Here is a 72,089-nt window from a genome sequence, read left to right on the forward strand (position 1 = left end):
GATTAAAGGAACTAGCAACTACTAAATTATAAATGTTGTTTCTGCTTATACATTTATTGTTGATTAAAATACCTTTATATATTACAAATGTTTATGTGTGGATGTGCAATGGACATAAAGAGATACAAATGAATTTTGCTGACTAATATTATTGACAAACTGCCCAAATCTGCTGCTTTTTATGGCTACGTGATCTAATATAAATAACGTGAGATGACTTATATAATCTACGTCCCAAACACTAGAAGACACTACTTTCAACCTCAGTGGAGATAAAACTTACACTGTCACAGCTGATCAGCGTTATAGACCTAATACGCCGAAGCAATTAGCAATATCACCGAATGTACTACAGTGATGGATCTCGTGTGCGTGTACGACGATGAAAGCATTCCAGCCACAAAATAAAAAACTCACTAACACTAGGATGGGGGAAGGCGGTCCCCCGACTAGTATAATCTATTACTATCTTCTCCTCTCTGTATTCTACAGACAAGAAACGCGAACTCCCAGCCGCTAGGACGGAATTCAGGTAACGTTTCAAGGTGACTATAGACAGGAGAAGTGCTCTCAATCACTGAACGCTGCGTACTCAACGACGATTCCCTACCTGGAGGTGAAGTCCAGAATCGTATAAGTTAGCAACACCTTCGGTCACCTAAAGCAACTTCCCAGTGCCTTGTGCGAATATACCATGAAAATTAAGGTTTAGTGATTTTGTCCACATTTGTCCTATCATGATAAACGAAATCTGCGACAGTATTCCACTGGGGACAGCTTTCCCGAGCTTGAACATTATCCCCCTGCGTTCCATAGCTACGCATGGTTAACACCTTATACACTTCCAGACAATGAGCTACACTCATTGATGATAGAGAAAATACTCAGAATACAGTCAGAGTTAATTTGACACATGTCACACATGAAAACAGATTTAAAAAGCTGCTGACAGGTGCACCGACTCGAAGTGATACTCGCAAAGGAGGAAATATAGAACAGGCAGTGTACTCACCCACTGCATACTGATGCTGTGTGTCGACGAAACTGCCACCCTGAGGTAGTCGAGAGTCATTGTCTCCAGGTAGGGTGGCTGACAAGGTTCCCCTGTCACTGAAATTTAGACGTGACACAAACTTATGACATCATAATGTGGAGGTCCACGATGGATTGCCTCTACACGTGGAGGTCGGAGTTGAGGAGGTGAATTGTTGTTGGCATAATGATCGGCTCATAAAAAGTTCACTATAAGTCATACATTTTACTGAAGAACAACCTGGAACATTCCGTGGTGGAACGTCCTCCACAGTGTGTGCTGAAGACAGTGAGTGTTAAGCAACTGACACAACAGGTGGCCATGGTCTCAAATGACTTCCTTCTATGGCCGAAGGCAAATTGCACCTGGTAGTTGGCCGACAGGCTGGAAGATGCCAAGTTCACAGCACTGATCTTAAAACCAGCAGCAGGGGCCCACAGTTAGTGGAGGCCAAATCTCGTGATGGGTGCTGATAGACTCATCTCACCTCGTGGAGCGGCAACGCCTCTCCTCTTAAATAGTAGCTACCAGACTGCGGCACCTTTAACTGAAAATAATGGTAATTTATTTTGGGATAGAGCGCAATTGCTTTGCAAATCACAGATTGCAAACATGTAGACGATAAGAAGTTTGCTGATTGGATGTGTAGTTACGGGCTACCAACGAATTTCTGCTGTGTCGTCGTTATGGCGGTGCCAGCTATTTTCCTGGAGCACAATGTGGGAATCTACCACTGGCATTGCAGCATCTGACGTAATGGTGTTACGTCGGTGCTCAGCTGGCCCATTCCCAAGATCTTTTGCAACAGCCATGGCAACATCACAATTTTACCCAGTAGCGCCGAAAAATAGTGGGGGCACTGCAAGTCGAATAACTGATAAGAAGATACTGAGTCGAACTGGGGAAAACAAGAAATTTATGGCACAACTTAGTTTCATGGGGCATATCCTGTTAATTCCTGTTGTGATTTCCTATTACTGCAGGTTGGTGTTCGAGAGAAACGCAAAGTTACAGATGTGGCTTCCAAGGTTATTTTCATAAGGGAAGTGCATAACGTGATCGGCCAATCGCATTATGCGGTATAGTTAGTTGAGTATCGAACTTCGTTTCCGAAAGACTGTAGGTTCTTTGGTGCACCATAAAAGATCTGATAAATTGCTAATCAGTATTTGGATCACACCAACGGAGGACGGGCTCCACGTCAGCAGTTTTGCATTTCTTTCACGAATAGCTGTATACAAAGCTGACAAAGACATTAATACAAAGAAATATGTTTAGTTTTTTAAATTAATGCATCTGAAAGGTATTAATTTAAATATACGTGAATACCAGGGTCATTTGAAAAGTCTGTGCAAAGACCGAGAGATGCCACACCTGGCGCCTAACGAGGCCATGTTAAGTTAGTAGCATCTTTGGAAAGAACACACAGCAAGTTTCAGTCATATTGGTCTTTGTGTTATGTGTTATGCATTCGTGTCAGTCAAGGAAGTAGAGTGATTGTCAAAAAATGGACGAAAAAGAATCTCGTGTGCTGATCAATCTTTACTTTATGATAGGCAAAACTCCTCAGGAGACTAAACAGAAGCTTGATAAACATTACGGTGACTCTGCGCCTTCGATTAGAACAGTTTATAAGCGATTTCAAAATTTTAGGAGTGGCCATAAGGCCATATGCTGAACGAGCCGGCCGGAGTGGCCGATTGGTTCTAGGCGCTACAGTCTGTAACCGCGCGACCACTACAGTCGCAGGTTCGAATCCTGCTTCGGGCATGGAAGTATGTTATGTCCTTAGGTTAGTTACGTTTAAGTAGTTCTAAGTTCTAGGGGACTGATGGCCTCAGATGTTAAGTCGCATAGTGCTCAGAGCCATTTGATGCTGAAAGTTCTGGATAACCTGTGGAGGTTACGACTCGAGAAACCATTGATAAAATTCATGATAAGGTGATGGATGACAGAAGATTTAAGGTGCGCTGGATTGCTAGTGTAGCGGGCACCTCGAAGGAACGGTTACATAATATTTTGCATGATCATTTGGACATGAGAAAGCTATTCGCAAGATGCGTTACGCGATTGCTCCCGCTTGACCAGAAACGGAATTTTGCGAAATGTTGCAAGGATGGTTGCAGCTGTTCAGAAGAATCCGCAGAACTTTGAGCGTCGTTTCGTCGCTGTGGATGAAACATGGATACCTTACTATGCTCGTGAGACCAACCAACAATCTAAACAATTGGTTACCAAGGGAGAATTTGCACCAAAAAAGGCGAAGACGATTCCTACGGCCGGAAAGGTTATGGCGACTGTCTTTTGGGATTCGCAAGGGATAATCCTCATCGACTATTTGGAAAAGGGTAAAACTATTACAGGTGAATATCATTCATTGTTATAGGACCGTCCTTTCCCATCATGACAATGCACCAGGACAAACCTAAGCAGTTATGGTGGCAAAATTAATGGGAATATGATTCCAGCTCGTTTCCCATACCCCACTATTCTCCAGACTTGGTTCCCTCAGACTACTATTTGTTCCCCAATTCGAAGAAATGGCTGGCGGAACAAATATTTTATTCAAACGAGGAGGTGACTGCAGCAACTATTAGCTATTTTGCAGCGTTGGACAATTCCTATTATTTGGAAGGGATCAACAAAGTAGAACAATGTTGGACCCTTGCAGGGACTTTTCAAACGCCCCTCGTATGTTAATTGTTCTTAAGAGCTAACAAGATAGAAGCGTTCATAGCGAAAGCTGAAGAACAAAGGACGATACGAAACTGGAAGCTGATGGGAGAAAAAAATGTGAAGGCTTCTCTGTTCTTCATTATCGTAGAAACTATTACATGTACTTATTAACATTTGTGGTCTTACTGGTACACAGATATTTCATAAACATAAAGAAAGATATTTTTTTTGTGTCTTACATTTTCCTACGATATATTTTACTACGATAATGGCTGTTACATGAGTAGTCATTTAAGTCATCTGTATAACAAAATTACAAGATTGGTGTATACAAGAAAAAACAATACACAATTTGACATGTTGTAAATAAACAAATCATTTTCATTGGCACAGGAGATATTTTTACAAGATAGAGTAACTTAAAATTTCAGAGGAATAATTGTTCTGAGGATAAGAGGTTAAGAAAGTACAGGGACGTATCTGCCCTTGGGAATTTATGCAGCAACTACTGGAGTGACATCGCAGTTGGCTTGTATGTTGTCAATCTGTCGGTGACGACCGGCTGAGCTCGAACTCTGGTTGTGCACTTTGTAGCAGAGGTCGGCATCGAGGTTCGGACCTTCCTGGACCTTAGCCATGACACACGTATGAGCCTTGCCTCGCGCTGCCGGTTCTGTTGCGGCAGCCGCATCGAGGTCCGACGGGCCGCACGGTGCAGAGTCATGTGGCGACACTGGGCTATAGCAGTCTCGGGCCGAGCGAGTCCCTGACGTCACCCAAAGGGCTGAGCAGTGCTGTTGCGAAACAACTTGTATGCCACGGGCACAGCAGAGTCACGTATGGAGACGCAGCCCACGGGCCACGGCCTCACTGCTCCGCACTGAGCGAGGCTGTGACGTCACTGCATCAGTGCCTCGAGCAAGCGCTGGCGCGCTGCGGCATACGTGCTGTTTGTAGCACTGACCGCTGCTGTGAGCTACGGCTGCGAGCGGTGAGTAGAGCAGTGTTTAGTGGGATGGTGGGATTTCTTCATTTTTGTCGTAACGCACAAAATGAGGTTGGAAACTAACCGTGGTCAGGAGAGGAAGGAGCGCATGTCAAGAAAAAGGGTACTAAAAGTAAAATTAATCAGTGATGAGTGGAGAACCACACAGCTTGAAGCATATCTTAAAAGTTCAGTTTGGACCGTGTTAAAGGCTATTTTGGGTGGCGTTAGGAAAAGCGTTCATTTTGTTTGCAGTTCGCTGTGCTGTGAAATTTACTCTCATGCTGAAGGGTCAAGTGGCACTTCGCACATTTCTCACCATTCATGCGCGTCTAATGAACAAGTGTCTTATGTGGAAGAGGGACGACTTGCTAAACCTGCTCAGGAGGTAAGTGTCGGTAAATGCGTGGCTATGTGTGCATGAAATGTTAGGTCGCATAGAACTATAAGAGGTGAAGGTCTTATGGAACTTGTTCAGACATTAATCGACACGGCAAAGGCCATTATGTCTCACCCCACAAATGTGTCGCGGTGCATGGAAGGAAGTGTTAAAAGCTTACGACATATAATTATGCCAGAGGTAATTCCTCATATAACAGAATGTGAATACTCAGCAACTACGGACATGTGGACGTCCAGTGCGAGAAGAAACCATTAGCTGATATGTACTGTCTCCTGTTTCGTTGACTGGACTCTCAGATCTCGCATTTTGTTTGCAACTCAGTTTACAGATGAATCAAATCGGGCGGTAACATTCTAAGAGAATTGCTTAGACGATTTATGTCTCTTGGTATCCACGACTCTGCTTTGAAAAACATGCAGCACACTACTGATCAAGATACCAACATCGTCGTTGCACTGCGCGATTATTCACGACAGAAATGTTCCTGCGTTATGATCAATACAAGGCTACGAAATAATTATGATGCGGAGTATATATGCGTCAATTGTCCATAAGTTGATGGCCTTTTGACTGTGGCGAAAGAACGCATCAATAACGTAAACAAAAGTGGTCTTCTTAACGCTCTTGATAGATCACTGAGCCAGTGTAAGGATACTCGCTGGAATAAGCAGCTAACAATGTTAGAATGTCTTTGTGCTAAAAACTCTCTGAGAAGGGAAGAATAGCCCGAAATGAAGGAACTGATATCACGCTGATGAAAGAACTTTTCACTGTATTTATGCTATTCTATTGCTGTTATTCTTATACGCAATCGTTTATTTTAAAGCTTTCAAAACATGAGGGTTTTTGTAGCTCTTCAAAGAGGCGTCCAAAGAATTACAACTAGAGGGATCACCTACACTGCACCATCTGTTGACATGGACAATGTCAATGTTAAAGCATTCGAGTCAAACCCCCCTGGACAGAGTAGCTTCAGAAATCGGACGTTTACATAAACGCCTCAAATTATACTTAGATGAAAAGCTATTTGTCCAGATATATTGTGAGGTAGCAACTTTCCTCTGGCCACCATTCGTCATTTAAAAGTGATATCTGAAAATAAGAGGCGTAAAGTCATGAAAAGGATACAATCCTTTTCCGTCCTCATACTTCTCCAATCCCACAATACACTCTAACGACATTTCCCTTTACTGCATCTCCAACCGTCTTTTCTCTTTGTTCTCGCTTGTGGGTTCGATATGATCTGGCTTACTTTTCGATTTAGAAATAGGTATCTCAATGTACTCTGCTCATCTGGAACTTACAAAAATAACATTTAATGCACTGAAATAGGTGAGACGCTCATTCCTACATGTTCCGCCACAACTGGTAATACGTGAATTCTTGGGAATCCATGCTGTCCGAAAAGAAAGTTTGAATTTTTGCCATATTTGCGCTGATATATGAATTTTGCTGTCCTCAGGTAAAATGAAGAGATGTATAATGAGGCTGGACATGTATTTCAGATTCACCCCCACCCCTCCCCGCCCCAAAAGGAAAAAAAAAAAAAAACAAATCATGCTGAAGCACATAAATTCTGCTACTCCATCCGCTGGATTTCTAGTTGTGCAATTTGAAGATGGGAGTTACACATTCGGGTAGCCTACACTCGATGTTACTCAACATCTACACTGAACAAGCAGTAAAGAATACAATTATAAATTTGTGAGCAGAATTAAATATGAGGGAGAAACAATAAACGTTTTGAAGTTTACTAGTGACACTCCAGTTCTGTCAGAGACAGCAAAGAAATCGGAATAACAGTTGAATGGAATAGATAGTGCCCTGAAAATGGATTATAAGATAACCCTAAATGGAACTAAATGAAAGGTAATGGAACGTATTTGAATTAAACCTAGCAGTACCAACGTGTTTCCAATAACGTGTACTACAAAATGGGGGCGTAGTGAATGACCAATACATATATATACACTCCTGGAAATGGAAAAAAGAACACATTGACACCGGTGTGTCAGACCCACCATACTTGCTCCGGACACTGCGAGAGGGCTGTACAAGCAATGATCACACGCACGGCACAGCGGACACACCAGGAACCGTGGTGTTGGCCGTCGAATGGCGCTAGCTTCGCAGCATTTGTGCACCGCCGCCGTCAGTGTCAGCCAGTTTGCCGTGGCATACGGAGCTCCATCGCAGTCTTTAACACTGGTAGCATGCCGCGACAGCGTCGACGTGAACCGTATGTGCAGTTGACGGACTTTGAGCGAGGGCGTATAGTGGTCATGCGGGAGGCCGGGTGGACGTACCGCCGAATTGTTCAACACGTGGGGCGTGAGGTCTCCACAGTACATCGATGTTGTCGCCAGTGGTCGGCGGAAGGTGCACGTGCCCGTCGACCTGGGACCGGACCGCAGCGACGCACGGATGCACGCCAAGACCGTAGGATCCTACGCAGTGCCGTGGGGGACCGCACCGCCACTTCCCAGCAAATTAGGGACACTGTTGCTCCTGGGGTATCGGCGAGGACCATTCGCAACCGTCTCCATGAAGCTGGGCTACGGTTCCGCACACCGTTAGGCCGTCTTCCGCTCACGCCCCAACATCGTGCAGCCCGCCTCCAGTGGTGTCGCGACAGGCGTGAATGGAGGGACGAATGGAGACGTGTCGTCTTCAGCGATGAGAGTCGCTTCTGCCTTGGTGCCAATGATGGTCGTATGCGTGTTTGGCGCCGTGCAGGTGAGCGCCACAATCAGGACTGCATACGACCGAGGCACACAGGGCCAACACCCGGCATCATGGTGTGGGGAGCGATCTCCTACACTGGCCGTACACCACTGGTGATCGTCGAGGGGACACTGAATAGTGCACGGTACATCCAAACCGTCATCGAACCCATCGTTATACCATTCCTAGACCGGCAAGGGAACTTGCTGTTCCAACAGGACAATGCACGTCCGCATGTATCCCAACGTGCTCTAGAAGGTGTAAGTCAACTACCCTGCCCATCAACATCTCCGGATATGTCCCCCATTGAGCATGTTTGGGACTGGATGAAGCGTCGTCTCACGCGGTCTGCACGTCCAGCACGCTGGTCCAACTGAGGCGCCAGGTGGAAATGGCATGGCAAGCCGTTTCACAGGACTACATCCAGCATCTCTACGATCGTCTCCATGGGAGAATAGCAGCCTGCATTGTTGCGAAAGGTGGATATACACTGTACTAGTGCCGACATTGTGCATGCTCTGTTGCCTGTTTCTATGTGCCTGTGGTTCTGTCAGTGTGATCATGTGATGTATCTGACCCCAGGAATGTGTCAATAAAGTTTCCCCTTTGCTGGGACAATGAATTCACGGTGTTCTTATTTCAATTTCCAGGAGTGTATATATATATATATATATATATATATATATATATATATAGATTTCATTAATTTTCGCTGTCTTTTACGCACATCATGCTTTTTAAAGATATATTTATGCCCTAAACCTGAAAATATGACAATGACACCTGTTCTGAAAATTTACATCCTCTGACAAGACCTAAATTTTTGCGTTAAGTTTTACTGAAAAATTTAAAACAGTTACGCAATCTGGTAGAAGAAATGAAATGGTTGGTTCAAATGGCTCTGAACACTATGGGACTTAACATCTGTGGTCATCAGTCCCCTAGAAATTGGAACTACTTAAACCTAACTAACCTACGGACATCACACACATCCATGCCTGAGGCAGGATTCGAACCTGCGACCCTAGCGGTTACGCGGTTCCAAACTGAAGCGCCTAGAACCGCATGGCCACACCGGCCGGCTAGAAAAAAATCATAAAAAATCATAAATACATATTTTTTTCAAAATTTTAAAATATAATGAACATGACTAGATTACAGTGTTCTGGAAACGTAGGAATAAAGTACCCCTTCCCTCCCCCTTGGTAATGCGAGGGTTAAACCAGGTAGTGTTAAGAGAACCAGATTACGAAATGAGACACTAGAAGCACTATTGGGCAGCAAAATAACTGATGATGGCCGAAGTAGAGAGACTACAAAATGAAGACTTTCTATACCAAAAAAAAACTATTAATGAAAAAGAGGGATTTGCTAACATCGTATATAAATTTAAGTGTTACGAAGTATTTCCTGAAGGTATTTGTGTGGTTTCCTAGATGCTACTCCAGGCGGGTGTAAAAATGAATGTGCGCAATGGAAAATACTGAACGCAAAAGTAAAGATTTGGCCCTGTCTGACTACCCCCTGAAGTAGATCTTAGGATCTCTTAACGTTGATATTATTTCCTCCTTCTTGCTCTTTAACGTATAGATCACAACATAGAAGTAAAAGAATGATTAAGGAAACTAGTAACTAGTAAATATTAATGTCCCTGTTTACACATTTATTGTAGATTAAAACCCCTTTATTTATTACAAATGTGTATATGTCAATGTGCAACGGACATAAAAAGATACAAATGAATTTTCTGACTAATATTATTGATCAACTGGGCCAAATCTGCACCTATTTATGGCTACGCGATCTAATATAAATAACGTGAGATGACTGACATCATCTACGTCCCAAACACTAGAAGACACTGCTTTCGAAGATGATCTACTTTGATGTGCAACCTCAGTGGAAATGAAACTCACGTGAACACAGCTGTTCAGCTTTACAGCCCTAATAAGCGGATGCAATTAGCAATATCATCGAATGTACTGCGTCCGGTGCGTCGGAGTGATGGTTGTCGTACACGTCTGTCGCGGCATGCTACCAGTGTTAGAGACTGCGATGGAGCTCCGTATGCCACGGCAAACTGGCTGACACTGACGGCGGCGGTGCACAAATGCTGCGCAGCTAGCGCCATTCGACGGCCAACACCACGGTTCCTGGTGTGTCCGCTGTGCCGTGCGTGTGACGATGTAAGATCTCCAGCCACAAAATAAAAAAACTGATTAAACACTAGGATGGCAGAAGGCAGTCCTCTGTCTAGTATAATCTAAAACTATATTTTTCTCTCTGTATTCTACAGACAAGAAACGCGAACTCCCACCCACAAGGACGGAATTCAGATAACGTCTCAGTGTGAGTATTAACAGGAGAATTGCTCTCACTCACTGAGCTCTGCGTACTCAACGACGATTCCCTACCCACAGGCGAAGTCCAGAATCGTATTAAGTTAGCAACACCTTCGGTCACCTAAAGCAACTTCCCAGTGCCTTGCGGCACAATATCATGCAAATTAAGCATTAGCGTTTTTGCCTGCATTTGTCTTATCATGACAAACGAACATTGCGACGGTATTTCACTGGTGACAGCTTTCCCCAGCATTAACATTATCCCCCTGTGTTCCATCGCAAGTCTTCGAAAGTTAGTTTCGGGATGATGCTTGATGAGAAAATCTAGCCCTAGGACTACACAGCAGCCTTCGCCTGCATCACGCATTACACTGCAAGTGTTGTCAGTTTTGTCAATCTCCTGATCCGCTGGCACAATCCTCGTCGGCCCGACCATTAACATTAGAATTCGTTTGGTCATTCTTCCCCTCCGACGTTTGGAGGAGGCAGTGCCGTCGCAGATGGTGCAGAATCTACGTCCATCGGAAATACTAAATGCGTCTGTACCATTTCAGTACCCAAAATATCTGCAATACAATCAGCCTTATTGATAGCTTTCTGTGCAACCACCTAAGTATCTAGAAGAAAATTACTGTCGGCAGTTGCACTCTGCAAGACCCAAAAATCATCGGCTCATGCACTTCCCTCCACGTCTGGTCCAGGCTGCAGAAATTCGCAACCTCTCTGCCAGGGTATACTTCACTAATTACGCAAACAACAAACTAGGAGAACAAAACAGTACGACGACAAGAACACTGTATGCTACCGCTTCTGCCGGCCGGAGTGGTCGAGCGCGTCTAAGCGCTTCAGTCTGGAACCGCGCGACCGCTACGGTCGCAGGTTCGAATCCTGCCTCGGGCATGGATGTGTGTGCTGTCCTTAGGTAAGTTAGGTTTAAGTAGTTCTAAGTTCTAGGGGACTGATGACCTCCGATGTTAGGTGCCATAGTGCTCAGAGCCATTTGAACCATTTTGCTACGGCTTCTGTTTTGCTCTTTTCTGCTGATGGGTTACCCTGCGAGCCAAACGTATTAGTGACAACGGATTTTATAACGCTAATTATTTTCCCTGACACTTATACGCTCACCAGAATGGTAAGCTTATCCTTTGCTCTACATGTGACATCAACTAGTCGTATGCAAATCTGGTTGGTTTCTAACAATATCCTCAGTATATGGTAGAATGTAGAGATGTGCTGACCTACAAATACTGCCTCCACCAGGTGGTTGCAAACATGAAATACACAAATAAGGAGATATTAAAATGACAAAGGAAAGTACTAACTATGAAATGACACTGTCAGTAGTGTTAAATTCTTCACTCTTCTGCAATTTACCCTATACAGTACGAGCAACATTTTAGTTCTGCCTATTCACATTTGGTAATAGTCTGTCCTGTGATATATTCGCGGTTGTTAATCCAAGCGCGGAATACTGACATCAGCTATGGCAGTTGCAATTACATTTAGAATGACACTCACGACTAGCAACGTGAAGCTTCAGCATAGAACGAAAAAGACACGTGATCGTCAATTTACTTTACTTCCCTTACCGCCGTTGCGGATGGATGACCACTACAGTGATCTAACGCTTATCGCTGCAAAGGTTGTCGCCTCAGCGAGATAACATAAATTCTACCTCACCAAAAGCTTCCGTAGGCAACCCCACGGCAGCCGTGGAACACCAAACGATCCTCAGGCTCTCGCTACAAGTACTCTGTCCCAGTAACGAGGTCGCACACGTTGCCAAGACCAACCTCTCTCCTCGACACCCGAGGAACAGGTCTTTCACAGTCGCAACGCTTTTTCGCAGCTCCTATTCGTTCTCCTTTCCGCCTTTAATGTGAGTGGCCAATCATGTTTCTGGAAGGCGTTCGCTTCCGATCGCCGACCAATCTCAGTTTTGCAATCGACCAAAGCTTCTAGAAGTTTCCAGACTCTTCCAGAAGCTTCTGCTCCGGCCGTTCGGAAAATCACCTACACAGCGCCACGCGTTTTGTGAGCGAGCCCCTGTGTCTTCTCCTTGTCCTCGGCCACGTGGCTCCCTCTAAGCCGCGATCCACCCGCCTCGGGTTTCCAGGAGCTTACGTTCGATGTTGTCTACAGCTCTCAGGCCTGCCTGCCTCGCATATGTCTTTCCCGTTCTCCTGGCAGCCTCCCGTCTCCGTCCGCTTCATTATCGCCCAACGTGCAGATATTCTGCAACAAATTAAGATCCCTAGCCGATGTCAGTATCGTTAATGGTTTCCTGTCTCGATGTTTATACTATTAAAGGGTCTTCTTTCCGGAGTGGTAGTTGTAATGTGGCTCAAAATCATGCCACCTTACAACACTTAATCTAATTCTATCCTAACACTTACTGTAACTTAACTTCTCGACTTGAGCGGCTACTCATGACTACTACTTTATGTGCTTAAACGTAGTGAGCCACATCTATTGCTCGAAATGAAATACATTCCCAATTCAAAACGGCGTAATCTACCACAAAACTCCGACTTCTAAACAAGACTAATGTTCCCCTCCTAAGAACTTTCACATGATTAAAACCTTACTACGGTCGCAGGTTCGAATCCTGCCTCGGGCAGGGTGTGTGTGATGTCCTTAGGTTAGTTAGGTTTAAGTAGTTTTAAGTTCTAGGGGACTGATGACAACAGATGTTAAGTCCCATAGTGCTCAGACCCATTTGAACCAAGCCATTAAAACCTTATACCATTCCAGATAATGAGCCACACCCATTGATGACAGAGAAAAATAACGTTCATATTTACACATCATCAGAACCCAGTGTGAGTTTACTTGCCACATGTCACACATGAAAGCAGAACTGAAAAGCTGTTAAAAGGTGGACTGACTCGACGAGACACTCGCAGGATGAAAGCAGAGCTGACCATTTGCAGCATAGTCGACAGGACCGATTGCGGACCTCTGGTACAGAGCCGAGTGGCGGGTGTGAATCAGAGGCTCAGACGGTTCTGTGACCGTGTAGGCTGCTGATTCCTGGACTTGCGCCAACGGGTGGTTGGGTTTTGGGTTCCGCTGAATAGGTCAGGTGTCCACTTTACGCAGGAGGCGGCTACACGGGTAGCAGGGACTGTGTGGCATGGATTGGGTGGTTGTTTAGGTCAGAGGGTCTTGGGGAAACACAAGAAGGGGTTCAGCCACAAAGTGTGCAAGGTGAACACGGGAAGAACGTCGATACAGGAATCATTGGTATAACAGTTGTAAATTGTCGTAGCTGTGTTGGGAAAGTACCAGAGCTCTAAGCGCTAATAGAAAGCACTGATGCTCAAATCGTTATAGGCACTGAAAGCTGGCTAAAATCGGATATAAGCTCAGCCGAAATTTTTGCGAAGAAACTAACGGTGTTCCAGCCGCGGTGGCCGAGCGGACCTAGGCACTTCAGTCCGGAACTGCGAAACTACTACGGTCGCAGGTTTGAATCCTGCCTCGGGCATCGATATGTGTGATGTCCTTAGTGCTGGGGCCTTCTCCACCAGACATCACAGCGTCTAGAGTATCAGCAACCAAACTGACAGGCTGCAGCCGCGGGTTGCCCGCCTCGCAGGCACACCGAAGCACTACACAACCGACAGGCAATATTGATGAACGGCCACAACGACAACCACAACAACAACACCACAGCAATGACACAAGCGGCCACCAGGGGCCACAACCGGCCCACATAAACATAAGGAAGACGTCGCTGCAGATCTCGGAACTATTTTCGCACGTCAAACCACGTGATAGAAAATAGTTCCAAGGTACTCATCTTCCAAAGCGCTATAAAGGCAGGCGCTCGGCTGGATCTTCTCGCTGATCTCTGGATTAGGCTTGGTATATCGGAGAAGTCTCTGGCAGAGACTAGTAGGAAATTATTTCAGTTGTTTTCTATATTATTTTTGTATGTAGTTGTGATTCGAAGACAGGTCATTGTTTTTTGTTTTTATTGTACTGGGAGAATTTGTTTAGGTTAGTTGAACAGTCCAATAAATTGTTGTTGGGCTTTGATCGTTAGTTTCTTCTGCTTACGCAGTAATAGCAGTGCCGACGAGTTGGTTCATAGTTTTCACGTATTTGTTGCTTTTTCTCCTCCATGGCAGAGAATATTCTGGGCATCGATCAGCCCTCAGCAAGCGTCCTCGCGCTTTTAGTGAGTATGGAGCAGACGAATGAACTTATTATTCAGCAATTGCAGGCTCTGTCTGCTGTCTCCCGTGTGGCTCAGTCACTGAGTGCTCCGTCCGCTTCCCCTGTCGTGGGGCTGCGGGCCACACCTCCCACTTTTCCTAAGTTTGACAAGTCTTTGGAGCCTTGGGGAAATTATGTAGCATGGTTGGAACATTTTAGGCGCATGACGTCGTTGGCGACGTGCAGAGGCGCGCGATTCTTCTTGCCTATGTCGGTCCGGAAATATAGCATCTGTTGCAGCAGTTGCACACCAACGCGGAGCCACATGCTCTCTCTTACGAACAGTTGGCTTCGAGTTTGTTGGGGTATTTTGATTCTCAGGTCCACGTGGCGGCTGCCCATCACAAGTTTTTTTGTTGTCAGAAGCTCCCCTCCCAATCTTACAGGGAGTGGGTTGCCACACATTAAGGCCTCTCCCGGGACTGTCGGTTTTTTTTGTGGTAACCCGTCGTGTAAACAGTTGTATGGTTCAGCGCTCATTCGGGACATGCTTCTCGTACATGCTCCAGATGTTCTTTGCGGACCGATATTCTCAAATTGAAGGATCCATCGCTGGATACTGGCTTACATGTTGTCAGCGCTCATGAGCAGCCTACTTCCTCGTTGACCGAGTTGTTTCCCCCTGCACAGGTCTTTGTCGCCCACCTGTCGCAGCGCCAGTATGCCTCACAGGGGTCTCGCATTTCCCCCCGTATGGAGGGCCCTCCCCCATTTCTGGATACAGGGGGGGTGGCCCCTCCACCACCGGATTAGCCGCCGCGATGGCGGGGTCAGCTGCCCCAGCCACAACAGCAGCAAGGTTTACTGTCCTGTCGGCAACATTTTATTACGCACATGCGAGTTGATTGCGGAAAACACGACCACAAAGCGGAGGTGTGCCGGTCATACTCTTCGATGCTCGGTGACCACACGTTCATCGATGCTTCTGACTCTCTGGAGGACGACTCCGTCCCTCCGCTGCAGGTTTCCTTTGTTCAGTCCGTCTTTCTACCATCAGTGGCGGCAATCACTCTGATGGTAGAGGTTGAAGGCGTGTCCCTCCTGTTTCAAGTGGATACAGGGTCTTCTGCCACCATCATCGATGCTGGCTCCCACCGTTGTTTGGGTTCCCCACCTCTCCATCCTTTTCATGCGGCGCTGCGGAGATACAGTAATGATATCATTAACCTCCAAGGGTGGTTCTCTGCTCAGGACCAGTACTGCTCTCATGATGTTCAGGCTCGGATATTTGTCCTCTCCGTGCCCATGGCCACGAACATATTGGGCATGGATCTTTTCCCTTTATTGGTCTTGTAGATCCGTGATTCAGAGTCAGCGGTCCAGTCTCTTTCGGCGGGTCACCACCTCCAGCAACAGTTGCAGGAATTCTTTGCTGTTTTCTCCAACCCTGTCTCCGGGGGTTTCAGGGTTTGAGGCCCACGTCGAACTCCTTCCCTTTGCTGTCCCGAAATTCCCTAAGGCTCACTTGGTTCCTTTCGCCCTCCATGACAAGTTACGGCAGGAGCTTCAACGCCTGGAGGATGAGGGCATCCTCAGCCCCATTCCCCATAGCCGTTGGGCTGGCGGCAAGGTGATTGCCAAAATTGACCTGAGGGATGCGTACCTCCACTTACCTTTGGATGAGCCATCCAAAGCTGTTTTGGTCATCTCCACTCCTTTTGGGCTTTTCCGCTACAACCGCCTTCCTTTTGGGGTTGCTAGCGCTCCCGCCATTTTTCAGGCTATCTGGAGTCCATGGCGAAGGACGTTCTGGGTATGGCGAACTACCTGGATGACATCTTAGTCGTGGGCACCTCTGTTCCGGACTTGGCCCGGAACCTCCGCCACCTCATCCGCGTCCTCCAGGCTGCTGGCTTACGTTGCAACAAGGAGAAATGTCTTTTTTTATGCTTCAGATGACGTACCTCGGCCATGTCCTCAGCGCCTCCAGCATTCGCCCCACACACCAGTATATCGAGACCATCCAGCAGCTGCCGCCGTCGCAGGGCGTCTACCAGCTGAAGTCCGTCTTAGGCCAGCTTAACTACTATCGCCTCGCTGATCTCTGCATTAGGCTTGGTATATCGGAGAAGTCTCTGGTGGAGACTAGTAGGAAATTATTTAAGTTGTTTTCGACATTATTCTTGTATGTAGTTGTGACTCAAAGACGGATAATTGTTTTGTGTTGGTGTTATACTTGGAGAATTTGTTTTGCTTAACTGAACAGTCTAATAAATTGTTGTCAGACATTGATCGTTAGTTTCTTATGCTTACGCAGACATAGCACTTAGGGTGGTTAGGTTTAAGTAGTTCTAAGTTCGAGGGGACTGATGACCTCTGATGTTAAGTCCCATACTGCTCAGAGCCATTTTTGAACCTAACGGTGTTCCGAAAAGATAAGCTAAACATCGTTGGCGGTGGCGTGTTTGTTGCTGTCAGAAGTAGTTTACCTTGTCGCGAAATTGAAGTAGATACTTCCTGTGAGTTAGTATGGGCAGAAGTCATTGTTGGCAACGAGAATGAAATAATAATGGGATCCTTTTACTGACCTCCCAGTTCAGATGATACATTTGCTGAAAGGTTCAAAGAAAACTTGAGTTTGATTTCAAACATGTACCCAAATCATACAATAATAGTTGGTGGTGACTTTAATTTACCCTCGATATGTTGGCGAAAATACATGTTTCATTCCGGAAGTACGCATAAAATATCATCCGAAATTTTGTTAAACTCATTCTCTGAAAATGGTTTCGAGCGGTTAGTTCATGAGCCCCGCGAATAGTAAACGGTTGTGAAAACACACTTGACCTCTTAGCAACAAATAATCCTGAGTTAATAACGAACATCAAAACCGATATAGGGATTTGTGACCACAGGTTTGTCGTAGTGAGATTGAATATTGTAATCCCAAAATCCTCGAAAGATGAGCGAAAAATATACGTATTCAAATAAGCAGGTAAAAATTCACTTGACGCCTACCTGAGAGACAATGTCCACTCATTCCAAGTTAATAATATAGGCGTAGACCAGATGTGGCTTAAATTCAAATAAATAGTATGGGCAGCAATTGAGAGATTTATACCAAATACACAAACAAACGACGGAGCTGACCCTCCTTGGTACACAAAACGAGTTAGAACACTGTCGCAGAAACAACGAAACAAACATGCCAAATTTAAACAGACGCAAAATCCCCATATTGGCTATTATTTATAGGAGCTCGAAATTTAGCGCGGAGTTCAATGTGAGACGCCTATATCAGTTTGCACACCAAAAACATTCTGGTCGTATGTGAAGTACGTTAGCGGCAAAAAACAATCAAAGCCTTCTCTGCGTGACAACAACCTTCCGAAATGCCTTCACAAAAGAAGACGAAGTAAAAGTCCCAGAATTCGAATCGAGAACAGCTGCCAACATGAGTAACGTAGAAGTAAATATCCTTGAAGTAGTGAAGCAACTCTAATCACTTAATAAAACCAAGTCTTCAGGTCCAGACTGTATACCAATTAGATTCCTTTCCGAGTATGCTGATGCATTAGCGCCATACTTAACAATCATATACAACCGTTCGCTCCATGAAAGATCCGTACGCTAAGACTGGAAAGTTGCTCAGGTCACACCAATATTCAAGAAAGATAATAGGAGTAATCCACTAAATTACAGGCCCATATCGTTAACGTCGACTAGAAGTAGGATTTTAGAACATATATTGTGTTCAAAAATTATGAATCACCTCGAAGGATACGGTCTATTGATACACAGTCAACACGGGTTCGGAAAAACATCGTTTCTGTGAATCACAACTAGCTCTTTATTCACACGAAGTGCTGAGTGCTATTGACAAGGGATTTCAGATCGATTCCGTATTCCTGTATTTCCGGAAGGCTTTTGACACTGTACCACACAAGCTGCTCGTAGTGAAATTGCATGCTTATGAAATGTTGTCTCAGTTATGTGATTGGATTTACGATTTCCGGTCAGAGAGGTCACAGTTCGTAGTAATTGACGGAAAGTCATCAAGTGGTGCAGAAGTGATTTCAGCTTTCTCCAAGGTAGTGTGATAGGCCCTTTGCTGTTCCTTATCTATATAAACGATTTGGGAGACAATCTGAGAAGGCGTCTTCCGTTGTTTGCAGATGACACTGTCGTTTGTCGACTAATAAAGTCATCAGAAGATCAAAACAAAATCCAAAACGTTTTAGAAAAAATATCTGAATGGTGCGAAAAGTTGACGTTAAATAACGAAAAGTGTGAGGTAATCCACATGATTGCTAAAATGAACTCCTTAAACTTCGGTTACACCATAAATCAGTCTAATCTAAAAGCTGTAAATTCAACTAAATACCTAGGTATTACAATTACGAAGAACTTAAGTTGGAAAGAGCACATAGAAACTGTTTTGGGGAAGGCTAAAGAAAGGCTGAGTTTTATTGGCAGGACACTTAGAAAATGCAACAAACCTACTAAGGAGAACATTACGCTACAATTACGAAAACTTGTTTCAGCCCACGGCCCAGCATGGCAATTCTAATGTTTTGTCTCGTCTGCCAATCGGTCCTGACGAAGTGTCTGATTCTTCCGAATTGTCCTGCATGTTTATTGATTCGCAAGATAAGGAATTAGCTGATGGTTTTCCGGTGGATTTTCGTCGCATTGCACCCGCGACAGCCGCGGATGCTTCTTTGAAGATTCTTTTGCAGTATATTCGTACCCAATGGCCTCCATTTGCTATGCAGGTGCATGATCCACTTGTTCGACGTTACTTTGCGCAGCGTCACAACTTGTCTGCACACCATGGTGTTATCTTGTTACGAACTACAGTGATCAGTCTCGTGTGGTTGTACCTCGTTCGTTGCAGTGGGAAATTCTCTGCTGGCTGCATGCTGGTCGTTGGGGTATAGTGCGGATGAAGCAATTAGCGCATCGTCACTGCACTTGGGTCAGCATTGATAAACATATTGCGAATTTGCTTGCTAACTGTCGCTGTCGCGTGGAACATCAATCTGCTCCCCGCCAACGCTTCTTTCCGTGGGGCCGACACCTACTGCGCCTTGGCAGCACTTTCATACTGCTTTTGCGGTCCTTACTGGGACACCCGATGGTTAATAGTCATTGATCCGTACAGCAACTTTCCTTTTGTTGTACCTATATCTTCTACTAAATCTGCCAGTACTATTCAGGATTTGACGTCTATTGTCTGCATTGAGGACCTTCCTGGAGTTATTGTCTTAGACAATGGCCCCCAATTCGTGTCCTCAGAGTTTGAACCATTCTGTGCTGCTAATGGGATTCGCCACCTGACCTCGGCCCCATTCCACTCCCAGGCGAACGGCGAGGCTGAACATTTTGTGCGTATGTTTATGTCGCAGATGAGCAATTTTCGCGCCACGCATTCTCACGAGCATGCGCTCTGGATTTTCCTTGCTTCATGTTGCTCGCAACCGCTCGGCTACCGTTCCTCAGTGGAATTGCTACATGGCCGCGCCCATCGGTTCTAAACATTCTGCGTGGTGTCTGTTTGTTCTATATCGTGTCTCCCTACCACTTTCGCGCAACGACGCTCTGAGCGTATTTTTTAGGGAATTGACTAGTTTGAACCTGGGACCTGTTGCTGGTAAGGAGACGTCAGACCACACATGACATGTAGAACTCAGAAGCGTTCAGTGAGACTAGCGATGATATAACCAAATACTTAATGATTTCAGCGTCAGCTCCACTGCACTCCCTGTAAAGGAATCTTAATACTAACTAAATTTAGTGGAAGGGGTTCAAGGCTTTCCTGTTTTTAGTTACCTGGTAAAATAACGTCGAAAAAGCAGTTAAGTTTACCATTGGAAATTTTATTCTACTCACAAAACATCGTTTATAAATTTCACTATTGATAGAAGGAAATGTTTTAATACAGGATGGCAAAAACCAACTGCGTTCAACAAAAATGTGAGCGAATGTTCCCTGAATGGGTTTCCAAGTTCTAGAATGAGTCGAAGGATGACCTATGCCATATCACATCTATAATCTAGGTTTAAATTAAGTTTGACAAAAGAGAAAACTATCAAAATGGTCTACAGTGATCCTCAATTATCTTTAATTACTTATCTAACTTGTCGTAAATTACAGTGGCTGATGTGGCTTCTCAATAACTATATAACAGAAAAATCATCGCGTTTCAGATTTTTAGTTCAAGTGGCAAATGTGAACACCATGAGCCTTAATTGACGATCGACACTAATATTACGCAAGAATGGGGTGTAAGAGATGAGACTTCTGCAGTTCTGAGTGAAGCTTTATGCGCTGTTATGCAGCATCGCGTGCGTTCATTACGTTGTCGGTGTTCGTCAGGGGGCGGCAGACAGCACAGCTCCGCTCACCTCGCCGTCTCCGAAGCAACTCTCACCTCGCTGTCTTGGAAGCAACTCTCTCCTAACTTCTCATTGCTATAATTTACCGAAGTTGGTTTAAAAAAAACTATCTGGCTGTGTTTTCATCTGACCAATCAGGGTCTCAATGTTAACCTTAAGCTCCGCCTACAAAAATTCTGTCTATCCAATGAGAAACGTTATGCTTTTCGTAATGGGGCAATGTTTTTAAAGTTTGCAACGTAACAGAGAAGCGAAAAAGTCTCACGCTAAAACTTGCAGCTGGTGTGGTCCTTTCAGGGTTATCGTAAGATCTATACTGTTCTTCTGGAGGGCTCTATCTTTTAACATGTGCTGGGGGGTGGTCCTAACGTAACAGAGACGCGAAAAAGTCTCACGCTAAAACTTGCGGGTGGTGTAGCCCTTTTTGTGTTATCGTAAGATCTATACTGTTCTTCTGAAGGGCTCTAGCTTTTAACATGGACTGGGGGGTGGTCTTGACGTAACCGAGACGCGAAAAAGTCTCACGCTAAAACATGCGGGTAGTGTGGTCCTAGCAGTTAGCTGGCGACGTGGGTGTCCGTCCGTCCCTTATCGTAGGGCCTTCCAGCTTAACACGGTTCTGCTCTCGGCTTCTGTTCTCGTTTTTCCCCTCGGAACTGCGTCTGTCTTACGGTGGGAAGGTATGACATGCATTTAGGCATTCTTGTGTTAGTCTGTGGTATTCCATTTGCTCACTCGTTACTCGTATTACTTTGGTTAATTTAATGTGACAATTTATTCGGAGCTATGTGATATACTACTGGATTAGCTTATCATGTCACGGTTTTCATGGAAGATGTAGGATTAGCCTGACACCTTACACGGTCGCTCCTGCAGCTATTGCACCCACCGGCGTGTGCTCCCGCTGCTTCGCCTCGTTGTGGCACGGCACCACATGATTTAGTGTTCTATTGCGTTCACTCTGGCAGGCAGCGCTGGGAGCAGGGACTCATTCTTCTCCAGCTTGGCCACGCCATATTTGTTATTTCTGTTCCCTCTGGCACTGACAAGCGACACCGGAACCAAATCCGTTTGTGCCGTCCTCGGTTTTCTGCCGCTGGTTGTTTTCTGGCAGAATTGGAGGCTTCACGGATTCTGCCACCTCAGCCTACGACCCCACCGATGGCCCTCCGCGGCTCGGAACCCCGCCACGGTCGCCCTGCCTGCCGTCGTCGAAGTCGCCGCTGCCAGTCCGGTTACCTGCATGGGACGGGCGCCTCTGGCCGCCAACACGGCCCTACCTCCGGCCGCTGCTGGCGCCGCCGTGTCCCTCCGTTTTGCTGGTACCGATGGACGCTGAGGCTGCCGTCACGCCGCCGCCGCCGTCGCCCATGGAGGTCGTTGCTCCACCTGCTCATCCGAGCATACCCAGTGGCGGTGCGCGGCCTTGACAGGTTTTCCACGAGCAATTCGGGATCGCGAGTGGACACCAAAGCTCAGTAGTTCCGCTGTCCGCCCCCTCAGCTGCGCACCCCTGGGTTTCTCCACCTGTCGTCGGAAGCCCTACTCAATGATGGTGCATCGTTTCATGGGGGAGAGATGTGGTATCGATAGCTACGAGGCCACGGCGTAGGTGAAAGTTCTTAAGTTGGTACTACAACAGACACCGACGACAGCGCCCTCTAGCCGGTGCTGTGATGGTCTATGAGCTCCATGACAGATTCTGCCCATCTTGATCAAGAGCAGATGGCAGGGAGACTTTGCTTCCTATTGAGACTATGTACTACCTACAATGAGTCTAAGGCTTCGCAACTCAGTGCAAAGTTATGTATTCAGTTAATATTGTGATATAGTACAACCATTTCTAAGAGCAGTACCGAGAGATTTTCACCTTTTCCTGCTCCTACTCACTTCCTTCATTCAGCCAACCTTTCAGTGTACAGGAACAGACACATGCGCTAACTTCCAGGTGGGATACAAAAGTGATATTGCATGACTGTTGCAAAAGACTTATTTAGTGGGCCAGCTCAGAGCCGACCAAACACCATTACGTCAGATGCAGCAATGCTACTGTCAGATTCCCATACTGTACTCCAGGAAAGGTGCTGGAACTGCCATAATGACGACACAGCAGAAAGGCGTTTGTAGGCCAGTTACTACACATCCAATCAACATACTTGTTATGATCTACATGGTTGCTAGTTGTGATTTGCAAAGCAAGAACGCTCTGTCCCAACATAAATTACAATTATATTCAGTCAAAGGTGTCTCAGTCTGGTAGCAACTATTTACGAGGAGAGGTGCCTGCCGCTCCTCGAGGCGACATGATGCTACAAGCAGCCACCACGAGATTTGGCGTCCACTAACTATGGGCCCCTGCTTATGGTTTCAAGGTCAGTTATGTGGCTTAGCATCTTCCACCCAGTGGGCCACCTTCAGGCGAATTACCAGGTGAAATCAGCCCTCTGCCATAGAAGGCAGTCTCTTGAGACCATGGCCACCTGTTGCGTCAGTTCCTTAACACTCCTGTCTTCAGCACACGTTATGGAGGATGTTGCACCACAGAATGTTCGAGTTTGTTCTTCACCAAAATGTATGACTAAGAGCGAAGTTTTTATGAGCAGCCACCTATCATCATCCCGACAACAGTCCACCACCTCAACTCAGACCTCCACATGTACATCTATATCTACATGGATACTTTGCATATCACATTTAAGTGCCTGGCAGAAGGTTCATCGAACCACCTTCACAATTCTCTATTATTCCAATCTCGTATAGCGCGCGGAAAGAAGGAACACCTGTATCTTTCCGTACGAGCTCTGATTTCCCATATTTTATCGTGGTGATCGTTCCTCCCTATGTAGGTTGGTGTCAACAAAATACTTTCGCATTCAGAGGAGAAAGTTGGTGATTGGAATTTCGTGAGAAGATTCCGTCGCAACGAAAAAGTCTTTCTTTTAATGATTTCCAGCCCAAATCCTGTATCATTTCTGTGACACTCTCTCCCATATTTCGTGATAATACAAAACGTGCTGCCTGTCTTTGAACTTTTTCGATGTACTCCGTTAGTCCTATCTGGTAAGGATCCCACACTGCGCAGCAGTATTCTAAAAGAGGACAGACCAACGTTGCAAGTCTTGTGCAGTATGGTCCGGAACTGGCTTTGACGGGTGGAACAACGACATCAAAGGCTTATGGTCGGTGACCAAATAGAACTTGCGACCGTACAAAAAATCATGAAACTTTGTCACACCATATACAATAGCTAAAGCTTCGAGCGTAATCTGGAAGTATGCGTCCCGTAAGTCAATCGTGGAAAAGAATTTTCCCGCACCAAGCTTATCAAAAATGTCTTCAGGACGCAGTAAGGAAAGTATAGCTGCCACTGTCTGGGGATTTACTGTAGCCTTAAGGTCAGCACAAATACGGAGCCGAACAAATGGTTTCTTCACACACACTATAGGCGAAGCCCATGGCGAAGCATAAACAGGTTCAATGACACCAATGTCATGCAAATGTTGAAGTTCAGAAGCTACGGCGTTGCGCAGTGCGTGCAGTACCGGCCGTGCACCATGAAAAATAGGCATGTCTTTAACTACAACTTGCGCTGCAAAGTCTGTGGCACAACCAAAGCCATCAGAAAAGAGTTCACCAAAATCGTCGCTTAGTGTAGCAACACAGTCTGCATGGTCAATAGCATTGATGCAAAGTACATTGTCCTGAATTGGGAGGCCAGAAAGTTCAGATGCGTCCATGCCAAAAATATTCGTAGCAGAGCACATGGAAAGACACTGTACGGGTCGTGGCACCATACGTGGCTAGCAAACTACATACGCCAAACACTGAGATTTCCTGTCCAGTAAGTGAGGTCAGCGTGGAATGTGAACGATGAAGCGGGAGTGAATAAAGCAAGTCATACGTCGATTTGTTCAGTAAAGAAACTGACGCACCGGTGTCCAGCTGCATGCGAAGATAATGTCCACAAATGAGCAAAGTCACAAAAAGTTTCCTCGCATCGCGATGAATGCGAGAGGAAGTGTCTGGCAAAACTTGATTCACACGACGAGCTGTCGAAACACGTAAAGTAGAAGGCTTTGAATAAATGGCATTAACATCCATAGGCTGATGTGAATCATGATCATGGCGGTTACCGTTGCGGTGACGCCCACGCGAGTCACGCGAACGGGAATCAATTGGTGAATTAGAGTTTCTCTTACTACACACAGCTTGCACATGTCCTTTCTTATCACAAAAACAACACAGCGCTTGACGGAATGGGCAACTGTCCCGTGGGTGTGCACGAAAGCAATTCGGACATGCTTTCAGTTTCTTAGTGGGTGCCTGGTGTGAAATTTGTTTACTTGCGCGCGAGCGGTGCGGCGCAGCTGGCCGTGCAGGCTGGTGGGAGAGCACGTGTTGCTCCGCGCTAACAGTACACATACCCGGGGTCACGTCGAACGCGGAAGTAGCCATGTGTAATGTATCTTCTCTGTCTAGCAAGTTCACTGCTTCCTGCAAAGACGGACTTGAAAGACTCACCGTGGTTTGACAGCGCATTTAGGATAATGCTCAGGAAGCAAAGGCAGTTACACTCGCGGTAGAAGAAAGATTGGGAGAGTGAGGTCAGGCAAAAGTTAGTAGAGATTCGTGCTGCTGTAAAAAGAGCGATGCACTAAGCATTCAACCACTACCAATATCATATCTTAGCAAAAGATCTTGCTGAAAACCCAAGGAAATTCTGATCTTACGTAAAATCGGTAAGCAGGGCGAAGGCTTCCATCCAGTCACTCACTGATCAGTCTGGCCTGGCAACGGAAGACAGCAAAACGAAAGCTGAAATTTTAAATTTAGCGTTTGAGAAATCTTTCACGCAGGACGAGCGTACAAACATACCGCCGTTTGAGTCTCGTACAGATTCCCGTATGGAGGACATAGTGACTGACATCCCTGGGGTTGTGAAGCAGCTGAATGGGTTGAAAATAAATAAATCACCAGGTCCTGATCGGATTCCAATTCGGTTTTACGGAGAGTACTCTACTGAATTGGCTTCTTACTTAGCTTGCTTCCATTTATAGCAAATCTCTTGCCCAACGTAAAGTCCCGAGCGACTGGATAAAAGCGCAGGTGACGCCTGTATACGAGAAGGGTAGAAGGACGGATCCTCAAAATTACAGACCAATATTCTTAACATCGGTTTGTTGCAAGATTCTCGAACATATTCTCAGTTCGAATATAATGAATTTCTTGGAGACGGAGAAGTAGCTGCCCACGCATCAGCACGGCTTTAGAAAGCATCGCTCCTGCGAAACGCAACTCGACCTTTTTTCACATATCTTGTGAACCATGGATGAAGGGTATCAGATGGATGCCATATTCCTTGACTTCCGGAAAGCGTTTGACTCGGTGCCCCACTGCATACTCCTAACTAAGAGCATATGGGATTGGTTCCCAAGTATGTGAGTGGCTCGAAGACTTCTTATGTAATAGAACCCAGTACGTTGTCCTCAATGGTGAGTGTTCATCGGAGGTGAGGGTTGGTACAAATGGCTCTGAGCACTACGGGACTTAACATCTCAGGTCATCAGCCCCCTAGAACTTAAAACTACTTAAACCTAACTAACCTAAGGACATCACACACATCCATGCCCGAGGCAGGATTCGAACCTGCTACCGTAGCGGTCGCGCGGTTCCAGACGGAGGTGAGGGTATCATCTGGAGTGCCCCAGGGAAATGTGGTAGGTCCGCTGTTGTTTTCTATAAACGTAAATGATCTTTTGGTAGGGTGGATAGAAATGTGCCCTAATCTCTCTTATCTTATCTTATGTCATCTTTGTGGTCTTTTCGCGAAATATATGTTGGCGGCAGTAAATTAGTCCTGCAGTCAGCCTCAAATGCTGGTTCACTAAATTTCCTCAGTAGCGATTCACGAAAAGAACGCCTCATTTCCTCCAGTGACTCCCGCCCGAATTCCTGAAACATTTCCATAACACTCGCGTGATGATCAAACCTACCAGTAACAAATCTAGCAGCCCGCCTCTGAATTGCTTCTATGTCCTCAATCAATCCGACCTGATAGGGATCCCAAACGCTCGAGCAGTACTCAGAGTCTTAATAGCGAATGGTTGGAACACTTAAAGACAGTCACTGAGCCACACTGGCATATCACAGAAAAGCCAAAGTAGTGCCGAGCAAAAAAGGAAATGAGAAGAGAGGAAAAAAATTTAATCCCTGCTCGTCGCCAAGTTTTGTATCCCGCTTGCAAGGCGGCGCGTGGGTCTGCTCCTGCAAACTGGAAGGTTGCCCGATTGAAGGAAGTGAGTAGGAGCAGGAAAAGGTGAAAATCTCTCGTTACTGCTCTTAGTAATGGTTTTACTATATCACAGTATTAACTGAATTCATAACTTTGCAGTGAGGTACGAAGCCTCAGACCCGTCGTAAGTAGTACATAATTTCAATAGCAAGAGAAGTGTCCTGGGCGTCTGCTCTTGATCAAACTGTGCAGAATATGTAGCGGAGCTCGTAGACCTGCACAGCTCCGGCTAGAGGGCGCTGTCGTCGGTGTCTGCCGTAGTGCCAACTTAAGAACTTTCACCTACACCGTGGCATCGTAGCTATCGATACCACAATCACCAGTTTACTCAGTAGCGCCGAAAATTAGTGGTGGCGCTTCACATCGAATAACTGATAAGATGATACTGAGTCGAACTGGGGAAAACAAGAAACTTTAGGCACGATTTCGTTTCATAGGGCATATCCTAAGGCACCAAGGAAGTGTCAATTGGGTAGTGGAGAGAAGTGTGTATATGTGGGTGTTGGGAAGGGGGTATTAAAATTGTAGAGGGAGACAAAGTCTTGAATACACTGCATTAGCTGTGCAGCGCTGAAGAGGCTTGCACAGAATAGACTACCTAGGGCAGCTGCATCAAACCAGTCTTCAGACTGAAGAATACAACAACAACATTGGGGAGGGGGCGGGAGGGAGAGATAGGCTTCTGGTCCACAATTTTGCAAGTTCTTTACTGGCAGCACTCATGAGTAAGGTAGGTCTCGTGTGATACGGCACCCTCGGCTGTTGACGTGGCAAAAGAAGTTTCTATATTGCTCTAAATTAACGGCGCTGCTCATTGCATCGAAGTGAAGTAGCGGTTCTTGTATTATTTTGTTGTCGTAAACAGAAACGTCTCTAGTATGATGTTAAACTGCAACCACACATGGAGTGAACACAGTATAAGGGCTCCCTAGCCAGCAATAGCAGCAACCTCTCTATAAGGTGGATGAGCGAGTGGAAGTCGTGAGCTCTGTTACCTTGCATCTGCGTCTACATCTACATCCATACTCCGCAAGCCACCTAACGGTGTGTGACGGAGGGTACCTTGAGTACCTCTATCTGTTCTCCATTCTATTCCAGTCTCGTATTGTTCGTGGAAAGAAGGATTGTCGGTATGCTTCTGTGTGGGCTCTAATCTCTCTGATTTTATCTTCATGGTCTCTTCGCGAGTTATACGTAGGAGGGAGCAATATACTGCTTGACTCTCCGACGAAGGTATGTACTCGAAACTTTAGCAAAAGCCCGTACCGAGCTACTGAGCGTCTTTCCTGCAGAGTCTTCCACTGGAGTTTATCTATCGTCTCCGTAAGGCTATCGCGATTACTAAATGATCCTGTAACGAAGCGCATTGCTCTCCGTTGGATCTTCTCTATCTCTTCTATCAACCCTATCTGGTACGGGTCCCACACTGCTGAGCAGTATTCAAGCAGTGGGCGAACAAGCGTACTGTAACCTACCTCCTTTGTTTTCGATATGCATTTTCCTTAGGATTCTTCCAATGAATCTCAGTCTGGCGTCTGCTTTACCGACGATCAACTTTATATGGTCATTCCATTTTAAATCACTCCTAATGCCTACTCCCAGATAATTTATGGATTTAACTGCTTCAAGTTGCTGACCTGCTATTTTGTAGGTAAATGATAAGGGATCTATCTTTCTATGTATTCGCAGCACATTACACTTGTCTAGATTGAGTTTCGATTGCCATTCCCTGCACCATGCGTCAAATCGTTGCAGATCCTCCTGCATTTCAGTACAATTTTCCATTGTTACAACCTCTGATACACCACAGCATAATCTGCAAAAAGCCTCAGTGAACTTCCGATGTTATCCACAAGGTCATTTATGTATATTGTGAATAGCAACGGTCCTATGACACTCCTCTGCGGCACACCTGAAATCACTCTTACTTCGGAAGGTGGAAGAAAGATAGAGAATGTAAAGAAAATAGTCGTGATCACCTACCACTTACCAGCAGGTAGTCAGCTTAGTAATGTCAATTGAAACTAACCGAGCAATGCTTGGTGATTCCTGTTGTGGTTTCCTATTACTCCAGGTTGGTGTTCGAGAGAAACGCAAACTTACAGATGTGGCTCCAATTTAATTTTTATAAGGCAAGTGCATGGCGCGATCGGTCAGTCGCATTATGGTGTATAGTTATTTGAGTATCGGACTTCGTTTCTGAAAGACTGCAGTTTCGTTGGTGCACCACAAATGATCTGATAAATTGCTAATCAGTATTTGGATCACACCAATGAAGGACGGGCTCCATGTCGGCAGTTTTGCATTTCTTTCACGAATAGCTGTATACAAAGCTGATAAAGTCGTTAACACAAAAATGTAAAAAAAAATAATAATTATACGATATTGTAGGCCGGGAGGCCCCATGCGGGGGAGTTCGGCCGCCGTATTGCAAGTCCTTTCTAGATGACGCTACATCGGCAATTCATAATGAAAATGATGATGAAGGACACACAACACCCACTCCCCAGCCCTGAGTCGAGCCTGGGCTCCCTAGTAGTCGGTAACGCTACCGCTACGCTGCGGAGGCGGATATTAATACAAAGAGATATGCTTGGTTTGTTAAATTAGTACATCTGAAAGGTAGTAATTTAAATATACTTAAATATATTCGTGGTACTTTAGAACTAACAAGATAGATGCTTACACAGCGAAAGCTAAAGAACAAAGGACGATACGAAACAGGAAGGCATCTCCTAGCTGATTGCAAAAAAGAGCAGAAGGCTTCTTTGTCATCATAGAAAATATTAACTCGTACTTATTAACATTTGTGGACTGTCTGGTGCACACATATTTCATAATCACAAAAAAAGAAAAATTTTCTTGGTGTCTTACATTTGGCCCCCCGTGTGACTACGATACTGGCTGTTACAAGATTGCCGGCAGCGGTGGTCTCGCGGTTCTAGGCGCTCAGTCCGGAACCGCGCGACCGCTACGGTCGCAGGTTCGAATCCTGCCTCGGGCATGGATGTGTGTGATGTCCTTAGGTTACATAGGTTTAAGTAGTTCTAAGTTCTAGGGGACTGATGACCACAGATGTTAAGTCCCATAGTGCTCAGAGCCATTTGAACCATTTTTGTTACAAGATTGGTGTATACAAGAAAAAACAATACACAATTTGACAAGTTTTAATTACACGTATTGACAAATCATTTTAATTGGGACAGAAGACATTTGTACACGATACACTATCTTAAAATTTGAGAGGTATCATTGTTTTGAGGATAAGAGGTTAAGTCTGTTCAGTGCTGTGTCTGCCCATGGGAATTGATGCAGCCATTGCTGGAGTGACGTCGCAGTTGGCTAGTATGATGTCAATCGGTCGGTGACGACCGGCTCAGTGCGAGGTCTGGTTGTACACTTCGCAGCAGAGGTGTGCATCGACGTATATGGCCCATCTAGGACCGTGGCCATGACAGCCGTGTGAGCCTTTCCTCGCGCTGCCGGTTCAGCCGGGACAGCCTCATCGAGGTCTGATGGGAACACGGTGCAGAGTCATAGTCAGAGGCTCGGCCCGCGGGCTGCGGCCGCACTGGACTAGAGCAGTTGCGGACCGAGCCAGTCCCTGTGGTCACCCCATGGGCCAACCAGTGCTGTTGCGAAAGCACATGTTTGCCACGGGCTCAGGAGAGCTGCGCATAGAGACGCAGCCCATGACCCGGGGCCTTTCTGCTCTACACTGAGCGAGCCCGTGACGCCACTGCGCCAGTGCCGTGCGTAAGCACTGGCGTGCTGCGGCCTACGAGCTGTTGGTAGTACTGACCGCAGTTGCGAGCTACGAGCTACGAGCGGTGAGTACAGCAGTGTTTAGTGGGATGGTGGGAGTTCTTAATTTTGCTATAACGCACAAAATGAGCACGGAAACTAAACGTGGTTAGCATAAGAAGGAGTGCATGCCAAGAATAAAGGAAGTAATGGTAAATTAGTCAGTGATGAGTAGAGAACCACACAGTTTGAAGCGAATCTTAAAAGTTTAGTTTGGACTGTGTTAAAGCCTATTTTGGATGGCGTTAGGGAAAACGTTCATTTGTTTGCTGTTCACTGTGCGGTGAAATTTACTCTCATGCTGAAGGATCAAGTGGCACTTCGCACATTTCTCGCCACCCATGTGTGTCTAATAAACAAGGGTCTTGTGTGGACGTGAAACGACTTCCTAAACCTGCTCAGGAAATAACTATCGATAATTGCGAGCCTATATGTGCACGAGAAGTAAGGTCATACGGAGCTATAAGATGTGAAGCTGTTATGGACCTTGATCAGACGTTAATCGACACTAACATCACAGTTGTGCCGCTGTACATGGCAGAAAGTGTTAAAGGCCTACGACATATAATTATGCCTGAGGTAATTGCTTGTGTAAAAGAAGGTGAATATCAGCAACTACGGACATGTGGACGTCCAGCGCCAGAAGAAACCATTTGCTGACATGTACTGTTTCCTGTTTTATTGACTGGACTCTCAGATCTCGCATTTTGTTTACATCCCAGTTTCCAGATCAAACACAAACGGTCGGTAATATTCTAAGACAATTGTTTAGACGATTAATGTCTCTTGGTATCCACGACTCTACTTTGAAAGACATACAGCACACGCCGGCCGGTATTGCCGAGCGGTTCTAGGCGCTTCAGTCTGGAACCGCGCCAATGCTACGGTCGCAGGTTCGAATCATACCTCGGGCATGGATGTGTGTGATGTCCTTAGGTTAGTTAGGTTTAAGTAATTCTAAGATCCAGGGGACTGATGACCTCAGAAGTTAAGTCCCATAGTGCTCAGAGCCATTTCTTTTCATGGTTTTTTGATTGCGGTGAAAGAACGCGTCACTTACGTAAAGAAAAGGAATCTTCTTAATGCTCTTGATAGATAACTGAGCCAGTCTATCGATACTCCCGGGAATAAGCTGCTGACAATGTTAGAATGTCTTTGTGCGAAAAGCTCTCTGATAAGGGAGAGATAGACCGAAATGAAGGAACTTATATCATGCTGATGTAAGAACTTATTACGTTGTGTATGCTATTCGATTACTGTAATTCTTATACGCAATCGTTTATTTTATAGCTTTAAAACATAAGAATTTTTGTAGCTCTTCAAAGCGGCGTCCAAGGAATTAGAACTGGAGAAATCATCTACATTGCACCTTGTGTTGACATGGACGATGACAATGTTAAGGCATTTGAGTCAAGCGCCCCAGGACAGAGAAGTTTCTGAAATCGGAATTATACATAAACGGCTCAAATTATACTTAGATGAAAAGCTATTTGTCCAGAGATGCTGTGAGGTAGCAACTTTCCTCTGGCCACCATTCATCAATTAAAAATGATATCTGAAGATAAGGGGCGTGAAGTCATGAAAAGGATACAATATTTTCCCTTCTTCTTACTTCTCCAATCCCAGAATCAACTCTAATGACATTTCTCTTTACTGCATCTCCTACCGTTTTTCCTCTTAGTTCTCAGTGGTGTGATCGTACGGAACTGACTTACCTTTCGATCAAGAAATAGTTATCTCAATGTACTCTGCTCTTCTGGAAGTTACAAAACTAACAGTTAATGTTCGGAAGTAGGAGAGACGCTCTTTCCTAAATGTTTCTCCACAACTGGTAACACGTGAATCCTTGGGAAACTATGTTATCCCAAATGAAAGTTTGAATTTTTGCCATATTTGCACTGAAATATGAGTTTTGCTGTCTTCAGTTAAAATGAGGCTCGACGTGTATTTCAGAGCCCCAACCCATCAAAAAACAAATCTTGGTGAAGCACATCAATTCTGCCACACTAACCGAGGAATTTCTAGTTGTACAATTTGAAGATGGGAGTGAGACATTCGGGTAGTGATTTGCTAACATCGAATGTATCTTTAAGTGTTACGAAGTATTTCTTGAAGGTATTTGTATGGTTTCCAAGATGCGACGCCAGACGGGTGCAAAAATGAATGTGTGGAGTGGGATATACTGAACGCAAATATAAAGATTTGGCTCTGTCTGATTACCACCTGAAGCAGGTCTTAGGATCTCTTAACGGTCATATTGTTCCCTCCTTCTTGCTCTTTGAGGTATAAATTACAAGATAAAAATAAATGAATGATTAATGAAACTAGTAACTACTAAATATTAATACTGTTTCTGCTTATAAATCTATTGTAGATTAAAACTTGTTTGGAGATTACAAATCTTTATATATCGATTTGCAACGGATATAAAGAGATACAAAGGAATTTCATGACTAATACTATTGATCAATTGCCCAAATGTGCCCTCTTTGTGGCTACACGATCTGACATAAATAACACGAGATGACTGATATCATCTACGTCCCAATCACTAGAAGACACTACTTTCAAAGATGATCTACACAGGTGTGTGCAACATCAGTGGAGATGAAACTTACGTGATCACAGCTGTTCAGCTTTATATCCCTAATAAGCCGAAGCAATTAGCAGTATCACCGAATGTACTGCGTTCCGTGCGTCGGAGTTATGGTTCTCGTACACGTCTGCGACAATGGAAGAACTCCAGCCACAAAATAAAAAAATCATTAAACACTAGGACGGCAGAAGGCGGTCCTCTGACTAGTATAATCTAATACTATCCTCTCTTCTCTGTACTCTACAGACAAGAAACGCGAACTCAGAGACACAAGGACGGAATTCAGATAACTTCTCAACATGAGTATAGACAGGAGAAGTGCACTCAATCACTGAACGCTGCGTATTCAATTACGATTCTCTACAGGGAGGCGAAGTCCAGAATCGTATAAGTTAGCAACACCTTAGGTCACCTAAAGCAACTTTCCAGTGCCTTGTGCCCCTATATCATGCAAATGAAGCCTTACTGATTTTGCCTGCATTTGTCCTATCATGATATACGAACCGTGCGACAGTAGCTTTACTGGTGACAGCTTCCCCCAACTTGAACATTTTCCCCTTGAGATCCACCGCACGTCATCGTAAGTCAGTTTCGGCATGATGCTTGATGAGAAACTTTAGGCCTAGGATTGCATAGCAGCCTTCGCCTGCATCACGCATTACACTGCAAGTGCGAGCGAGCTCTGGTCGTGCCATTTGCAGCAGAGGTGGGCATCGAGGCGTTGCCCGTTCTGGAGCGCAGCCATGTAAGCTGTGCGTCCCTTTTCGCACGCTGCCGGTTCAGCCAGGACAGCTGCATCGAGGACCGACGGGATGCGTGGTATAGGGCCGCGCTCAGAGGCTCGGCTCGCCAGCTGCGGCCTCACTGGACTACAGCAGCATAGGGCCATGCTAGTCCCTGACGTCACCCTAACGACCGAGCAGTGCTGTTGCGAAAGCACCTGTATGCCACGGCCTCAGCAGAGTTGCACATAGAGACACAGCCCACAGGCCGCGCCCTCACTGCTTCGCACTGAGCCAGCACTGGTGTGCTGCAACTACGAACTGTTGGTAGCACTGACTGCAGTTGCGAGCTACGGGCTACGAGCTTTGAGTAGAGCAGTGTTTAATGGGATGGTGGGATTTCTTCATATTCGTTGTAACGCACAAAATGAGAACGGAAACTAAACGTGGTCTGCAGAGGAAGGAACGGATGTCAAGGAAAAGGGTAGTAAAAGAGAAACTTATCAGTGAGGAGTAGAGAACCACGCAGCTTGAAGCGAATCTTAGAAGTTCATTTGTACCGTGTTAAAGCCTATTGTGGATGGCGTTAGGAAAAGGTTTCATTTTGTTTGCTGTTCACTTGCGGTGAAATTTACTCTCATGCTGAAGGGTCTAGTGGCACTTCGTACATTTCTCGCCATCCATGCGCGTCTAATAAACAAAGGATCTTATATGGACGAGAAACGACTTCCTAAACCTGCTCAGGAGGTGACGGTCGATAAATGCGTGGCTATGTGTGCACGAAACGTAAGGCCGTACGGAACTTTAAGAGGTGAAGGTCTTATGGATTTTATTCAGACCTTAATTGACACAGCAAAGGCCATTATGTCTCAACCCACAACTGTGTCGCGGTACATGGCAGAAAGTGCTAAAAGCCTACGGCATATAATTATGACTGAAGTAACTGCTCATATAACAGAAGGTGAATACACAACAACAACAGACATGTGGACATCCAGTGCAAGAACAAACAATTATCTGACATGTACTGTCTCCTGTTTCATTGACTGGACTCTCAGATCTCTCATTTTCTTTACAACGCAGTTTCCAGATGAATCAAAAACTAGCGTTAACGTTCTAAGAGAATTGTTTAGACGATTCATGTCTGTTGGTATGAACGACTCTACTTTGAAAAACATGCAGCACACAACTGATCAAGATACCAACATTGACGTTGCACTGCACGATTATTCATGATTCAATTGTTCCTGCCAAATGCTAAATACAGGGCTACGAAATAATTTTGATGCGAAGTATATATGCGTCAATAGTCCGTAAGTTCATGGTCTTTTGACCGTTGCGAAAGAACGCGTCACTTACGAAAAGAGAAGTGGTCTTCATAATGCTCTTGATAGATCACTGAGCCAGTCTAACGATACTCGCTGGAATAAGCAGATGACAATGTTAGAATGTCTTTGTGCGAAAAGCTCTCTGAGAATGGAGAAATAGCACAAATTGAAGGAACTGATATCACGCTAATGAAAGAACTCTTTACGGTATGCATGCTATACTATTACTGTAATTCTTATACGTAATAGTTTATTTTATAGCTTGTAAAACATAATGGTTTTTGTAGCTCTTCAAAGCGGCGTCGAAGAAATTAGAACTGGAGAATCACCTACACTGCTCCTTCTATTGGCATGGAAAGTGACAATGTTAAAGTATTTGAGTGAGGTGCCCCAGGGCAGAGAAGCTTCTGAAATCTGACTTTTACATAAACGCCTCAAATTATACTTAGATGAAAAGCTATTTGTCCACATGTACTGTGAGGTAGCAACTGTCCTCTGGCCACCATTCATCATTTAAAAATGATATCTGAAGATAAGAAGCGTAAATTCATGTAAAGGATACAACAGTTTTCCTTCCTCATACTTCTCCAATCCCACAATACACTCCAACGACATTTCCCTTTACTGCATCTACAACCGTCTATTCTCTTTGTTCTCGCTAGTGGGTTCGAAGGGAACTGGCTTACCTTTCGATCTAGAAATACTTATCTCAATGTACTCTGTTCTTCTGGAAGTTACAAAAATAACATTTAATGTTCTGAAACAAGAAAGTCGCACATTCCTACATGTTGCTCCACAACTGGTAACACGTGAATCCTTTGGAATCCATGTCGTCCTAAATGAGTGTTTGAATTTTTGCCATATATGCACTGAAATACGAATTTTGCTGTCCTCAGGTAAAAAGGAAAGAGGTATAATGAGGCTGGACATGCATTTCAGAGCCCCACCCAATCAAAAAACCAACCTTGTTGAACCACATAAATTCTGCTACTCCATCCGCTGGATTTCTAGTTGCGCAATTTGAAGATGAGAGTAAGACATTCGGGTAACAGCTACACCGAAAAAGCTGTAATGCATAGAAGGATAAATTTGTAAACAGAATTAAATATCAGGGAGAAGCAATAACCATTTAGAAGTTTACCAGTGACATTGCAATTCTGTCAGAGACAGCAAAGAACTTGGAATAACAGTTGAGCGGAATAGATAGTGGCCTTGAAACGGATTATAAGATAACCCTCAATGGAACTAAATGAAAGGTAGTGTGACGTATTCGAATTAAACCTAGCGGTACCAACGGATTATCCACAACGTGTAGAACAAAAGGGGGGCTTAATATATGACCAACACAAATATATACGGGTTTCGTTAATTTTCGTTGTCATTAACTCAAAACATACTTTTTACAGATATATTTATGTGTAACATGGGTCCTAAACTTGAAAATATAAATATGACACACGTTCTGAAATTTTACATCCACTGACTATTACGGAATCTTGTTGAAGAAATCATTAAAAATCCGGAACACATTTTTTTCAAAATTTTAAAATATAATGTACATGACTAGATTACAATTTTGTGGAGACGTAGGCATAAAGTACTCCTCCCCTTGGTAATGCGAGGGTTAAATCAGGTTGTGTTAAGGGAATATGATTACGAAATGAGACAGTAATAGTACTATTGGGCAGCAAAATAACTGATGGCCGATGTAGAGAGGATATAAAACGAAGACTGCCTATACCAAAAGAACTATTAACGAATATAAATTTAAGTGTTAGGAATTATTTCCTGGAGGTATTTGTGTGGTTTCCTAGATGCTACTCCGGGCGGGTGTAAAAATTAATGTGCGCAATGGAAAATACTGAACGCGAAAATAAACATTTCGCCCTGTCTGACTACTCCCTGAAGAAGATCTTAGGATCTCTTAACGGTGATACTATTGCTCTTTAACATATCGCTCTTTAACATATAAACCACAACATAAAAATAAAAGAGTGATTAAGGGAACTAGTAACTACTAAATGTTAATGTATCTGTTTATACATCTAATGTTGATTGAAACCCCTTTATTTATTACAAATGTCTATATGTCGATGTGCAATGGACATAGAGAGATACAAATGAATTTCCTGACTAATGTTATTGATCAACTTCCCAAATCTCCCCTTTTTATGGCTACGCGATCTAATATAAATAACGCGAGATGAGTGATATCATCTACGTCCCAAACACTAGAATACACTACTTTAAAAGATGATCTACAGTGATGTTCATCATCAGCGGAATTGAAACTTGCGTGGTCACAGCTGTTCAGCTTTATAGCCCTAATAAGCCGAAGCAATCAATATCACCAAATGTACAGCGTCCCGTGTGTCGGAGTGATGGTTCTCGAAGATGTCTGCGACGATGGAAGAACTCCAGCCACAAAATAAAAAACTCGTTCAAACATTAGGTCGGCAGAAGGCGGTCCTCTGACTAGTATAATCTATTACTATCTTCTCCTCTCTGTGTTCCACAGACAAGAAATGCGTACTCCCAGTCACAAGGACGGGATTTACATGTCTCAACGTGAGTATTGACAAAGAAGTGCTCTCAATCAGTGAAAGCTGCGTACTCAACAAAGACTCTCTATCGTAGGCGAAGTCCAGAATCGTATAAGTTAGCAACACCGTCGGTCACCTAACGCAACTTCCCAGTGCCTTGTGGCACCATATCATGCAAATTAATCCTTAGTGATTTTGTCCGCATTTCTCCTATCATGATAAACGAACCTTGGTGACAGCTTCCTCAGCTTGAACATTATCCCCCTGAGATCCACCGCGCGTGATCGAGTGTCAGTTTGGACATGATGCTTGATAAGAAAATCTAGATCTGGGATTGCACAGCAGCCTTCGCCTGCATCACGCAGTACACTGCAAGTTTTGTCACTTTTGTCAATTTCCTGACCCACTGGCACAAGCCTTGTCGGCCCAATCATAAACCTTACAAACACATTTCCACTTTCTTCTCCTCCCATCTTCTGAGGATGCAGTGCCGTCACAGATGGTGGCGAATCTGCGTTCTTCGGAAATACAAATTGCGTCTGTACCATTTCAGTACCCAAAACATCTCCAATATAATCAGACTTGTTTGTAGCTTTCTGTGTCACCTCCTAAGTATCTACAACAAAATTACTGTTGGCAGTTGCACTCTGCAAGACACAAAAATCATCGGCACATGCAATTCCCTCCACATCTGGTCTAGGCTGCAGAAATTTGCAACCTCTCCGCCAGGGTATCCCCCACAAATTTTACAAACAACAAATGAGGAGAACAAAGCAGTATGACGACAATGACACTTAATCTAATTCTATCCTAACACTTACTGTAACTTAAGTTCTCCGCTTGAACGGCTACTCATGACTATTATTTTACGTGTTAACAAGTAGTGAGCCACGTTTATTGCTGAAAATGATATATATTGCCCATTAAAAAGGCGTAAACTACCAAAAAACTCCGACTTCTCGACAAAACTCATCAACACATGGTTAACACCTTATACACTTCCAGACAATGAGCCACACCCATTGATGACAGGCAAAAAGAACGTTCATATTTACACATCCTCAGAACACCATCTGAGTTTATTTGCCACATGTCACACATGAAAACAGAACTGAAACCTGGTAAAAGGTGTATTGACTTGATGTGACACTCGCAGGGGGGAAAAAAGAACAATCAGTGCACCTATCCACTGCATATTGATGCTGTGTATTGACGAAACTGCAACCCTGAGGTAATCGAGAGTCATCGTCTCCAGGGAGGGTGGCTGGTAAGATTCCTCTGTCAGCGAAATTTGGAAGGAACACACACTTCTTACATCAAAATATAGAGGTTCAAGATTAGATTAGATTAGATTAGATTTACTTTCATTCCAATTGATCCATAGTGAGGAGGTCCTCCAGGATGTGGGACATATCAGAAAAACGGTAATACACGACAAATATTTACAACTGAAACAAATAAGCTAATGTACTTTCCACAGATCCCATGTAGAAATTATTCTCATTTTTTTAAATGAATACTATATGAAAGAATAATTTTACAAACACTAATGCACGTAATTTGAAATTTAAAAAAGTTTTATTTATTTATGAGGGAATAAACATGTAATAGAACTACTACAATACTTATTTACAATGAACACTTTACTGCACTGAAATGGTGCAGAGGAAATCAATTGGTCCTAGTGAGAAGTTCATCAACGGAGTAGAAGCAGTTGGCCACCAATAAATCCTCTAGGCTTCTCTTAAACTGAATTTCATTGGTTGTTAAGCTTTTTAGCCCGCCGGGGGGCCGTGCGGTTCTAGGCGCTACAGTCTGGAACAGAGGGACCGCTACGGTCGCCGGTTCGAATCCTGCCTCGGGCATGGATGTGTGTGATGTCCTTAGGTTACTTAGGTTTAATTAGTTGTAAGTTGTAGGCGACTTATGACTTCAGAAGTTAAGTCGCATCGTGCTCAGAGCCATTTTTTTAAACTTTTTATGGATGCTGACAAGTTATTGAAAATGTGTGTTCCTGAATAATGCACACTTATCTGTAGAAGAGTAAGTGACTTTAATTCCTTAAGAAGATTATTCTTACCTCTAGTACTGATTCCACGAAGTGCGCTGTTGGTTTAAAAAAGTGATATATTTTTAATGACAAATTTCATTAAGGAATAAATATATTGAGAAGCAGTAGTTAGTATCCCCAGTCCCCTAAACAGGCTTCTGCAGGATGTTCTTGAGTTCACACCACATATAACTCTTACGGCACGTTTTTGTGCCAGGAAAACTTGAGCTTGGCTTGATGAATCACACCAAAAAATAATCCCATATGACATTATGGAATGAAAGTAAGCATAGTATCCCAGTTTTTTCGTGTTTATATCCCCTGTGTCTGACACAATTAGCATTGCAAATAGAGATTTGTTAAGACGCTACAGCAGTCCTATGGTGTGCTCCTCCCAGTTGAATTTATTATAAAGCTGTAATTCCAAGAATTTAACACTGTCCACTTCTTCTATCTGCTTGTCATTGTATGTTAGGCATATACTTGTGGGACACCCCTTACAAGTTCTGAACTGCATGTAGTGATAATGTTACTGATGAAAGGTCATTGATGTACAGAAGAAAAAGTAAGGACCCTAAAATGGGACCTTGTAGGACCCCACATGTAATTAGTTCCCTGTTGGGTGATGCATTATAGCTTAATTCATGTCTCTTTCCTAATAACACCCTTTGCTTCATGCCAGAGATATAAGATTTGAACCATTTTGCAGCATTTCCCGTTACACCATAATATTCTAATTTACTTAAAGGGATATTCTGATTTACCCAGTCAAATGCCCTTGACAGGTCACAAAACATACCAGTTGCCTGCAATTTTTTGTCTAATGAATTAAACACATTTTCACTGTAAGTGTAGATAGCCTTCTCAATATCAGAATACTTTAGAAATCCGAACTGCGACTTTGGCAGGATGCTATTTGAGATAAGATGCTTATAAAGCCGACTGTACATTACTTTTTCTAAAATTTTTAAGAATGCTGGCAAAAGTGAAATTGGACGGAAATTTGATGCCATTTCTTTATCGCCCTTCTTAAACAGTGGCTTAACGTCAGCATATCTTAACGATTCAGGATATATTCCACTGATAAACGACTGGTTACACAGATAGCTTAATATGTTACTTAACTCAAAATCACATACTTTAGTTAACTTTGTTGATATTTCATCATACCCACTAGATGTCATTGATTTTAAATATTTTATAATGGACATTATTTCAGCTGGGGTAGTGAGGGTCAAATTCATATTATGGAAGTTACTTGAAATGTCTGGTCTGAGGTATTCCATAGCAGCCTCTACAGAACCAGACAACACCATCTTTTCAGTAACAGTTATAAAATGTTTGTTGAAAAGTTCTGCAACGCTATACACATCTGTCACCAATGTATCATTTACTCTTAATGCTATGTGTCCCCCTTCATTTCAGGTTCTACCGGTTTCCTCCTCCACTATATCCCATATTGTCTTTATTTTGTTATCTGATATGACTATCTTTTCCTTGTAATATATTTGCTTTGATGTTCGTATTATAGTCTTTAATATTTTGCAATATTTCTTGTAATGTGCTATAGCATCAACATCAGAACTGTTTAAGATTGACAGATACAGTTTTCTTTCTGTTTTACAAGATACCTTTATTCCTCGAGTAATTCATGGCTTCTTTGTAGACTTTGCTCTAACCTTGGTTAGTTTTGCGGGAAAACAGTATTCAAATAAGGTGAGCATCTTATTAGCAAAAGTGTTATATTTTTCATTCATGCCATGAGCAGTGTAAACATCAGTCCAGTGAATGTCTCTGAGGATTGTCCTAAAATAATCAATTTTTGGCTTATTGATTACCCTCTTGAGCTCAGCTTTAACAGATTTTGTATCCTGTTCAGTATTAACATTTAACAGAAGGAACTGCATGTCATGGTCTGAGAGGCCATTGACTATTTGTTTTGTAATAGGATTTTGTTCATTGGACTTTTCTATAAAGGTACCATCAACAGCTGTTTGTGAGCAATTGGCTACCCAAGTGGGGAACTTTACAGTGGGAATTAAGTTGAATGATAGTGTTACTAACTCAAATAATCTCTTATTGGGAGAGTCTTTATGGAAATCTACATTGGAATCACCAGCAACCACTATTTCTTTGTTTTTGGTAGTTAAATGTGCCAGTACAACTTCAAGGAGGTTTATGAACAGATTAAAGTTACCTGCAGGTGCTCCATATACACTTAATATTATGAAGGATTTTTTGTAAAATTCTACTTCTGTTGCACATGCATCCATATGCTGTTCTAAGAAAAATTTATGAATGTCTATGTTCTTAAATTATGACAGTTCCTGATGCATGTGGCAACTCCTCCTTTCTCCAATCATGCTCTACAAAAGTGAGATGCTAACCTAAACCCGGTAAGACTGAAAAGTTCTATACCAGTGGTCACATGATATTCAGAGAGACAGATTATGTCAGTTGGCTTTTAGGACTCTAATTCATCTATGCAGATAATTAATTCATTAATTTTATTTCTCAGTCTGCGAATATTTAGATGCAATAAAGATAGCTGACATTTCACACTGACTGAGATTAAGTTGTTTAGTGTTGAAATATTTGTTGATCGTTGAAAATTTTTAACGAATAGCTGTCAATGCTGATGTTATGAGCTAGAATTATGTTTTTTGGTTCCTTTCTCAAACTGAAGGTTTGTCTCACTCCTAACCTCTCTTAAAATTTGGTTTCTTTCTGTCCTCCCTAACCTAAAAAATGGTCTTTCCTGAACCCTATGACCACTGGTATTTTATCACTCATGACAGTGCCTCCCCCCTTTAACTTTCCTGCTATTTTCCCAGCCAGTTTATTCTTCCCATTCCTGTTGAGGTGAAGGCCATGCCTAGTATAATCCTACCTATTGAGAGAATCAACAGGAACCGCACCAATGTGATACCCTGAACCCCACATAAGCAGCTGTTCCAACTCCAAACTAACTCTCTTGACAGAAGAATTCAAATGAGGTCGGTCATTGCGCCCAAGAACAGATACAAACTCAACACTAGTATGCTTCTATGCTGATGCAATCTTTGCAAGGTCACACTCTATACTGTATCCAGGATCTCTGTCAATACTATTACCTGGCCCTCCCACTATAACCACAATGTCTTCCTTAGTGAAATCTTTGCAAAGTGATCGTAAACCCTCTGTCACCTGCTCCAGACCAGCACTAGGTTTAAAAAAATTGGTGACCTGGTAATGTGATCCTAGTTCATGCTGCAAAAGTTGGCCACCACCTCTTCCACGGGAACTACCTATAAATATCACTTTCTTTCTCTTTACTGATTTCCCTATATTCTTACTTTTCAATTTGCTGCTGAAAGTTTGTTGTGCCCTGTCTACACCTTCAACTACTTGAGGCTCTCTAGCTTATAAGTGAAGGAACAGGTCAAATCAATTTTCCACGTTCTCCACGAAGCTGTCAGACAAGATGGAAGCCCTCTACATGTGTAGGTCTGAGTTGAGGTGGTGGATTGTTGTCGGGATGATGATCCATGGCTGCCCATAAAAACTTAACTATTATCCATACATTTTACGGAAGAACAAACTAGAACATTCTGTGGTGCAACGTCTTCCATAGCGTGTGCTTAACATAGTGGTGTTAAGGAACTGACGCAACAGGTGGCCATGGTCTGAAACGGCTGCCTTCTATAGTCGAAGGCTGGTTGCACCTTGTAGTTAGCCCACAGGCTGGAAGATACTCAGCCCACAGCACTGATCTCAAAACCAGCAGCTGGGGCCCACAGTTTTTGGAGACGAAATCTCGTGGTGGCTGCTTGTAGCATCATGTCGCCTCGAGGAGCGGCGTACACCTCTCCTCGTAAATATTAGCTACCAGACTAAGACACCTTTGACTGAAAATAATGGTAATTTATGTTGGAACAGAGCGTTCTTGCCTTGCAAATCACAGCTTGTAACCATGTAGACCATAAGAAGTGTATTGATTGGATGTGTAGTAACTGGCCCAACAACGCCTTTCTGCTGTAACGTCGTTATGCCGGTGCGAGGCCCTGGAGCACAATGTGGAAAACTGCCAGTGGCACTGCTGCATCTGACGTAATGGTGTTTGGTCGGCTCTGAGCTGGCCCACTCCCAAAATCTTTCGCAACAGCCATGGCAACATCAAAATTTTACACAGTAGCGCCGAAAAATAGTGGTGGAGCTGCATATCGAATAACTGATTAGAAGATACCAAGTCGAACCGGGGAAAACAAGAAACTTATGGCGCAGCTTCGTTTCATAGGGCGTATCCTGAGGAATCAAGGAATTGTCAATTTGGTAATGGAGAGAAGTGTGTATATGTGGGTGTTGGGGAGGGGGAGGTGTAAAAACTATAGAGGGAGACAAAGTCTTGAATACAATTAGTAGGTTCAAACTGATGTACTTGTATTAGCTGTGCAGCGCTGAAGAGGCTTGCACAGAATAGACTATCTTAGGCAGCTGCATCAATCCAGTCTTAAGACTGAAGACCACAACAACAATATTGGAGAAGGGGGCAGAATGGAAAGGTAGGCTTCAGGTTCACAATTTTGCAATTTCTTTCAGGGAATAAATCATAAGTAAGGTAGATCTCGTGTGATTCAGTACCCTCGGCTGTTGACATGCGAAAAGACGTTTCTATATTCCTCTAGAGAAGCCGTCCGGGGTGGCCGATCGGTTCTAGGCGCTATAGTCTGGAACCGCGCGAGCACTATCGTCACAGGTTTGAATCCTGCCTCGGGCATGAATGTGTGTGATGTCCTTAAGTTAGTTAGGTTTAAGTAGTTCTAAGTTCTAGGGGACTGATGACCTTAGAAGTTAAGTCCCATTGTGCTCAGGGCCATTTGAACCATTTGAAAATAGAGTATGTAAAGAAAATAATCGTGTGTACCTACCACTTACCAGCTAAGTAATAACAATTAAAAGTAACGGAACATTTCTTGTTGATTAGTGTTGTGATTTCCGATTACTTCAGTTTGGTGTTCGAGAGAAAAGCCAAGTTACAGATGTTGTTCCAATGTAATTTTCATAAGGCAAGTGAATAACGTGATTGGTCAATTGCATTATGCTGTATAGTTAATTGAGTAACAGACTTCGTTTCTAAAAGATTGCACGTTCGTTTGTGCACGATAAAAGATCTGTTAAAGTGCTAATCAATATTTGGAACACACCAATGGAGGACGGGCTCCATGTCAGCAATTTTGCAAAAAAAATGGCTCTGAGCACTATGGGACTCAACTACTGAGGTCATAAGTCCCCTAGAACTTAGAACTAGTTAAACCTAACTAACCTAAGGACATCACAAACATCCATGCCCGAGGCAGGATTCGACCCTGCGACCGAAGCGGTCGTGCGGTTCCAGACTGCAGCGCCTTTAACCGCACGGCCACTTCGGCCGGCTCAGCAATTTTGCATGTCTTTCACGCTAGCTGTACACAAAACTGAAAAGTATTAGTTGAAATATACGTAAATATATTCATGGTTCTTAAGAGCTAACAAGATAGATGCTTACATAGCGAAAGCTGAAGAACAAAGGACGATACGAAACAGGAAGGCATCACCTAGCCGATCGCAGAAAAAAATGTGAAGGCTTCTCTGTTCTTTATCATCACACAAAGTATTACATGTAGTTATCAACATTTGTGGACTCTCTGGTACACACATATTTCATACACATAAAAAAGAAAAATTTTCTTGGTGTCTTAAGTTTGCCTACGATACATTTGACTACGATACTGGCTGTTATATGAGTAATTATTCAAGTTGTGTGCAAAAAATTACAAGATTGATGTATACAAAAAAAATTAACTACTTGACATGTTTTAATTAAACAGTTTGACAAATCATTTACATTGGCACTGGATATTTTTGTAGACGATACACTAACTTAAAATTTGAGAGGTATCAATGTTCTGAGGATAAGAGGTTCAGTCAGTTCAGTGATGTGTCTGCCGGTGGGAATTGTTGCAGCCACTGCTGGAGTGATGTCGCAGTTGGCTTGTATGATGTCAACCGGTCGGTGACGACCGACTGAGTGCGAGCTCTGGTTGTGCACGTCGCATCAGAAGTGGGCATCGATGCGCGGCCCGTCGGGGATTGTAGCCATGAAAGCCGTGCGAGCCTTGCCTCGCGCTGCCGGTTCAGCTGGGGAGCCGCATCGAGGGCCGACGAGCGCACAGTGCACAGTGCGCAATTCACGATTGATTTGTTCCTGCCATATGCTACATACAGCTCTATGAAATAATTTTGATGCGGAGTATATATGCGTCAATTGTTCATGGACTTTTGACTGCAGTGAAAGAACGCGTAACTTACCTAAAGAAAAGTGGTCTTCTCAATGCTCTTGATAGATTACTGAGCCAGTCTAACGATACTCGCTGGAATAAGCAGCTGACAATGTTAAAGTGTCTTTGAGCGAAAAGCTCTCTGAGAAGGGAAGAATAGCCCGATATGAAGGAACTTATATGACGCTGATGAAAGAACTTTTTACGGTACGTATGTTATTCTATTACTGTAATTCTCATACGCAGTAGTTTATTTTATTGCTTTTAAAACATAATGGTTTTTGTAGCTCTTCAAAGCTGCGTCCAAGGAATTAGAACCAGTTGTGCAATTTGAAGATGGGAGTGAGACATTCGGGTAGATTACACTCGATGTCGATCATCATGTACATCGAACAAGCAGTAAAGCATACAAGGATAAATTTGTGAACAGAATTAAATATCAGGTAGAAGCAATAAACATTTTGAAGTTTACCGGTGACACTGCAATTTTGTCAGGGATAGCAAAGCACTTGGAATAACAGTTGAATGGAACAGATAGTGCCCTGGAAAGGGATTATAAGATAACCATCAATGGAACTAAATGAAAGGTAATGTAACCTATTCGAATTAAACCTAGCAGTACCAACGAATTTTCCATAACGTGTACTACAAAAGGGGGGCGTTATATATGACCAACACAGAGAAATGCGGATTTCGTTAATTTTTGTTGTCTTTTACACACTACACAGTTTTTAAAGATATATTTGTGTGTAAGAAGGGTCCTAAACCCGGGAATATGAATATGACTGTTCTGAAAATTCACACAACTGACAAGACCTAAATTTTTGTGTTAAGTGTTACTGAAAAATTTAAAACAATTACGTAATCTGGTAGAAGAAACATTAAAGATCACAGATATATTTTATTCAAAATGACTAGATAAGAGTATTTTGAAAAGGTAGGCATATGGTACCCCTTCCCTCTACTTTGATGTTGCGAGGGTTTAATTAGGTATTGTCAAGGGAATCTGATTACCAAATAAGACACTAAAAGGACTATATGGCAGCATAATAACTGATAATGGCGGAAGTAGAGAGGATATAAAATGAAGACTGACTATAGCAAGAAAAGTATTAATGAAAAAGAGTGATTTGCCAACATCGAATATAAATTTAAGTGTTAGGAAGCAATACTGGAAGGTATTTGAATGGTTTCCAAGATGCTGCCCCAGGAGGGTGTAAAAATGAATGTGCGCAATGGAAAATACTGAACGCAAATATAAAGATTTGGCTCTGTCTAATTACCCTTCAAGAAGATCTTAGTATCTATTAATGGTCATATTATTTCCTCCTTCTTGCTCTTCAACATATAAATTATAACATAAAAATAAATGAATGATTAAGGGAACTAGTAACTACTAAATATTAATGTTGTTTCTGCTAATACATTAAGTATAGATTAAAATTCCTACCTATATTATAAATGATATATAACGATGTGCAATGGACATAAAGAGATACAAATGAATTTCCTGACTAATATTATTGATCAACTGCCCAAATCTGCCCCTTTTATGGCAACGCGATCTAATATAAACAACGTGACATATCTGATTTCATCTACATCCCATCCACTAGAAAACACTACTTTCAAAGATGATCTACAGTGGTGTGCAAGCTCAGTGGAAATGAAACTTACGTTATCACAGGTGTTCAGCTTTTAGCCCTAATAAGCCGAAGCAATTAGCAATATCACCGAATGTACTGCGTCCCATGAATCGGAGTGTTGGTACTCGTAAACGGCTGTGACGATGGAAGAACTCTAGCCACAGAATAAAAAACTCATTAACCACTAGGATGGCAGAAGGCGGTACCCTGAATAGTATAATCTAATACTATCTTATCCTCTCTGTATTCTGCAGACAAGAAACGATAACTCCCTGCCACAAGGACGGAATTCAGATAACGTCTCAGCGTGAGTATTGACAGGAGAAGTGCTCTCAATCACTGAACGCTACGTACTCAACGACGATTCCCTACCCGGAGGCGAAGTCCAGAATCGTATAAGTTAGCAACACCTTCGGTCAGCTAAAGCATATTCTTAGTGCTTTGTGGCACTATATCATGCAAATTAAGGCTTAGTGATTTTGCCCGTATTTGCCCTATCATGATAAACGAACCCTGCGACAGTATTTCATTGGTGACAGCTTCCCCCAGCTTGAACATTATCTCCCTCAGTTCCACCCCGTGTCATCGAAAGTCAGTTTTGGTATGATGCTTGGGGAGAAAGTCTAGCCCTGGGATTGCACAGCAGCATTCACCTGCATCACACATTACACTACAAGTGTTGTCACTGTTGTCAATCTCCTGATCCACTGGCACAAGCCTTGTCGGTCCGATCATGAACCTTACAAACACATTTCCTCTTTTTTCTCCTCCCACCTTCTGAGGAGGCAGTGCCGTCACAGATGGTACCGAATCTGCGTCCTCTGGAAATACTAAATGCGTCTGTAGTATTTCATTACCCAAAACATCTGCAATACAATCAGTATTATTGATAGCTTTCTGTGTCACTTTCTAAGCACCTGGAACAAAATTACTGGCGGAAGTTGCACTCTGCAAGACACAAAAATCATCGGCACATGCACTTCCCTGAGCATTTGGTCCAGGTTGCCAAAATTCGCAACCTGTCCGCCAGGGTATCCCGCCAGTAATTATGCAAACTACAAACGAGGAGAACAAAGCAGTACGACGACAAGGATATTTAAGCTAATTCTATCCTAACACTTACTGTAACTTAAATTCTCCGCTGGAGCGGCTACTCATGACCAATGCTTTGCGCGACTAAACGCAGTGAGTCACATTTATTACTCAAAATGAAATACATCGCCAATTCAAAACGGCGAAAATTACCACAAAACTCCGACATCTCGACAAAACTCATCTTCCCCTCCTAAGAAGTTACGCATGGTTAACACCTTATACACTTCCAGACAATGAGCCACACTCATTCATGAAAGGCAATAACAACGTTCATATTTACACATCCCCAGAACACAGTCTGAATTTACTTGTCACATGTCACACATGAAAACAGAACTGAAAAGCAGGAAAAACGTACACTGACTCTACGTGAAACTGGCAGGGGGGAAAATTAGAACAGTTAGTGCACTCACCCATTGCATAGTGATGCTGTGTGTCGACGAAACTGCAACCCTGAGGTAGTCGAGAGTCGTCGCCTCCAGGGAGGGTGGCTGGTAAGGTTTCCGTGTCACTGACGTTTAGAGGTGACACTTCTGACATCAAAATGTGTAGGTCCTGGATGGATGACCTCTACATGTGGGGGTCTGAGCTGTGGTGGTGGATTGTTGCCGGGATGGTAATCAACTGCTGCTCATAAGAAGTTCACTATTAGTCATACATTTTACTGACGAACAGACTAGAACATTCTGTGGTGCGACGTCCAACATAGTGTGTGCTGAAGATAGCGAGTGTTAAGGAACTGACGCAACAGGTGGGCATGGCCTCAAAAGACTGCTTTCAATGGCCGAAGGCTGGTTGCACCTGGTAGTTGGCCCACAGGCTGGAAGATGCTAAGCTCACTGCAGTTATCTTAAAACCAGCAGCAGGGACTCACAGTTTGTGGCTGCATCTAGCATCATGTCGCTTCGTGGAGCCGAAAAATAGAGGTGGCACTGCACTTCTAATAACTGATAAGAGGATACTGAGTCGAACTGGGGAAAACAAGAAACCTATGGCACGACTTCGTTTCATAGGGCATATCCTGAATCATCAAGGACTTGTCAGTTTGGTAATGGAGAGATGTGTGTATATGGGGGTTTTGGGGAGGGAAGGGGGTGTTAAGATTCTCGAGGGAGACGAAGTCATGGATACAGTTAGGAGGTTCAAAGTTACGTACATTGCGTTAGCTGTGCAGCGCTGAAGAGGCTTGCACAGAACAGACTATCTTTGGCGGCTGCATCAAAGTAGTCTTCCGACTGAAGACCACAACAACAACATTGGGGAAGGAGATGGGAGGGAAAGGTACGTTCCCGGTCCATAATTTTTCAAGTTCTTTACTGGGTGAACACATGAGTAAGGTAGATCTCGTGTGATTCAGCACCCTCGGCTGTTGACATGGCAAAATACGTTTCTATATTACCCTAAATTAACGGTGCTGCTCATTCCCGTATGAGAAAATCTATTTAGCTCACACTATTCGCCGATGCAGCGAACTGAAGTAGCGGTTCTTGTATATTTTGTTGTTGTAAATGGAAATGTCTCTGGTATGACGTTAATCTACAAACAACACATGGAGTGACCACAGTATAAGTGGTCCCCATCCAACAACAGCAACAACCTCTCTGGTAGGTGTTTGAGCGAGTGGAACTTCTGAGCTGTAACTGTTACCTTGCCTGCTTGCGGAGGTGGAAGGATGATAAAGAATGTAAAGAAAATAGTCATGAGATCCTACCACTTACCAGCAGGTAGTCAGCTCAGTAATGTCAATTGAAAATAACCGAGCAGTGCTTCCTGATTCCTTTTGGTGATTTCCTATCACTCCAGGTTGGTGTTCGAGAGAGACGCTAAGTTACAGGTGTGCCCGCAATTTAAATTTGATAAGGCTAGTGCATAAGGCGATCGGTCAGTCGCATTATGCTGTATAGTTAATTGAGTATCGGACCTCTTTTCTGAAAGACTACAGTTCCGTTGGGGCACCGTAAGAGATCTTATAAATTGCTAATCAGTATTTGGATCACACCAGTGGCGGACGGGCTCCACGTTAGCAGATTTGCATTTCTTTCACGAATAGCTGAACACAAAACTGATAAAGACATTATACAAAGAGACATGTCTATTTTGTTGAGTTAATACACCTGAAAGTTATCAATTTAGTACACTTAAATATATTCATGGTTCTTAATAGCTAACAAGATACACTACTGGCCATTAAAATTGCTGCACCAAGAAGAAATGAAGATGATAAACGTGTTTCATTCTACAAATATATTATACTAGAACTGACACGTGATTGCATCTTCAGGCAATTTGGGTATATAGATCCTGAGAAATCAGTACCCAGAACAACCACCCCTGGCCGTAATTACGGCCTTGATACGCCTGGGTATTGAGTTAAACAGAGCTTGGATGGCGTGTACAGCTGCCCATGCAGCTTCAACACGACACGACAGTTAATCAAGAGTAGTGACTAGCGTATTGTGACGAACCAGTTACTCGGCCACCATTGACCAGACGTTTTCATTTGGTGAGAGATCTGGAGAATGTGCTAGCCACGGCAGCAGTCGAACATTTTCTGTATCCAAAACGGCCCGTGCATTTTCCTGCTGATATCGCAGGGATCGAATGAAGGGTAGAAGCACGGGTCGTAACACACCCGAAATGTAACGTTCACTGTTCAAAGTGCGAACAAGAGGTGACCGAGACGTGTAACCAATGGCACCCCATACCATCACGCCGGTTGATACGCCAGTATGGCGATGACGAATACACGCTCCCATGTGCGTTCACCGCGATGTCGCCAAACACAGATGCGAAAATCATGATGCTGTAAACAGAACCTGGATTCATTCGAATAAATGACGTTTTGCTATTCGTGCACCCAGGTTCGTCGTTGAGTACACCATCATAGGCGCTCCTGTCTGTGATGCAGCGTCAGCGGTAACTGCAGCCATAGTCTCCGCGCCGATGGTCCATGCTGCTGCAAACGTCGTCGGACTGTTCCTGCAGATGGTTGTTGTCTTGCAAGCGTCCCCATCTGTTGACTGAGGGATCGAGACGTGGCTGCACGATCCGTTACAGCCATGCGGATAAGATGCCTGTCATCTCGACTGCTAGTGATACGAGGCCGTTGGGATCCAGAACGGCGTTCCGCATTTCCCTCCTGAAGCCACAGATTCCATATTCTGCTGACAGTCATTGGATCTCGACCAACACGAGCAGCAATGTCAAGATACGACAAACCTCAGTCGCGATAGGCTACAATGCGACCTTTATCAAAGTCGGAAACGTTATGGTGCGCATTTCTCCTCCTTACACGAGGCATCACAAGAACGTTTCACAAGGCAACACCGGCAATTGCTCTTTGTGTATGAGAAATCGGTTGGAAACTTTCCTCATGTGAGCACGTTGTAGGTGTCGCCACCGGCGCCAACCTTGTGTGAATGTTCTGAAAAGCTAATCATTTGCATATCACAGCATCTTCTTCCTGTCGGTTAAATATCGCGTCTGTAGCACGTCATCTTCGTGGAGTAATAACTTTAATGGCCTGTAGTGTAGATGCTTACACAGCGAAAGCGGAAGAACAAAGGACGATACGAAACAGGAAGGCATCCCCCAGCTGATCGCAGAAGAAATGTGGAGGCTTCTCTGTTCTCTATCATCATAGAATGTATTACTTGTACTTTTTAACACTTGTGGACGCTCTGGTAAACACATTTTTGTGTTAGCAGAAGAGCCAACACCGTGTTACGAGTGGAGGCCGAAATGCAGGCCATTTAGCTCACGCGGGCTAGCGTGAGGAGGGAAGAACTATACTAACGTTTGGTCTGGAACATGACAAGGAATGAGCATTCAGAAAGCGGATGTAATCAGTTTGATACTTAAATTTTATCCATTAATGATGACCGTCGCTCTTGACGGTACATGATTCATAATATTAATTGTTCAGAATACATTCTTGAAGTAATTATAGTAACTGAATATGTCGCCTACCAAGGTCGTAGCAAATGACGTAGCTGAAGGCTATGCTAAACTGTCGTCTCTGCAAATGAGAACGTATGTAGACAGTGAACCATCGCTAGCAAAGTCAGCTGTACAACTGGGGCGAGTCTAAAGAGTCTCTCTAGACTAGACCTGCCGTGTGGCGGCGCTCTGCAATCAGTGATAGTGGCGATACGCGGGTCCGACGTGTCCTAACGGACTGAGGCCGATTTAAAGGCTACCACCTAGCAAGTGTGGTGTCTGGCGGTGACACCACACACATATTTCATAAACATAAGGAAAGAAAAATTTTCTTGGTGTCTTACGTTTGTCTACGATACATTTGACTACTATTCTGGCTGTTACATGGGTACACATTCAAGTCGTGTATAACAAAATGATACGATTGGTGTATACAATTAAAACAATACACTAATTGACATGTTTTAAATAAACAGTTCGACAAATCATTTACCTTGGCACGTGAGATATTTGCACAAGATACACTAACTTAAAATTTGAGAGGTATCACTGTTCTGAGGATAAGGGGTTAAGTCAGTTCAGGGACGTGTCAGCCCTTGGTAATTGATGCAGCCACTGCTGGAGTGACTTCGCAGTTGGCTTGTATGATGTCAATCGGTCGGTGACAACCGGTTGAGTGTGAGCTCTGGTTGTGCAGTTTGCAGCAGAGGTCATCATCGAAGCGCGGCCCGTTCAGGACCGTGGCCATGACAGTCGTGCGAGCCTTGCCTCGCGCTGCCGGTTCAGGCCTGTTCCAGATCCGCCGGGAGAGTCGTGCGAAGAGGCTCGGCCCGCGAGCTGCGGCCGCACTCATAGAGCAGTATCGGGCTCAGCGACTTCCTGACGTCATCCCAAGGCCCGTGCAGTGCTGTTGCGAAAGCACCTGTATACCACGGGCTCAGAAGAGTTGCTCATGGAGACGCAGCCCACGGCCCGCGGCCTCACTGCTCCACACTGAGCGAGTCCGTGACGTCACTACGTAAGTGCCTTGCGCAAGCATTGGTGTGCTGCAACTAAGAACTGTTGGTAGCACTGACCGCATTTGCGAGGTACGGGCTACGATCGGTGTGTAGAGCAGTGTTTAGTGGAGTGATGCGATGTCTTCATTTTTTTCGTGACACACAAAATGAGAGCGCGAAGCTAAACGTGGTTTGCAGAAGAAGGAGCACATGTGAAGAAATAGAGAGGTAAAAGAAAAACTAATCAGTGGTGAGTAGAGAACCTAACAGGCTGGAGCAAATTTTAAAAGTACAGTTTGGACCTTGTTAACGTCTATTGTGGATGGCGTTAGGGAAAGCGTTCATTTCCTTTGCTGTTCGCTGTGTTGTGAAATTTACTCTCATGCTGACGGGTCAAGTGGCACTTCGTACATTTCTCGCCATCCATGCGTGTCTAATAAACCAGCTCAGGAGATAACTGTCGATAATTGCGTTCCTATGTGTGCACGAGACGTAAGATTGTACGGAACTATAAGAGGTCTTATGGATCGTGTTCAGACGTTAATCGACACTGCAAAGGCCATTATCTCTCACCCCACAACTGTGTCGCGGTACGTGGCAGAAAGTGTTAAAAGCGTATGACATATAATTATGCCTGAGGTAATTGCTCATATAACAGAAGGCGAATACTCAGCAACTACGGACGTGTGGACATCCAGCGCGATCGCGAGAAGAAACCATTTTCTGACATGCACTGTCTCCTGTTTTATTGACTGAACTCCCAGATCTCGCGTTTTCTTTACAACCGAGTTTCCACATGAACCAAAAACGGGCGGTAACATTCTAAGAGAATTGTTTACACGATTTATGTCCCTTGGTAGCCAATAATTTTAATGCAGAGTATATAAGCTTTTTTTGTCCCTAAGTTTACGGTTTTTTGATTGCGGCGAAAGAACGTTTCCCTTACGAAAAGAAAAGTGGTCTTCCTAATGCTCTTGATAGATAACTGAGCCATTCTAAGGATAGTCGTTGGATTAAGCAGCTGACAATGTTACGATATCTCTGTGCGAAAAGCTCTCTGAGAAGGGAAGAATAGCCCGAAATGAAGGAACTGATATCACGCTGATGAAAGAAATTGTAGCGATATGTATGCTATTCTATTACTATAATTCTTATACGCAATCGCTTATTTTAAAGTTTTTTATTTGTAGCGCTTCAAAGCGGCGTCCAAGGAATTAGAACTGGAGAAATTACCTGTACTGCACCTTCTGTTGACATGGGCAATGACAATGTTAAAGCATTTGAGTCAGGCGCCCTAGGACAGAGAAGATTCTGAAATTGGTCTTTTACATTCACGCCTCAAATTATAATTAGATGAAAAGCTATTTCTCCAGTGATACTGTGAGGTAGCAACTTTCCTCTGGCCACCATTCATCATTTAAAAATGATATCTGAAGACAAGAGGCGTATAGTCATCAAAACGATACAATAGTTTTCCTTCCTCACACTTCTCCAATTCCACAATACACTCTAACGACATTACTGCATCTCCAACCGTCTTGTCTCTTTGTCCTCGCTAGTGGGTTCGAAAGGAACTGGCTTAACTTTCGATCTAGAAATAGTTATCTCACTGTACTCTGCTCTTCTGGAAGTTGCAAAAATAACATTTAATGTCCTTAAATAGGAGAGACGCTCATTCCTAAATGTTCCCCCACAATTAGTAACACATGAATCCTTGGGAATCCATGTTGCCCTAAATGAAAGTTTGAATTTTTGCCATATATGCACTGAAATATGAATTTTGCTGTCCTCAGGTAAAAAGAAGAGAGGTGTAATGAGGCTGGACATGTATTACACAGCCCCAATACAACAAGAAACAAATCTTCTTGAAGCACATCATTTCTGCTACACGGTCCGCTGGATTTCTAGTTGTGCAATTTGAAGATTTTATTCAACATTTACACCGAAGTAACAGTAAAGCATACAAGGGTAAATTTGTAAACAGAATTAAATATCAGGGAAAAGCTATAAACATTTTGAAGTTTACTGGTGACTCTGCAATTCTGTCAGAGACAGCATAGAACTTGGAATAAGAGTTCAATGGAATACATAGTGCCCTGGAAAGGGATAATAAGATAACCGTCAATGCAACTAAATGAAAGGTAATGGAACGTATTCGAATTAAACCCAGCAGTAGCAACGGATTTTCCATAACGTGTACTACAAAAGGGGGCGAAAAATATGACCAACACAGAGAAATACGGATTTCGTTAATTTCCGTTGACTTTTACGCACAGCATACTTTTTAAAGATATATTTATGTGTAAGAAGGGTGCCAAACCAGAAAATATAAATATTACACATGTTCTGAAAATTCACATCCGCTAACAAGGCTTAAGTTGTTGCGTTAAAGTTTACTGAAAAATTTAAACCAATTACGGAATCTGATATAAGAAATCTTTAAAAATCACAAAAATATTTTTTCAGAATTTTAAAATATAATGTACATGACTTGATTACAATGTTCTGAAAAGGTAGGCATAAAGTACCCCTTCCCTCTCCCTTGGTATTGCGAGGGTTGAATCAGGAAGTGTTAAGGGAATCTGATTACGAAATGAGACACTAAAAGGACTACAGGGCAGCAAAATAACTGATGATGGCCGAAGTAGAGGATATAAAATGAAGACTGACTATAGCAAGAAAAGTATTAACGAAAAGAGGGATTTGCTAACATCGAACATAAATTTAAGTGTTAGGAGGTATTTCTTGAAGGTATTTGTATGCTTTCCAAGATGCAGATGTAGAGATGAATGTGCGCAATGGAAAATACTGAACGCGAAAATAAAGATTTGGCTCCGTCTGACTACCCCCTGAACCTGGTCTCAAGATCTCTTAACGGTGATATTATTTCCTCCTCCTTGCCCTTAACACAAAAATTACAACATAAAGATAAATGAATGATTAAGGGCACTAGCAACTACCAAATTATAAATGTTGTTTCTACTTATACATTTATTGTAGATTCAAACCACATTCTATATTTCAAATGATATATATATATAACGATGTGCAATGAACATAAAGAGATACAAATGAATTTTCTATCTAATATTATTGATCAACTGCCCAAATCTGTCCCTTTTATGGCTACGCGATCTAATATAAATAACACAAGGTAACTGACATCATCGACGTTCTAAACACTAGAAGATACTACTTTCGAAGATGATGTACAGTGGTGTGCATCGTCAGGGGAAATGAAACTTACGTGATCACAGCTGTTCACTTTATAGCCCTAATAAGCCGAAGTAATTAGCAGTATCACCGAATGTACTGCGTCCCGTGCGTCGGAGTGATGGTTCTCGTGCACGTCTGAGACGCTGGAAGAACTCCAGCCACAAAATATATAATTCATTAAACACGAGGACGGCAGAAGGCGTTCCTCTGATTAGTATAATCTATTACTATCGTCTCTTCTCTGTGTTCTACAGGTAAGAAACGCGAACTCCCATTCACAAGGACGAAATTAAGATAACGTCTCAACATGAGTATAGACAGAAGAAGTGTTCTCAATCACTGAACGCTGCGTATTCAACGACTGCTCCCTACCCTGAGGTACAACAACACCTTCGGTCACCTAAAGCAACTTCCCAGTGCCTGTTCCCTTATATCTTGCAAATTAAGCATTATTGATTTTGCCCACATTTGTCCTATCATGATAAACGAACCCAGCGACAGTATTTCACTGGTGACAGCTTCCCCGAGCTTGAACATTATTCCCCCGGGTTCCACCCTGAGTCATTGAAAGTCAGATTCGGCACGATGCTTGATGAGAAAGTGTAGCCCTGGAATTGCACAGTAGTCTTCGCCTGCATCACGCATTACACTGCAAGTGTTGTCACTTTTGTCAATCGCCTGACCCACTGGCACAAGCCTTGTCCGCCCAATCATAAACCTTATAAAGACATTTCCTCTTTCTTCTCCTCCCACCTTCTGAGGAGGCAGTGCCGTCACAGATGGTGCCGAATCTGCGTTCTTCGGAAATGCTAAATGCGTCTGTAGTATTTCAGTACCCACAACATCTCCGATACAATCAGCCTTATTGATAACTTTCTGTGTCACCTCCTAAGTATCTACAATAAAATTACTGTCGGCAGTTGCGCTCTGCAAGACGCAAATATCATCGGTACATGCCCTTCCCTCCGCATCTGGTCCAGGCTGCAGAAATTCGCAACCTCTCAGCCAGGGTATCCCTACTAATTACGCAGACAACAAACGAGGAGAACAAATAAGTACGAAGTCAAGGACACTTAATCTAATTCTATCCTAACACTTACTGTAACTTAACTTCTCCAATTGAGCGGGTACTCATGACTACTACCTTACTTCCTTAAACGCAGTGAGCCAAATTTATTGTTTAAAATGATATGCATTGCCCATTCAAAACGGCGAAAACTACTCTGACTTCTCGACAGAACTTATCTTCACCTCCTAAGAAGCTATGCATGGTTAACACCTTATACACTTCCAGACATTGAGCCACACTCATTGATGATAGGTAAAAATAACGTTCATATTTACACATCCTCAGAATAGAGTCTGAGTTTACTTGCCATATGTCATACACGAAAACAGAACAGAAACACTGGTAATAGGTGGACTGACTCTACGTGATACTCGCAGGGGGAAAAAAAAGAATAGTCAATGCAATCACCCACTCCATAGCGATGCTGTCTGTCGACAAAACTGATGCCCTGAGGTAGTCGAGAGTCGTCGTCTCCGGGGAGGGTGGATGGTAAGGTTCCTCCTTTCACTGAAATTTAGACGTGACACACACTTCTGGCATCAAAATGTGGAGGCCCAGGATGGATGACCTCTACATGTGGAGGTTTGAGTTGGGGTGGTGGATTGTTGTCGGGATATGATCGATATCTGCTCATAAGAAATTCACTATTAGTCATACATTTTACTGAAGAACAAACTAGAACATTCTGTGGTGCAATGTCCTCCATAGTGTGTGCTGAAGACAGCGCGTGTTAAGGAACTGACGCAACAGATGGCCATTATCTCAAAAAACTGCCTTCTATGGCAGATGGCTGGTTGCACCTGGTAGTTGGTCCACAGGCTGGAAGATGATAAGATCACAGCACTGATCTTAAAACCAGCAACAGGGGCCCACAGTTAGTGGAGGCCAAGTCCCATGGTGGCTGCCTGTAGTCTCATGTCTCCTCCTGGAGCGGAAACCCCTCTCTTCTTAAATAGTTGCTACCAGGCTGATACACCTTTGACTGATAATAATGGTAATTTATGTTGGGACAGAGCGCACTTGCTTTGCAAATCACAACTTGCAACCATGTAGACGATAAGCAGTCTGGTGATTGTATGTGTAGTTACTGACCTACCAACGCCTTCCTGCTGTGTCGTTGTTATGGCGGTGCCGGCCATTTACCTGGAGCAAAATACAGCAATTCGCCAGTTGTACTGCTGCATCTGACGTAATGGTGTTCGTTCGGCGCTGTGCTGGCCCACTCCCAAGGTGTTTTGCAACAGCCATGCCAACATCACAATATTACAGAGTAGCGCCGAAAAATATTGGTGGCAACGCAGATTGAATAACTGAGAAGAAGATACTGAGTCGAACTGGTGAAAACAAAAAATTTATGGCACAACTTCTTTTCATAGGGCATATCCTGATGCATCAAGGACTTGTCAATTTGATAATGGAGAGACAAGTGTATATGTGGGTTTTGGGGGGGGGGGGGAGGAGGGGTGTTGAAATTGTAGAGGGAGACAAAGCGTGGAATACAGTTAGCAGGTACAAATATATGCACATTGCATTAGCTGTGCTGCGCTGAAAAGGCTTGCACAGAATAGACTAGCTTGGGCAGCTGCATCAAACGAGTCTTCAGACTGAAGACCACAACAACAACATTTGAGAAGGGAGGGGAGAGAGATGTACGCTTCTGTTTCACAACTTTGCACGTTAATGACTGGGAGAACTCACGAGTAAGGTAGATCTTGTGTGATTCAGCGCCCTCGGCTGTAGACATGGCAAAAGACGTTTCTATATTGCTCTAAATTAACGGCGCTGCTCATTCTGGTATGAGAAAAGCTATTTATCTCACACTGTTGGCTAATACAACCAACCGATGTCGCGGTTCTTGTATAATTTTGTTGTTGTAAACAGAAGTGTCTCTGGCATGACTACCTGCTGGTAAGTGGTAGGTGATCACGACTATTTTCTTTACATTCTCTATCTTCCTTCAACATTCGCAAGCAGGCAAGGTAACAGTTACAGCTCACGACTTCCACTCGCTCATCCACCTTCCAGAGAGGTTGTTGCTATTGTTGCTCATACAGTGGTCACTCTACCTGTGGTTACAGTTTAACGTCATACCAGAGACACTTCTGTTTAATACAACAAAATAATACAAGAACTGTTACTTCAGTTCGTTTCGTCGTCCTACACTGTGATATAAATAGCTTTTCTCATACGAGAATGGGCCGCGCCGTTAATTTAGTGCAATATAGAAACGTCTTTTGCCATATCAACAGCCGAGGGTGCTGAATCACACCTTACTCAGGAGTTCTCCCACTAAAGAACTGCACCCACACGTGGAGTGACCAGAGTATAAGTGGTGCCTGTCCAACAATAGCAACAACGTCTCGGGAAGGTGGATGAGTGAATGGAAGTTGTGACCTGTAACTGTTACCTTGCCTGCTTGCGAAGGTGGAGGGAAGATGGAGACTGCAAAGAAAATAGTCGTGATCACCAACCACTTTCCACAGCCGGCCAAAGTGGCCGTGCGGTTCTAGGCGCTGCAGTCTGGAACCGCGAAACCGCTACCGTCGCAGGGTCGAATCCTGCCTCGAGCATGGATGTGTGTGATGTCCTTAGGTTAGTTAGGTTTAACTAGTTCTAAGTTCTAGGGGACTAATGACCTCAGAAGTTGAGTCCCATAGTGCTCAGAACCATTTCTTTTAAGACCACAACCACAACATTGTAGAAGGAGGTGGGAGGGAGAGGTAGGCTTCTGGTCACAATTTTGCAAGTTCTTTAGAGGGAGAACTCCTGAGTAAGGTAGATCTCGTGTGATTCAGCACCCTCGGCTGTTGATATGGCAAAAGATGTTTCTATCTTGCACTAAATTAACGGCGCGGCCCATTCTCGTATGAGAAAAGCTATTTATATCACAGTGTTGGACGACGAAACGAACTGAAGTAACGGTTCTTGTATTATTTTGTTGTATTAAACAGAAGTGTCTCTGGTATGACGTTAAACTGTAACCACAGGTAAAGTGACCACTGTATGAGCAACAATAGCAACAACCTCTCTGGAAGGTGGATGAGCGAGTGGAAGTCGTGAGCTGTAACTGTTACCTTGCCTGCTTGCGAATGTTGAAGGAAGATAGAGAACGTAAAGAAAATAGTCGTGATCACCTACCACTTACCAGCAGGTAGTCATCTCAGTAATGTCAATTCAAATTATCCGAGCAGTGCTTGTTGATTCCTGTTGTGATTTTTTATTACACCCAGCTGGTGTTCAAGATAACCGTAAAGTTACAGATGTTGCTCCAACGTAACTTTCATAAGGCAAGTGGATAATGTGATCTGTCCAAATGGTTCAAATGGCTCTGAGCAATATTGCACGTAATTTCTGAGGTCATCAGTCCCCTGGAACTTAAGAACTTAGAACTACTTAAACCTAACTAACCTAAGGACATCACACACATCCATGCCCGAACCAGGATTCGAACCTTGGACCGTAACCGTCGCGTGGTTCCATACTGTAGCGCCTACAACCGCTCGGCCACCCCGGCCAGCAACGTGATCGGTTACTTGTATTATGCTGTGTCGTTAATTGAGTATTGGACTTCGTTTCTGAAAGACTGTAGGTACGTTGGTGCACCATAAAAGATCTGATAAATTGCTAATCATTATTTGGATCACACCAATTTCGGACGGGCTCCACGTCAGCAGATTTGCATTTCTTTCACGAATAGCTGTACACAAAACTGATAAAGACATATATACAAAGAGATAGGTTTAGTTTGTTAAATTAATAAATCTGAAAGGTATTATTTTAAATATACTAAATATATTCATGGTTCTTACGAACTAACAAGATAGATGCTAACATAGCGAAAGCGGAAGAATAAAGGACGATACGAAACAGGAAGGCATCTCCCAGCTGCTCGTGGAAAAATTGTGAAGGCTTCTCTCTTCTTTATCATCTTACAAACTATTACAAGTTCTTATTAACATTTGTGGACTCTCTGGTAAACACATATTTCATAAACATAAAGAAAGAAAAATTTTCTTGGTGTCTTACGGTATCCTACGATGCATTTGACTACGATACTGGCTGTTTTATGAGTAGTTATTCAAGCCGTGTGCAACTAAATTTCAATATTGGTGTGTACAAGAAAAAACCATACACCATAAACAGTTTGACGAATCATTTACGTCGGCACGGGAGATATTCATAGAAGGTACCCTAACTAAAAGTTTGAGAGGTATCAATGTTCTGAGGATAAGAGGTTCAGTCAGTTCGGTGATGTGTCTGCCTGTGGGAATTGATGCAGCCACTGCTGGAGTGACGTCGCAGGTGGCTTGTATGATGTCAATCGGTCGGTGACGACCGACTGTGTGTGGGCTCTGGTTGTCCACTTCGCAGCAGAGGTGGGCATCCAGGCGCGGCCCGTCCAGGACCGTAGCCATGACAGTCGTGCGAGCCTTGCCTCACGCTGCCGGTTAGACGGGGCAGGCGCATCGAGGTTCGACGGGCCGCACAATGCAGAGTCGTGCGGCCGCACTCAGCTACAACAGTCTCGGGCTGAGCGAGTCCCTGACGTCACCCCAAGGGCCGAGCAGTGCTGTTGCGAAAGCGCTTGCAGACATCGGGTTCAGCAGAATTGCGCATGGAGACACAGCCCACGGGCCACGGCCACACTGCTCCGCACTGAGCGAGACTGTGACGTCACTGCACCAGTGCCTTGCGCAAGCACTGGTGTGCTGCGGCCTACGGGCTGTTGGTAGCACTGACCGGAGTTGTGAGCTAGGGGCTACGAGCGGTGAGCAGAGCAGTGTTTAGTCGAGTGGTGGGATTCTCCAATTTTTTTTTGTAATGCAAAAATGGGAACGGGATATTAAACGTGGTTTGCAGAAGAAGGAGCACATGCCAAGAAAAAGGGATGAAAAGAAAAACTAATCAGTGGTGAGCAGAGAACCACACAGCTTGAAGCGAATCTTAAGAGTTCAGTTTGGACCGTGTTAGAGCCTATTGTGGATGGCGTTAGGAAAGCAATTATCTGACATGTACTGTCTCCTGTTTCATTGACTGGACTCTCAGATCTCGCATTTTATTTGCAACTCAGTTTCCAGACGAACCAAAAACGGGCGGTAATATTCTAAGAGAACTGTTTGGACCATTTATGGCTCTTGTTATCTACCACTCTCCTTTGAAAGACATGCAGCACACGACTGATGAATGTACCAATATTGTCGTTGCACTGCGCCATATATCCACAATTGAATTGTTCCTCCCATATGTCAAATACAGGGCTACGAAATAATTTTAATGGGGAGTATATATGCATCAATTGTCTATAAGTTCCTGGTCTTTTGACTGCGGCGAATGAACGCGTCACGTAAAGAAAAGTGGTCTTCTTAATGCTCTTGATAGATAAATGAACGAGTCTAACGATAGTCGCTGGAATAAGCAGCTGACAATATTAGAATGTCTTTGTGCGAAAAGCTCTCTGAGAAGGGAGCTGTACCGAGCTGTTGAGCGTCTCTCCTGCAGAGGCTTCCACTGGAGTTTATCTATCATCTCCGTCACGCTTTCGCGATTACTAAATGATCGTGTAACGAAGTGTGCTGCTCTCCGTTGGATCTTCTCTATCTCTTCTATCAACCCTATCTGGTACGGATCCCACACTTGTGAGCAATATTCAAGAAGTGGGCGAACAAGTGTACTGCAACCTACTTCCTTTGTTTTCGGATCGCATTTCCTTAGGATTCTTCCAATGAATCTCAGTCTGGCATCCGCTTTACCGACGATCAACTTTATATGATCATTCCATTTTAAATCACTCTTAATGCCTACTCCCAGATAATTCACGGAATTAACAGCTTCAAGTTGCTGACCTGCTATATTGTAGCTATATGATAAAGGATCTTTCTTTCTATGTATTTGCGGCACATTACACTTGTCTAGATTGAGATTCAATTGCCATTCCCTGCACCATGCGTCAATTCGTTGCAGATCCTCCTGCATTTCAGTACAATTTTCCATTGTTACGACCTCTCGATATGCCACAGCATCATCCGCAAAAAGCCTCAGTGAACTTCCGATGTTATCCACAAGGTCATTTATGTATATTGTGAATAGCAACGGTCCTGCGACACTCCCCTGCGGCACAGTTGAAATCACTCTTACTTCGGAAGACTTCTCTCTATTGTGAATGACATGCTGCGTTCTGTTATCTAGGAACTCTTCAATCCAATCACACAATTGGTCTGATAGTCCTTATGCTCTTACTTTGTTCGCTAAACGACTGTGGGGAACAGTATCAAACGCCATACGGAAGTCAAGAAAAACGGCATCTACCTGGGAACCCGTGTGGCCCTCTGAGTCTCGTGGAGGAATAGCGCTAGCTGGGTTTCACACGATCGTCTTTTTCGAAACCCATGCTGATTCATACAGAGAAGATATCTAGTCTCCAGAAAAGGCATTATACTCGAACATAATACATGTTCCAAAATTCTACAGCTGATCGACGTTAGAGATATAGGTCTATAGTTCTGCACATCTGTTCGACGTCCCTTCTTGAAAACGGGGATGACCCGTGCCCTTTTCCAATCCTTTGGAACGCTACGCTCTTCTAGAGACCTACGGTACACCGCTGCAAGAAGGGGGGCAAGTTCCTTCGCGTACTCTGTGTAAAATCGAACTGGTATCCCATTAGGTCCAGCGGCCTTTTCTGTTTTGAGCGATTTTAGTTGTTTCTCTATCCCTCTGTCGTCTATTTGGATATCTACCATTTTGTCATCTGTACGACAATCTATAGAAGGAACTACAGTTCAGTCTTCCTCTGTGAAACAGCTTTGGATGAAGACATTTAGTATTTCGGCCGTTAGTCTGTCATCCTCTGTTTCAGTACCATTTTGGTCACAGAGTGTCTGTACATTTTGTTTGGTGCACCTACCACTTTGACATAACACCAAAATTTCTTAGGATTTTCGGCCAAGTCAGTACATAGAACTTTACTTTCGAATTCATTGAACGCCACTCGCATAGCCCTCCACACACTACATTTCGCTTCGCGTAATTTTTGTTTGTCTGCAAGGCTTTGGCTATGTTTATGTTTGCTGTGAAGTTCCCTTTGCTTCCGCAGCAGTTTTCTAACTCGGTTGTTGTACCACGGTGGCTCTTTTCCATCTCTTACGATCTTCCTTGGCACATACGCATCCCATGCATATTGTACGATGATTTGGAACTTTGTCCACTGATCCTCAACACTATCTGTACTTGATACAAAACTTTTATGTTGAGCCGTCAAGTACTCTGAAATCTGCTTTTTGTCATGTTTGCTAAATAGAAAAATCTTCCTACCTTTTTTAATATTTCTATTTACTTCTGAAATCATCGATGCTGTAACCGCATTATGATCACTGATTCCCTGTTATGCATTAACTGTTTCATATAATTCAAGTCTGTTTGTCACCAGAAGGTTTAATATGCTATCGCCACGAGTCGGTTCTCTGTTTAACTGCTAAAGGTAGTTTTCAGATAATGCACATAAAAAAACCTCACTGGATTCTTTGTCCCTGCACCCGTTATAACGTTTGAGTCTCCCAGTCTATATAGGGAAAATTAAAATCTCCTCCCAGAACTAGAACATGGAAATATTTTCCAAATTTTCCTTCAGGTGCTCTGCCACAACAGCTGCTGAGCCAGGGGGCGTATAGAGATCAAAAAGTGGGAATCTCCCAGTGACATTGCTGCATTTGACGTAATGGTGTTTGTTCGGTCCTGAGCTGGCCCACTCCCAATGTCTTTTGCTATAGCCATGGCAATGACATAATTTTTCTCCGTAGCGCCGAAAACAGGCAAAGTCTAAATGCAGTAGCCCACTACAAACAGTATTGTATGGTGCTTAAAAATGTTATTAGGAAGGCAAAAAGTATGTGGTATGCAGACAGAATAGCTAAGTCTCAGGATAAAATTAAAACCATATGGTCGGTCGTAAAAGAAGTGACTGGTCTGCAGAGACAGGTCGAGGATATAGAATCAGTGCGTAGTGGGAATGTCCGTGTTACTGATAAGTCGCATATATGTACAGTATTTAATAATCACTTTTTGAATATAGCAGGTGAACTAAGTAGAAACCTAGTCCCAACAGGGAATCATATAGCGCTCTTAGAAAAAAGTGTTCCAAGACTGTTACCTGAAATGCTCCTCCGTGATACTGACAAGAGGGAGATTGAGTTAATAATTAAATCACTAAAGACCAAGAACTCTCATGGATATGATGGGGTATCTAGCAGAATGCTGAAGTATTGTTCTATGTATTTTAGCCCAGTACTTAGCTATATCTGTAACTTTTCCTTTAGGAGTGGTCGGTTTCCTGACCGATTAAAGTACTCGGTAGGGAAGCAACTTTATAAAAAGGGAGACATTGATAATGTTGACAATTTTAGACCTATTTCTATGCCATCGGTGTTTGCTAAAGTTATCGAGAAGGTTGTAGATACAAGGTTACTGGAACATTGAAACTCACATAATTTGCTGTCAAATGTACAGTTTGGTTTTAGAAATGGTTTAGCAACTGAAAATTTTATATTCTCTTTTGTCTGCGAGGTTTTGGACGGATTAAATAAAAGGTTGCGAACGCTATGTGTTTTCTTTGATTTAACGAAGGCTTTTGACTGTGTTGACCACAAAATATTACTGCAGAAGTTGGACCATTATTGAGTAAGGGGAGTAGCTTACAATTGGTTCATCTCTTACTTTAAGAACAGAAAGCAGTAGGTAATTCTCCGCAATATTGAGAGTGGTAGTGATGTTCAGTCCCAATGGGGCACTGTTAAGTGGGGCATTCCCCAAGGGTCGGTGCTGGGGCCACTGATGTTTCTTATTTATATAAATGATATGCCTTCTAGTATTACAGGTGATTCAAAAATATTTCTGTTTGCTGATGACACCAGCTTAGTAGTGAAGGATATTGTGTGGAATATTGAAACAGTGTTAAATAATGTAGTTCATGAAATAAGTTCATGGCTTGTGGAAAATAATTTGATGTTAAATCACAGTAAGACTCAATTTTTACAGTTTCTAACTCACAATTCAACAAGAACTGATATTTTGATCAGACAGAATGGGCATATTACAAGCGGGACGTAACAGTCCAAGTTCTTAGGCGTTCGGATAGATAAGTAAGCTGTTGTGGAAAGCCTATGTCCAGGATCTTGTTCAGAAACTAAATGCTGCTTTATTTACCATTAGAACAGTATCTGAAATAAGTGACAGTTCAACACGAAAAATAGTCTACTTCGCATATTTTCTTTCGCTTATGTCGTATGGTATTAATTTTTGGGGTAATTCTTCTGATTCAAAAAGCGTATTTTTGGCTCAAAAACAGGCTGTTCGAGCTATATGTGGTGTACGTTCAAGAACCTCTTGTCGTCCCCTATTCAATAGTCTGGGAATTCTGATATTTCCCTCACAGTATATATTTTCTTTAATGTCGTTTGTTGTTAGCAATATTATTCTATTCCCAAGAGTTAGCAGCTTTCACTCAGTTAATACTAGGCAGAAATAAAATTTGCATGTGGAATGCACTTCCCTGACTCTTGTGCAGAAAGGAGTGCAGTATTCTGCTGCATCCATTTTCAATAAGCTACCACAAGAACTCAAAAATCTTAGCAGTAGCCCAAACTCTTTTAAGTCTAAACCGAAGAGTTTCCTCATGGCTCACTCCTTCTATTCTGTCGAAGAGCTAAAAAATTAAGCAAATTCCAGTGTTACATTGTTGATTTTCTTTATTTAAAATTACGACTTGTTCCTGAATAAGTTTTTTTTTATATTTCATTTGATCTGTTTCTACTATCGTGTTACAATTTCATGTATTGACTCGTTCCATGAACATGGAGACTTCTCCTTAATTTGGGCCCACGGAACAATATTAAAAAAAAAATGGTGGTGGCACTCCAGAGTGAATAACTGATAAGAAGATACTGAGTTGACTGGGGAAAACAAGAAATTTATTGCACAACTTCGTTTTATAGCTCATATCCTGAGTCATCAAGGACTTGTCAGTTTGCTAATGGAGAGACGTGTGTATGTGTGGGTGTTGGGGAAGGGGGGGGGGGGGGTGTTAAATTTGCAGAGGGAGACGAAGCCTTGAATACAATGAGTAGGTTCAAACTTACGTACATTGCGTTAGCTGTGCAGCGCTGAAGAGGCTTGCACAAAATAGACTAGCTTGGGCAGCTGCATCAAACCAGTCTTCAGACTGAAGATCACAACAACTCGGCTGTTGACATGGCAAAAGACGTTTCTGCATTACATTAAATTAGAGGTGCTGCTAATTCCCGCATGAGAAATGCTATTTAGCTCACACTATTGGCCGATACAGTGACCTGAAGTAGCGGTTCTTGTATATCTTGTTTTTGTAAACAGAAATGTCTCTGGTATGACGTTAAACTGCAACCACACATGGAGTGACCACAACATATGTGGTCCCCATCCAACAATAGCAACAACCTCTCTGGTAGGTGGATGAGCGAGTGGAGGTTGTTTGTCAACTCAGTAATGTCAATTGAAATTAACCGAGCAGTACTTGATGATTCCTGTTGTGATGTCTTATTACTCCAGGTTGGTGTTCGGGAGAAACGCAAAGTTACAGATGTGCCACCAATACGAATAGCTGAACACTAAACTGATAAAGGCATTAATACAAAGGGATATGTTTAGTTTGTTAAGTTCATACATCTGAAAGTTATTAATTTAAATACACTTAAATATATTCATGGTTCTTAAGAGCTAACAAGATAGATGCTTACATAGCGAAAGCAGAAGAACAAAGTACGATACGAAACAGGAAGGCATCCCCTAGCTGATTGCACAAAAAAATGTGGAGGCTTCTCTGTTCTTTATCATCATAGAAAATATTACATGTACTTCTTTACACGTGTGGACTCTCTGGTACACACATATTTCATAAACATAAAGAAAGAAAAATTTTCTTGGTGTCTTACGTTTGTCTACGATACATTTGACTACGATACTGACTGTTACATGAGTACTCATTCAAGTCGTGTACAACGAAATTACAAGCTTGGTGTATACGAGAAAATACAATACACTATTTTAAATGTTGTAAATAAACAATTTGACAAATCATTTACATTGGCATGAGAGATATTTGTACACGATACACTAACTTAAAATTTGAGAGGTATCAGTGTTCTGAGGATAAGAGGTTAAGTCAGTTCAGTGACGTGTCTGCCCGTGGAAATTGATGCAGCCACAGCTGGAGTGACGTCGCACTTGGCTTGTATGCTTACAATTTGTCAGTGACGACCGGCTGAGTGTGAGCCCTGGTTGTGTATTTCGCAGCAGAGGTGGGCATCGAAGCGCCGACCGTCCAGGACCGTGGCCATGACAGTCGTGCGAACCGTACCTCGCGTTGCCGGTTCAGACAAGGCAGCCACATCGAGGTCCGACGGGAGAGTCGTGCGAAGAGTGAAACGTCCCCTTCGAAAAATTTATGAATGATTGTGCTGGTAAACCCCTTACATTATTTGATTTTCAAACAGCTGAGCAAAACTGAACGTACTCAGACATATCTCTCTTTACTTATTCTGATTGCTGTTTGTGTTAATTTGTTGTGTGTTGCTGCATTGCCTCGTCCCTTAGTATATATATCTGAGCTCAGTAGCTTTCAGTTAGCTTAACAGGGGGTAGACTATACAAGAAACTAACTATGAAGAATTGGGAAAGAATGCATTGAGAAGTTATATGAAAAGATTTGGGCAAAAATGAGTATTGTAAAATGTGAAATATTTGTTTTGATAGAGGATACGAACAAAACAGTAGGTCTCAGGGACAACAGGGTTAGATAGGATTTTTTTAGGAGGAGAAAATGTTGAAATAAGAGGAAAGATCTATTTAAGGAGTTTTGGGTTGGACTGCAGTACCAGACGTCTCACTGAAAACAAACCCTGTCCTTTCCTTTTGTGTTATTCCTCTATGTGTCTGTGTACCCTTGTGTATTTGTGTTCTTCCTGTCTTTATATGTATATCTGATAAGAAATATGTTGTAGAATTTTTCTAATACTATGCTATTTACTTTGTAAAGATGTTTAGATATTATTAATTCTGTTCTGTTTCAATGCTCATGTGGTTAATTAATGTTTCGGAAACTATTCTCAGTATTTTATTTATTTACTTATGTCATAATTCCTGTAACACTGATGTATATATTTATTTCTATTCTTTTTTAAAGCCCGTATTACTACAAATGTTATCTGTATTGTTATGTTCTTTAATGATGTATTTTGTACCTTTGTAATTGTATTCTCATGTTATAAAATTGTAATTGACACCAGTTCATCAAATTAATTAACTGGTAAGCATTAACTTCAGTGCACACAGTTCTGCTGGTCATAGTATGTGCACAATATGTGAGAAGTTGGGACTGTTAGTGTTTGCACGTGTGTTAATGATTCAGCAAGGGACTGGTTAACAGCATTACTAGTTCTAAGGACAATTCCAAAAACTTTGTGAGTGCACAAGTGGTGGTTTATGGACTTGTTATATAGTACAAGACTCTTCGATGGTGATTGTGCATCTGCACAGTCGCATCAGATGGCTGCTGGCCGTCTTTACAAGAACTAGAGTGGGTCTGCATCTTTGATGGCCCACCTATACCATTATCTCTACAAGGACTACGGTGGATCCGCACATTTGATGGCCCACCAATACCATTATCTCTACAAGGACTACAGTGAGTTTGCTCTGTTGTAGCCTATTACCTGTCTGCATGTCAAGAGTCAGCACAGTCTTCCCGTTGGAAGGACAACACTACTTCTTCAAGACTGCATGGAAATCCACTACTTCCGTGTGCATTTTCTTTTACTGCTCAGACTTTGAGAAAAAAAAACTACAGCAATTTTACTGTGATGAATGATCAGGACTGTCCTTATGGACTGTGAGAAAATCTTTGCTTTTGACCAACATTATATCGATAAGTGCGTGCATTTGATATCTTTATTAGCGTTAATATAAATTTTTTTTAACAAATATGTAGTGGCCAGTGCCCAAAACAATTTGCAAATTTTTTTGTGGGGAGCATGGGGGCTATGTAAGTAGGCTGTTAAGATTTTTGTATTGGTAACGGCACATAGCGCTCTGTATGAAAATCACTGGCTGTGCTATGTACAGTCTGTGGCTAGTTGGCATTGTTGTAATATTCGCTATTGTAGTGTTGGGCAGTTCGATGTGAACAGCACGTAACGTTGCGCAGTTGGAGGTAAGCCGCCAGCAGTGGTGTATGTGGGGAGAGAGTTGGCGGAGTTTTGAGAGCGGATGATCTGGACGTGTGTCCATCAGAGAGAGTAAATGTGGAAGACTGGACGTCATGAACTGATATATATATATATATATATATATATATATATATATATATATATATATATATAATGACTTTTGAACACTATTAAGGTAAATACGTGGTTTGTTCTCTATCAAAATCTTTCATTAGCTAACTATGCCTATCAGTAGTTAGTGACTTCAGTAGTTAGAATCCTTTATTTAGCTGGCAATACTGGCGCTCGCTGTATTGCAGTAGTTCGAGTAACGAAGATTTTCGTGAGGTAAGTGATTCATGAAAGGTATTGGTTCTTGTTAGTTAGGGCCATTCTTTTGTAGGGATTATTGAAAGCTATATTGCGTTGCGCTAAATAATATTGTGTGTCAGTTTAGTGAAGATCACAATAAGTAAAGAGGGAAATGTCTGAGAACGTTCAGTTTTGCTCAGCTGTTTGAAAATCAAATAACGTAAGCGGT

General features: G+C 43.3%; 1 protein-coding gene across 1 annotated transcript; it reads left to right on the plus strand.

Annotated features, from left to right (window-relative positions):
* Positions 1 to 14,292: 14,292 nt before the first annotated feature.
* Positions 14,293 to 22,155, plus strand: LOC124569464 (proline-rich receptor-like protein kinase PERK10). Its single transcript, XM_047131074.1, has 2 exons — positions 14,293 to 14,489; positions 21,840 to 22,155. The coding sequence occupies exons 1-2, from the start codon at positions 14,293 to 14,295 to the stop codon at positions 22,153 to 22,155; spliced, it is 513 nt and encodes a 170-aa protein (XP_046987030.1).
* Positions 22,156 to 72,089: the final 49,934 nt, after the last annotated feature.

The sequence above is a fragment of the Schistocerca americana genome, unplaced genomic scaffold, assembly GCF_021461395.2.
Source record: "Schistocerca americana isolate TAMUIC-IGC-003095 unplaced genomic scaffold, iqSchAmer2.1 HiC_scaffold_15, whole genome shotgun sequence".
In the NCBI taxonomy this organism is placed as follows: Eukaryota; Metazoa; Arthropoda; class Insecta; order Orthoptera; family Acrididae; genus Schistocerca; species Schistocerca americana.

Excerpts from the sequence above, each read along its gene's own strand:
- LOC124569464 (XM_047131074.1), top strand. The coding sequence starts at position 14,293 with ATGGCAGAGAATATTCTGGGCATCGATCAGCCCTCAGCAAGCGTCCTC. Across the intron at positions 14,490-21,839 it reads ACACCTCCCACTTTTCCTAA|AATTGGAGGCTTCACGGATT; the intron begins GTTTGACAAGTC and ends GTTTTCTGGCAG.